The 71,163-nt window shown below is 40.1% G+C and overlaps 2 protein-coding genes and 2 pseudogenes across 2 annotated transcripts; 3 read left to right on the top strand and 1 right to left on the bottom strand.

The window, feature by feature from the left end:
- LOC109231569 lies at positions 2,872-3,233 on the top strand (annotated as a pseudogene).
- On the top strand, positions 27,342-27,941 carry LOC109231568. Its single transcript, XM_019397227.1, has one exon. It carries the CDS (start codon positions 27,342-27,344, stop codon positions 27,939-27,941), a length of 600 nt encoding a protein of 199 aa, XP_019252772.1.
- LOC109231567 lies at positions 51,053-64,246 on the top strand. The gene is made up of 3 exons (XM_019397226.1): positions 51,053-51,234; positions 61,381-61,483; positions 63,944-64,246. The coding sequence occupies exons 1-3, from the start codon at positions 51,053-51,055 to the stop codon at positions 64,244-64,246; spliced, it is 588 nt and encodes a 195-aa protein (XP_019252771.1).
- On the bottom strand, positions 64,991-66,155 carry LOC109231819 (annotated as a pseudogene).

Raw genomic sequence — 71,163 nt, 5'->3', positions numbered from 1 at the left:
GTTCCGTGCATTGGGAGAGCCTGCAATGTCGACCCCAGCACTGTCTCCGACTCTGACTGAGTCTCAGGGAAGTCTTCTACCCCTTCTGCTCTTTACTTTATTTATATGACATGGGGACATGCCATGATTTTAAGTGTGGGGTGGGAGACTTGCTCTGTTTGTATGTTGTATTATGTATAGCTGTAATGTAGTGTAGCATTAGTGTTAGGTCAAAGTCGGAACTAATTAAAAAAAAAAAACCCAAAAACAAAGTTAGAGGACTCTTCCTGATGACGGACTATGTGGACAGTACTCTTGAGGGAAGTAGTCCATGTAGAAATTTTTTTTATTTTATTTTCTTCTTTTAGGTAGTGTAGTACCTCCCCCTTGGTTTTTCTTTTGACCATGGTTCTTTTCCAAGGGTTTTCTTTAACCGGGTTAGGTAGATTTTTCTTTTTAGTTTTAGGATTAGATGGGTGAAGGTCAGAATGTAACCCCAAATGTGCACACTTGCAAAAAGAACTTGAGAGTGTGACGTCTAAGCTTGTTTGTGGACTCATAATATATGCCTTAATTTTGCACATCTTGTCTTGCTTGAACACTCGTATGATTGTGTTGATGAACTGATTCGGAATGAGTTACATGCTAGTGTGTGTGAGTTGTTACCTGCATCCTATGCTTGCATATGATACCTAGAACTTGCCCTGTGTGTGTGCAAAGCGAAATAGAAGTCGTTTGGTTTTAGAGATGATTGAGGCATTTCTTTGTGCAACCCTCTATACTTGAGAATCCACCTGTGCATATTACCATAGTTAACCCCTTTGAGCCTGAAGCCTGTTCTTTGATAACCCTATAATGATCTAAATCGCTGTGTTTGAATATGCTTAATTGTTTGAACCTTTACCTCCTAGAAGCACTTGAATCACTAAAGAATATACAAAAGTCAAAGTGTGGGGTGAGAGAGAGTTAGTAAAAAAAGGGAATCAAGAATGAAGGTTTTGATTGGTGAACTGGCAGTGTACAATAAATCTCTGGAAAAAAAAAAGAGAAGAAGCCAGTTGTACCTAAAGAAAAATGGGGGTCACAAGTGAAACAAAATGTGAAATAATGATTGGGTTGAACATAAAGGTGAAATAAAAGGAAGTGTGTATTAAAAGTGCTTAGGGAGGTTAGTCACTATATCCAAATATATCCTACCCGTCCCTTAACCTACATTACAACCTATAAAGACCTCTTGATCTTTGACTGAATGGCTCGATTAGTAGAGTATTACACTAGGGGCGAGCTTATGGTGTGTCTGTGTGGCATGTGAATGCTCTTTGCTGAGAGTGAGTGAATTCTTTCTATATATGGTTCCTTGTTGTTGAATTTTATGTGTGTGGAACTTCTCTCAGATTTTGTTTATGCAAGGGCATGTGACTCAGGAAGAAAAAGTGAGTCTTCACTTCTGTTAGAGTAATTAGAGTGAGCACAAATGTGTCTTGGCATGAGAGTCTGCATTTGAGATATGATTGTGCACTGCTTAGGTCGATCATTGATAATAGCAGGTGTGACATAAATTGGGGCAATGCATTGAACAGTTAGGCCTAGAAGTGTGGTTTAGTTTGCTCGAGGACGAGCAAAGGTTTAAGTGTGGGGTGTTGATAATAGGTGAATTTGACTATAATCACACCTTAAATAATCACCTTCTTGTGTAGTTTTAATGCTAAAAGTGATAACAAAATGCTCTTATTAGTGCTTTTCATGATTTGCAGGTGATATATGTATAAGGAAGGCTAAGGAGCAGTTTTGGAGTCAAAATTGGAGAAAAGAGGCCAAATGTGTAAATTCCCAATGAAGCTACGCCCTGCCAGCCTTAGGATTCAGAAAAATGGTTTGGCCGCGGTTCTGCCGCGGTCAGCTTCAGAACTTTAGAGATTCAGAGAGGGTGATTGGCCGCGGTTCTACCGCGACCGCGGCAGGCGCAGAAAAGTTCAAGGGTCAAAGTGTCAAATACGGGATTTTTAGACCTAAACCCTATTTAAAATATTAGACTTCGCCCAAGAGAATTATTATTGATTTTTAGGGTTTCTTAGCAAGGAAAACCATTGTGAGAGAATACTCAAAACATCTTTCTTCTTTACTTTTGATTTTTATGATGAATTCTATCTTAGTTTATTTTCCCATAGCCATGAGTAGCTAAATTCCTTGTCTAAGGTTTTGATGGAACCTATTGGGTGATGAACTTCTTGTTTATGTGAATACAAATTGCTAGTTTAATCTCTATTTGTTCAACTTCGTGTTTGTTGTAGTTAATTGACAGGATCCTCAATTAGCTATGCCTATTTAGTGTGCATAACTTGGAAAAGAGTGCATATTTAGGGTATTGTTGAACAACACCACTCCTAGATTATTAGAGGAATCTATAACTGCGGGTTTAAAGGCGGGATTAGGAATAACGAAGCCTTGGGTGTAATCTAAAGTGAATCGTGCTAAATAAAGTAAGCTAGTGTATCTCGGGAGAGTGCAATAATAAATTACTGTGATTACTCGGGAGAGATTTGCGGTAAGATTAGCGTTCATGATTGATAGAGATGTGTTGGTAAATTTGTATGAGCATAAACAGAAGGGATTCCATCAATAGGGAAAATCATTGCCTTAACTTTTTATCATAATTGTTTACAACCTTATTAGTTTAGTTTACAGCTATTTAGTTACTTGCAAGCGTAGTTGTTAAATAACATTCAACTGAGATTTGAATATTTGGGAAGCTGGTTCTGAAGAATTAGTGGGTCTGAAGATAGTGGTTGATAGGTTAACTCTCTGTGGATTCGACCCTGGGCGTAATACTCGAGTTATATTTGCAACGTCCGCAGAGTCCTTTTTATAAGGCATAGTTGGGCGTGATCAAATTACGCACGTGACGTTAAGGCCATGGCTGCAACCCCAGCCGACGTGAAAGAGTACCCCAATTCCTATGTTTTCGTTGTGGACATGCCAGGGTTGAAATCCGGAGATATTAAAGTTCAGGTGGAAGATGACAATGTGCTGCTGATCAGTGGAGAAAGGAAGAGAGAATAAGAGAAAGAAGGGGCTAAGTATATTAGAATGGAGAGAAGGATTGGGAAATTCATGAGGAAATTACTCTGCCGGAGAATGCGAATACTGATGCCATTTCTGCTGTTTGTCAAGATGGAGTTTTGACTGTGACTGTCCAGAAATTGCCTCCACCTGAGCCTAAGAAACTTAAAACTATCGAGGTTAAAATTGCATGAGATATCGGACTAGTTAATACTCTATTTTTTGGACATGGGAATTGGAAGTGCTCTGTTTTGATGCTTGACATATGACGTTGGAGTAATAAAGACGGTAGGTATCTAGGAGTGGTGATCTTTCTCTCTGTGTCATCTTTACATTTTCTATGTTTTATTAAGTACTAGTCTCTGACGTGTGTTCCATATCAATTGATACAAAATTTTTAAAACGATATAAATAATATTAAAACTTGTCTGAAAATTTGAAAGGAAAAAGCATAAGCTGAAATTGATGAATATATAGTCAACCTATTTGAATGACTCGATGTCAATATTATATTTTGTTGTTGTGGACACTAAACTATAGTGGTAGAACTTTTTCATATGCAGTCCTTCTAATATATTACATATTCAGCTTCACAATTTTCATAAATTTTGTTATTTTATCAATACATAGTTTTAATGTAATTATAAACAACGTTGCAAGTACTTCACGTTTTGAAGTTTGTGCCTTGTCTTTTAGAAGTTGTAGCCTCTTTTGACAGCCGCATACATATCAAGAAGTTATCGAATGAAAGTACTCTGTCCGTCCATTTTTTAAAAAGTTATCGCATCACGGAAAATATCAATTACAATGCTTTTAAAAGGATTTCTCACATTAATTCGGCTTGACTTCAAGTTAGCTAGTCTTTTCATCTTTACCTTATGCATCGTGTATCCAATTTTTGTGCTCAACTTTTTTTTTTTTTTTTAAAGCACGTGACATGAAGCTTCTAATTTTGCCGTTGATTCTAGACCTAATAGATATATTGAAAAATGACTTTTTTTCACTATTCCTTATTTTATTCCGAGATTTTCTTAACTATTTAATTTTTCGAAATATTAATATATGCGGTTAATTGCTAGAATTTCTTTTAAACAAAATCTTTCATCTTTTCTTTCTTTTTATCTAAAGATATTCTCCAGTTTCATCTCATTGAATTAAAATACTTATAATTTAACTCTATAAACAGAGATAAATCCTAAGCTAAACTGATTTATCAGAAGGAAATGATTATCCTAAACTGATTTATCAGAAAGAAATGATTATCCCAAGCAAGTGTTAAACAAAAATAACCCATAGTCTTTGAATGTTTATCGCGGAGAAAAGGAAAAAAATATAGCTCTAGTAATGGAACCAGTCGTTTTCATAATTAGTCCGGAAAGCAAAGCGTAAATTTATATCCAAAGGAGAAAAGAAAAAAAGAAACAAAACAAACAAAATAAAATATGATAATCAAGAATGACTGGATCATATATAAGATCGCACGCGTATAAATTATAGTCTATATATATAGAGAGAGAGTGAGTGAGTTTCCTTTAAAGACCGGCACAATGAGACTTCCTTTGATCACATATATGGTGAAGATAACAGTAATAACTGGTTAATAAGGGGAAAAAAATTAATCGGAGAGCAATAAAGCAGCCCACCATAAATTCACTGAGATTTCTTTACATGGGCGTTGTAATTGGAGTTGAGCAAAATTAAAAAATAAAATAAAATAGAAAGAGCATGTTCTTCCTGGGAAAAGGGAGTTACTAACAAAGATGAGAAAATAAAGAAAATGATGAAGTAATTTGACACTTTGGTGTCTTCTTTATAGTGTAGTAAAGTATGAGTAAAGACTATGCATAAAGGTTAGTATTATAACCGGTAAAAGCTCATAGGACAAACAGATAAAAGTTCAAATGCGAAACAATGCAATTGATTTTTTTTTCATTTATTTTAATTTAATAGAAGGCAGTTTCTTACTCATAGGAAAAATTATATCGTCACTTAGTTTTTAATGGGTATATTTGTAAATCAATTTTTAACTTCGGGTCTTCCCACTTTTAGTATAATATGATATGATATGTTATGATGAAGGAACTAAATGTGTAGGTATGCTATCTATTGTACAGTGCAAGTAAAATGCTACTAATATCCAGTTTTGTTTCATCTGCTATTAATATATTCAATATATTGTTAACCCAAATGTGCCTCCGGCCCAAGCTAATAAAGGAAAGTAGCAGGTCCATTAAGAGAGGCGGCCCAATTTACTTGTACTCTTTGTATTTTAGGATGTAGATATTTTTTCTATCTTTGAGTTCAATAAAAAAATGTATGTACAGGCCCACATGAACAATGAATAAGTTAGATTGGTCAAAATGAAAGAGACCGACTCATTACTCGTCTTCATTTCTCTCTTTCTCCTCTCTATCATCTAGGGTTCCTTTCTCCCCGAATCCTCTATAGCTCGCACAGAATTCAGATTAACATGGTATCATAGCAGGAATCTCGATTCCTATAGTTATAAGATTCACTCTGATGGTATTTTTCTTCAAAAACACTGTCAATTTTGGTACTGTTCGATACCCACGGCGGAACTGGCGACTTCGATTCTAGCCGATGAAAAATGGGGATTTCCTCATTCCTGACTTCGGACAGCTTACTCCGGCAGAAATTTTCGATTACTCAATGTTTTCGATGATTTCGTGGGTACAATGTTTTCTAGAATTTGCGTGTCTTTAAGACCTTAGTTCTTCGGGTTCTAAAAGAAGGCTGGTAACATCTTTCTGGACTATATTGTTCAAGTTTTTTTAGATTTTACCTAGCATGCACCTAGTGTTTTGTCAACATATATTTTGCTTGAAAGTTTAGAGTGTACCTATTCATTTATCTCTAGTTTTTTTTTGCTATTGTTGTACTTCATACTATGGGTAGCCTCACGGACAACGCCGAACCTTCATCTACTACCAACGGTTTTGATCCGTTTACCCTAGACCCTTCTCACCGTTTCTATATCCATCCATCTGACAAGCCTGGCAGTCAATTAGTGTATGTGCCGTTTAATGGATGTGGTTTTGCTCTTTGGCATAGTAGTATGCGCACCTCTCTCTTTGCAAAGAATAAACTTAGTATATTGGATGGGAGAGTTTCACAACCCTCCCCTGAATCACCTTATTTTCCATATTGGGAACGGTATAAACCCTTGGATCCTAGATACTGGTGCGACTAATCACATGACACCACATAAAAATCACATGACACCACATAAGCACCTTATATTCAATGTGCAACCTTTGATTAAACCTTTTCTATTAACTCTACCTAATGGATATAAAGTTAAAGTTATATCAACTGGATCATTGCATCTTAGGTATGATATAATTTTACTCAATTTCTTCTATTACCATCCTTTCACTTTAACTTGATATCTGTCCACCAACTTATATCTCAACTGGATTGTTCAACACTTTTCACCAAATTATTTTGTTCTTTACAGGGCCAGTCTCTGAAGAGGCCCGTGAAAATTGGTAAGGCTGTAGGCAGGCTCTACTACCTCTATCCAGATGCAGACCTGTTCCCTAAGTCATCCACTTCTATGTCTCACCGTTCTCCTTGTAATAGTTTACCTGTTTCTAAGTTTGATGCTAGTATTCCTACTTGTAATCAATCTTCTACACTTGTTTCATTACCAGTATCTTCTGATAAGTCCAATCAACTTAGTCATCATGTTGCAAATGTTTCAACTTGTAATCTACCGTCTTCTATCAATAAAATGGACTTATTTTGGCATTATAGATTAGGGCACATGCCTTTTAATAGAATGAGATCTGTATTATATTTGTCTGATAAAGTATCATCTAAACAGTCTTTTATCTATCCTATATGTCCAATGGCCAAACAACAGAGATTACCTTTCTCTGATTGTATTATACACTCTTCTGCCCCTTTCTAGTTAATTCACATCGATATTTGGGGTCCATACAACACTAGAACATATAATATTTTTAGATATTTCCTAACATTAGTTGATGATCATACAAGAGTCACTTGGACTCATCTTTTATCTTTTAAGAGCAATGCCTTATCTATTCTTAATGCTTTTGTCAACACGGTTAGGGTACAATTTCAATCATCTGTTCAAGCTTTTAGATCTGATAATGCTTTTGAACTTGGTAGTAGTTCTGAGGCCATTATGTTCTTCTCTAGCCAAGGAATCTTACATCAAACTACAATTTTTTGCGCTCTTCAATAGAATGGAGTTGTAGAGAGAAAACACAAGTATTTGTTGGAGGTTTCTAGGGCACTCATGTTCCAATCTAACCTTCCCCTCAAATATTGGGGGAGATTGTGTATTAGCTACAACCTACCTCATAAACAGAATGCCCTCAGCTGTACTTCAGAATGTTTCTCCCTATGAGAAACTTCATCACACTACCCCAACTTATGACTATCGGAAATCTTTTGGTTGCTTATGTTTTGCCACTTCTCCTAAGTTTGGTAGAGATAAGTTTCAATCCAGGTCTATCACTTCTATTTTTTTGGGGTACCCCTGTGGTAAAAAGGGCTACAAACTCCTCAACCTTAACAATCATGTCATATTTTTCTCAAGGAATGTAGTGTTTCATGAGCATGTCTTTCCTTATAAATCCACTTCTCCTTTTATGTTCCCCTCTCCCTTGCTTGTATTTTCCTACAGAGGTCATCTGGACCTGTTTCAATCATGGGAGGTCTGTTAGAGGCCTGTTTGCTGGACTCTCCAAAATGCTCGGGTGTATAGACCCTTCTAGTCCTAGTCATCCCTTGTGCAGCACCAGATTCCCCCATCTTGGTTTTTCCTTTTCTTCTAGCTTCGGCCATATAATCCCATGGTATAACCTCGGTGCTGAAAGGCAGTGTGGTTGATACTGTCGCTGTAAATGGTGTGGCTACTTTCACCTCAAATGGAATAGGTGCAACCGCAGGGGGTGCTACCTCAACTTCAAATGGGACTGATGTTATTACCTCGACCTCCACTGGCGGCTCCACCTGCACTATAATGGGGTTGAGGGTGACTGCGGGTTTCTTGGGGTCGTCACCCTCTTTGATAAGTCCGATTGATCCCTCCGGATCCCATTCTTCATCCATCTCTATCACATTGACACCTTCACCCTTGTGATCTGGGAGGGGGTTATTGCGGACATTAGGCGTAGCCTCCTTTGCCTGGATGATCTTGTTGTCAATCAAAGCTTGGATTTTGTCCTTCAATGTGCGGCATTCATCGATGGTGTACCCATTCATGCCCGAATGGTATGCACAAGTTTTATTTGGGTTAACCCATTGGCATGAGTTCTCCGTGGCCACAGCAGGGATGGGAGTGACGTAACCAACAACCTTCAACCTTTCATATAGCTGGTTTATAGGTTCAGCAATGGCAGTGTATTGTTTGGGTGGTCTGCGGTCAAAATTAGGTCGCGGTCTTGGGTAGTTTTGACGAGGTGGAGGTGACTGAAACTGAGATGGTTGGGAATTGTAGGTGTGATAGGCAGTGGCTAGTTGGGAATATCTGGGGATGAGGGTTGATATGTAGGTGGAGGTGACAGTTGATATGTGGGTGGAGGTGCTTGATGTGTGGGTGGAGGTGCTTGATATGCAAGTAGGGAGGTTCGGTATACGAATGGAGTTTTTGGTCCTTGGGCGACCATTACTGCTCCCACGTCCTTCTTCTTAGATATACCCCCTGACTGCCATGCTTTATTAGTGGTCTGCAATGCCTCAAAGTTCGTTACCATCCCGCTCTTGATGCCTTCTTTGATCCTTTCACCAAGTTTGATGATATCAGAGAACTTATGGTTTTCAATAACCATCAACCTTTCATAGTATTGCGGATCCTGTGCTTTGACAAAGAGCTTGTTCATCTGTTCCTCGTCCAATGCTGGCCTGACTTTGCCGCTTCTGACCTCCAACGAGTAGCATACTCGCGGAAAGTCTCGGTGGGCTTCTTCTTGAGGTTTTGAATGTAGAAGACATCTGGTGTATTCTTTGTGTTGAACCTGAATCGGTCCATGAAATCAGACGCCATACTCACCCAGTTAGACCATTTTTTAGGATCCTGGCTGATGTACCAGGACAAGGCATCTCCCGTAAGACTCCTCATAAAAACATTCATCCGGATCTTTTCATCTTTTCCGACCCCGACAAGCTTGTCACAATAGGTCCTTAGATGAACCTTGGGATCACCTGTATCGTCAAACATCTCAAACTTGGGAGGTTTGTAACCCTCTGGCAGTTCTACATCCGGCTGTATGCATAGGTCTTCATAGTTCAGACCTTCTATCCCCTTGCCTCCTTCTACGCCTTGAACTCGGGTGGTCAACTTCTTGAGCTCCTCGGCCAGGTTCTTAATGAGCATCTCCTTCTCAACAGATTCCGGTGCATAGGAGATGGGTTGAGTGGAGTGAGGTAGGGTCTCCACATATATAGGGTTGTTTTGGTGACCTGGAATCTGAGTATAGTGGTGATCATTGGTGGAATTCTGGGGTTCAGGAATGACTGGTGGAGTATTTTGTGGAGTATGGTAGGTGTTTGGCTGGTATTGTGGTGGGATAGTTTGATTTTACGGTGGAGTTGTGTAATGGTGGGTTATGGGAGGGTTTTTTGGGCGCTTGTTGGGTGTGTTTTGAGGTGGTGCGGGGTTCTGAGTGTTTGGATGACTGATGTCTGGGACGATAAGTGAGGAGGACAGGTTTGCCATATTCCGGACATGCTCAAGCTCACCCTGGAGTTCCAGTATTTTCTGTACGAGCCGTGAAACTGCTTCATTTGGGGCCTGAGTACCCCGACCATCAGAAGTTTCTGCATGTTCAACCTGTGTGTTGTTTTCCTTTCTGGCGCCGTTCAAATCTTCCATTTTTTCTTTTCCCTTGCCTTTTGGTGGACTAGGAGGAGGAGAAGGTGGAGGGCCCCTGGATCTTGTGTGATAAGCTAATGATGCTAGTGTGCACGAACCAACTTTTGGGGTATGGGAATAATCATAAGAAAGAAAGAAAAACAAAAGGTAGCCAAGTCAGTAATGATTCAGGAAAGTTTGTAGTATTTAAACACATATTGCGGGAATATAAATTCGCGTCCTAATTTAGGAGCCCCGTTGTGCCCGAGGTAGGCCTAGCGACAAATAGATTTGGAGAAACTTAGTGCCAATAATTGCCTCATTTCATTAATGTAAAAATAGACGCCCCAAAACGATACTAAATAAGATAATGTCACTAATGGCACTTGGCCTTAAAACATTTAGAAAGCAAGTAAACCTAATCTATTTGGTCCCAGAAGGACCCTCTCCAGACTGGATACTCTTGTCGATCAATTCCACCAGTTCGCGCAGGTTCAGCAGTAAGAATTCCCTTGCCAAATGCCCTCCTTCGTTTCCCTCAGCGTTCTGGCAACCGGTGACTCTCTTTCTCATTTTTCCTTCCAATTCCATCAGACTATACTCCAAATATTCTAGCCTTTAAAAAAAACTTAACAGCCATCTCTTTCCACTCATTGATCATTTCCATGTCGGCCTTATGCTGCTCCATATGCTCAGCTTCAGACTCGCGAACTCTTTTGCGCAATTTGTTGTATTTCACTTGTGCTTCGGCAACTTCGTCTATAACCCTGTTCCCCAGAACAACTCTTGGCTCGAATATTCCCCCTATGTTATCATCTAACCATGAGGGGTAGAAGTATGGATGACCAGCTTGATATCGATCTGGCTCAATAGTATCCTTTTATGTGATAATTTTCAAGCGCCACTTGTGTTGTGCTTCATTTTTGTATGGAATGGCGTCACCCTAAAAATCGGCTATGAAGTGACTCATCTTAGCGACTCGTGGTATGACTTGTCTCCTGCCTGCCTGTCTCATAACCCTGAGGGGAGCGTAAGGGTATATGCCCCTTAACCCAATCAGTACCAAATGGGGAACATCCCTGGATGTGACGATGAACTCGTCGGTAGGGAACCATTCGAACATCCATTGAACCTGGTCCTCAGTCAGATCATTGAAAAACTGCACCCATCCTATAGCGTCCTTTGGTTGAGCAAACATGTCTGGAATATATGTCATTTTCTTGGGATGGTGGAGGCTATATGATCATTCCACGGTCTTCGTGGAAACTCTTGACGGTATTGACCCCTTTGGAGATGTTCTAACAACCAAACCTACAACAGCAGATTGCAACCCTCGAAGTATTTGTACCCCTTCTGACAGTGCCCTAAGGCCCGATATATATCTGCAATGATCATAGGGGCAATGGTATACGTCTGCCCCTCGATCCCGTCCATCAAAGTTTTGGTCACCACGGCCAGTCTGGTATGGATTCTGTCCCCTTGGATCGGGAACACTAGCATACCCAAGAAACACAGAATGAACACAAAGACCCTACGATAAATCCAACCTAAGGAGGTGATGGAGAATTCATCATCGAAGATACGATAAGACCAGCTGTGACCGTATCGCTCATACAGGAAGTCGAAAGGCATGTAAGAGTTTTTCAGGCACTCCAGGTCATCATTCTTCTTTAACCCCATCATTTCAAAAATCCCCTAGTGGTGTGGTTTTCTGGTGCCAATAAATCAGGGCTATCCCAAGGTAGCCCAGCAAATCCCCCTATTTCTTCCAAAAGAGGGGTCATTTCTATGTTTTCGAAGCGGAACACAACCCTTTCTTTTTTCCAAAACATGGTGGCAGCCTCGATCAACATTTTATTTGGCTGAAGATCCAACAAAGAAGGAAAATTTCCTATGACTCATTTCACCTGATTTTGGTCACTTGAAGGAAGATCCCTCCACCAATCTAGAAAAAGTGAAGGTATGCTATCGACCATGCCGAACCAGGGGACTTCGTGCCTAATTTTCTGCAAAACAAAAGATGGTTAGGCCCTTTCCCCCTCCAGGTGCGTCTATTTATACAACAATGATTAGCATATTGGCACTTACTTCTCCAAATTAATGCACACAATCGTGGTTGCGTCCATTGGGATTATGAAAAACCCGATGGACTTTTAGGTGAGGCTTGTCTTAAAGGGTTATTATGCGGACAACATATTAACCTGGCTAGGTTTGACCATGATGCATGTACAATTTATCAGAGTAAGGTTGCTATAGAGGTCTAGACTAGGACCCTCAAGCAGACAACTTGAGGAGGAAAGGCACGGAACCGTCGAACGCACCGCTGATTGACTAGTTTTACCGCAAATACGCGTTTTCGAATTTAAAGGGGTGATATATAGGAAGAGCGCAAACACTCATCAAGCGTTGCTATAAGATTAATTACGCACGAGTGGTTGAGCATGATTTATGCAACAATAAATAGCATGTTGTCAAGTATTTGCATGTTAAAAAATAATAAATGGGGTATTTAAATAATTAAAAGACAGTGACGAAAAAGAAAACAAAGAGACAAGTCAGTTTCAGGAAATAAAAGAAATCATAAATGCTTGAAAATAAGCAATTAAATCTAAATAAGGGGGAAGGGAAAGGTTGTATCAACAAAATAAAGCATGCTTGAGACTAATTCACAAAAACAAGTTCGTTATGGTAAGAGCCTAAAATATCCCCAGTAGAGTCTCCATGTTGTCGCGACCCTTTTTTCCTCGCGGAGTCCGGGTTTTGACATTCATTGGGATCAACTCATTTCCTTTTGGGAATTGGATATTTGAATTTGATGAGTCGCCACCTAACGGATTTAAGGTGTGTTAGGGCACCCAAAGCAAGTGACTCATAAAACCGGTTTGCATTACCAGAGACTTGGGTAAGGGCTCGAAATAACCTTGAGAAAAAGGTGTTAGGAACCCCTCGTGGTCCACAATGGTGAGTCCCGGCCGAACTCAAATTATGTGAATTAGTCATTTAATAGATAGGAAGTCTAAGTACACATATGCAAATACAGGAAATTTAACAGATAGGCAGTCTAAGCACACATATGTAAATAAGGTGAGGGAAGTCCTAGGTTTGTTAGCCTATAGGATCACATCTGTACAATACCCAGTAAGCCTTCCTCAACTAGAGGGGTTACACGTGGCAATAGCGCACAGGTCATCATATCCTTTACTACCCAATTTCCCTCCCCTTGGTCATAGCCTAAAGTGTTCTAGTAACCTTAAGATGTATCCTATGCGTGCACTACCCGTCCCTTTACTTATATAGTCCCGGAGGTATTTAGGACTTCTAGTTAAGGTAGATCTAGACTCTCCTACAGTAATTAAAAGGAGAAAACTCTAGGCGACAAATAAAACACGTAGGACTGGACCAAGGATAGAACAGTTAAAAGGCTCACATTTTACCTCCACAACTAGAGCAAGCAAGTGCACGTCTCAAACAGCAGATTTTATATATTTTCAGAGAGGTCCTAGAACAGGATATCTAGGTGAGCATGACAAGCAGATAATATGCATTATTGCGTTAAAGGCCTAATTAGTTTGCCTGCTGATTTAAAAAAAACCTATTGAATCTGGGCAGTCACAAGTAAGCAAAGCATAGTTTCACAGTTTATTAGACCTTGATTGCCTATAGGCTTGCCTAGGCGTGGATCCACGGTAACATGTCATCTAGACATTAAAAAAGACCATAATTCTGAATTAGTAATTGGGAGACAATTTTTTTATTTATTGAACCTATATGTTGTCTAGGTGCTGAAGAATGATCACGGGCGTTACAGAACTGGTTTTACATTTTCATCTCTACGAGCATGATGTCTAAGTGTTGAAATTTTTTATTGGTAATTATATTATATTTTATTTCATCAAAATTTTAGTTGCAACCATCGCAAAACTGGAAAGCAGCAGTTTGGACATAAGTCCCAAACTTACTGCATATCATCTCTACACAGTCTCATCTACATAGCTTTATTGCCTATGGATAAAAGTTCAAATATTTCATATATCTATCCAATCTTCTAACTCTGCGAGATCTAACATGAATTTCTCTTATCAATTGCTTAATCACTTGATCTGTAGATCTTCTGTTATCCTTGAAAATTCTTGCATTCCTTTCCTGCCATAAGTGATATACTCCACCAGCTAGTGTCATCCTATATACCTTATGTTGGGCAGTCTTCCCAGTAGCATTCTCTATGGCCCATTGCACTTCATGCTACCAGTTCCACGCTTCTCTTCTTATACTTCGCCAAGGTAGGAGCTTTGACCACACCTGTTTAGCATATATACACTCAAATAGTAGATGATCGATATCTTCATTCTCCTATTTACATAGCACACATTCCATATCATCTAAATTAGCCCAGCATGCAATCCTCTTCTTAGTTTGTAGTCTTCTGTGAAGAGCCAAGAATAAAATGAATGTCCATTTAGGCTGCCCAGTATTGTTGCATATCAATCTTCTCCAAGGAACTTTCTGAAATTCCCACGACAGGCTCCATATATGTCCTTTATTGAGTACTTGGTCATAGCTGCTACATCTGTTTCATTGAGACCTATCTGTTCAAACATGCTTTTTTTGCTTTAATGATCTTCTGTACCACCCATGAAGCTTGAGTATTTTTAGTATCCCATACTTACCTTGTCTTGGTATAGTAAGAGTGAATCCATTTTACCCACAAATAATCTTTCTTTTTGTGTATGTTCCATAGGAGTTTGCCAATAGTAGCCCAGTTCCATACATAGATGTCTAATATATTTAGACCCCCAGCAGCTTTAGGAAGACATAGCCTATCCCATGCAATCAGTGCTTTCTTGCTAAGATCACTTCCTCCAGTCCATAGAAAGCTTCTGCAGGTAGCTTCTATCATCTGAGCAACCTTTCTTGGAAGTACAAACACCTGTGACCAATAGACTTGAATAAAGTACAACACAAATTTCACAAGCTGGATTCTTCTAGCATATGATAAGTATCTAGTGGTCCATGATTTGATTCTAGCCAGCATCTTATCTATTAGAGGTTTGCACTGAATAATAGACAACCTTTTTATACTCAAGGGAATTCCTAAGTATCTAAAAGGTAGTTCCCCCTTGCCAAATTGGATAGTCTATAGAATCAACTGTTGGATATCCTGTTGGACACCACCAAAGTACACTGAACTTTTCTCAGCATTGGCAATCAATCCAGACACCTGTGAAAATTTTTGGAAGCACTGGATCAGCATAGTGACAGACTCCAGTTCACCTTTGAAGAATAATAAAAGATCATCTGCAAATCCAAGCTGTATAATCTGCAGCTTCTTGCATCTTGGATTACATTTGAACCTTTTGTCCTCACAGACACCCTTCAAACTTCTACTAAAATATTCCATAGCAAGCATAAATAAGAAGGGGGAGAGAGGGTCTCCTTGCCTTAGACCTTTCTTAGCTAGAAATGGTGGCAGTCGCTCTCCATTGAGTAGAATTGAATAGGATACAGTTGAAATGCAGCACATAATCCATCTGATAAATTTTGTTGGGAAGTTGAGGCATTGTAGGATTTGCTTAACATATGGCCGTTCTACTGAGTCATAAGCCTTCCTCGTATCTATTTTTAGCATGCATCTAGGAGTGATACCTTTCCTTCCATACTCAAAATGATATTGCCTGTGATTAATCTACCTGGGACAAAGGCTGATTGACTTTTGTGCACAAGACTGTCCATCATCCCCTGCATCCTAGTAGTAAGGATTTTAGAAATCAGCTTATATAGCATAGTGCAACATGCTATTGGTCTGAATTTTGATATTCTTGTGGGGTTCTTAATCTTTGGGATTAATATTATTGTTGTACAGTTATAGCTTTGTATATATCTCCATTAATGAAGAACTGGAGGACAACTTCAGTAACCTTACTTCCAATCACACCCCAAGCTTTCTTGAAAAAGAGTGCATTAAATCCATCACATCCGGGAGCTTTATGATCATTAATACTCATAAGGGCTTGAAATACTTCATCTTGAGTTACCTGTGATACTAGCTGCAGTTGTTGATGTCTATTGAGCACATTTCCACGTTTCATGACCTCAGGATCTATTACTGAAAGCTGGGCAACATCACTCTCTAATAGTGTTTTGTAGAAACTAGTCACTTCTGCAGCAATGTCTTCTGGTTGTTGAATAATATCTCCTTTAGAATCAATAAGGCTTGTAATTCTGTTCTGAGCCTGTCTACTCCTCAAGCTAGCAAAGAAATAAGCATTGTTCTCATCACCTAGCTCTAACCATTTGTTCCTAGATTTATGCTTTAGAATACTTTCCTCCACTAGGCTCCATTTCTCTAGTTCAATCTTCACTTCTTTCTCTTCTTCAAATAGTAGATCTGGTTCAGTGTGATGGCCCCTTTGTGTTTGGATATCTTGCAACTTCTGTCTATAGAACTCCATCTTCTCCCCTATATTCTTGAATTCTGTTTGATTTAGTTGTTTCAACTCTTTCGTCATTGCTTTTAGCTTCCACCATATGTCTTGCATGTGTTGCTTTGCTGTAGTCTTGTACCAGGTATTAGCCACCACTTTTAGGAAGTCTGTGTGATTTGCGAGGCAATTCAGGAATCTAAAAGGATTTGGACTTCTTTGCACATCATCTTGTAACTGGACACATAATGGAGTATGGTCTGAAATCCCAGGGTTTAAAATCATTACTTCAGTAATAGTAACTGTCACCAACCATTCTGCATGCACAAGAGCTCTGTCTATCTTGCTCCAGATTTGTCCATTTGACCAAGTATATTTCCTCCCTATTGCTCGTAATTCTGTCATGCCGCTAGCTTGTATAAAGTCATTGAAATCCCTTACTTCATTCTCCTGGACTGGGTGCCAAACTGCATGTCCTCTTTATCAGCTATAGCATTAAAATCCCCAAAGACTAACCATGGACTTTGGAAATACATACTAACCCCCTTCAACTCTTCCCATAACTCCTTCCTTGCCTCAATTGTATGCAAACCACAGACTGCTGTCAAGTGTAGTTTTAGGTGTAAATGAGGAATGCTAAGGATTCCATGAATAGCCTGAGAACTCATGTTAGTAACTTCAAACTCCAGTCTGTTTGGGTCCCACATAATCCATATTCTTCCTTTTGAGCTATGTGCATAGTTTGCACACCATTTTCAGTTAATTGCAATTTTTGAATTACTCTGCTAGCATTATCTTCCTTTAGTCTATTTTCTAGTATAGCTATCAGTGCTACATCATTATTTACAATGAACTTCTTTACTTCTTTTTGCTTATAAACTTTATTTACACCCCTCACATTCCAAGTTATAAGTCTCATTTACTTGGTTGTTTAGACTTAGGATCCCCATTATCCCCCTGGTAGCTACATTGCCCTTTCTCCACAGATATATCCCCTATCTCAAAGCTAAGCGGACTAAATCCATTCAACATATTAATGCCAGTATCACCCCTTATGTTTGCCATCCCACTTTTAGCTGCAGATTTTCTTTTAGCTAGTTCCCATTCTAGTAGTTGATCAGTCTCAGTATCCCCTTTCTTGCCTGCCTGTATTACATTGTCAGTTGGAACACTTTCATCCTTTTCAGTCTTGCCTGGTTCTGTTCTTCTTCTCCACTCCATCCTTGGTTTTTGTTGTTTTTGTTTTCCTTCTATAGCTATTTGGACAGCCCTGCAACTATGTCCAACCTGAAGGTAGATGTGACAATATTCAGGAACCCAATCATAGTCAATTGAATGCTCAAAAACTTTGCCCTTAGGATCCATCACCTTTAGCACAGTAGGCATCTCCTTTGTAACATCCATTTCAACCAAAAGCCTTGCATAGGAAATTCTCTCAATTTTTGAAGTACATTCATCTGCATATAGTGGTATTCCTAAGCCACTTCCTATCCTACTAAGTGAATCCATACTCCAACAATTCAATGGCAAGTTGGGCAGTTTTCCCAAATAGGGTTAGTCTGTAAAACATCCTTGCTGAAATCAAAATTAGGAGACCAAGCTTTAACAATTATAGGCTTGTTTCTTATCATATACGGTCCTGACATCAGCACAACATCCCTATCCTCCACACTGTTAAGCTTAACAACAAAATAGCCATCATTATAGAAATATATTTTTGGTTTGCTAACGAAATTCCACTGTGCAGCAATAAATCGATCCAAAACACCAATTGAAGGAGAGTCGCCCACAACATACAGTACAATTGTATGTTGCCATTTCATAGTTTCACGCTCAACCTCATCTGTGTCTAGTTCAACTATTTGTTCACCATTTTTGATCATCGGAGCAATAAATTTGAGGTTCATACCTCTAGACGCCAAATTGTTTCCAGCAAATAGGTTCACCCACTCCTTCTTCCGTGCTTCTTCTGTTTTTTTATGAATTTGAGCTTTCTTCGCTATAGCTAGCTTCATTGCTTCCGACTGTTGTACCTCCTTCCTCTGTATCACCTTTTCAACCTCGATTTTCTCTGTAATTGGAACTTTCTCCAGTAGTTTCACAGTTTGGCTTTGTTCACCTTTATTAATTGGAGTTGATCTAGCTGAATTCACTCCATGCAAAGGCGGCCATGTCTCAGTAGAGCTCTACAACTGTTCCATTAGGCTCAACAGCTTTTGCATGTCGTCGATCTTCTTCGTTTGCTCAATTACTGATTCCTTACTCGTATTTGTGATCTGGATCACTCTCTTTGGTCTCCCCCTACCCATGCCGGCAGAGGTGAACGTTAGCTCACCGTCAATGCGCGTCCGTCGTCGTTGTTTCTAGAGAGAGAAAGTTGAAATTGTTTTTATGCTTATTCCTTATAGGCACGATGGCTAGGTGACAAAACTGATTTTTATGCGTTTAAACTATAGGTGTGGTATTTGAGCGAGTGCAGCAAAAATCCGAGAAACATGATCTCTAATGCACATAGGAAAGTTGTGAACATGATTATTAAGGAACAATTGATAAATGACCGAAGAACCAGATTTTCAATGCAAGTGTGAGAATGCAGAAATTTTCTTAGAATGGAAATTTAGAACAAATAGCATAAGGAGCCTATAAACATGTTTTCCAATGCACACAACAATCCTGCAGGCATGGCTTCTAATTCATGTAGATAATCATAAAAGTCCAATGAGCATGGTCTCTAATGCATGTAGACAATCATAACGGTCATATGAGCATGGTTTCTAATGCATATAGATAATCATAACGATCCTATGAGCATGGTTTCTACCCGATTCCCATAAAAGATATATAAAAGTCCCTCCATTTTACTAATTTCCGCAATATCTGTTTACAAGAAATTATTATTACAAACTAACACTAATAATGAATTACAGAATTGGAATTGCTACAACTATAGGGAGCCTGCATATATGCCCAAAGGATAAACCTGGCAGACCAGGCCTTCAACCAATCCAAAATGTCGTAATCTCATAGTGCATCCAATAGGATCCTTGTGTGTCAAAGTTCGCAAGGGCCTCAGGGACCCCGGGCAATACTCACACCAGAAAACTTTCAAAGTAACCCTTTGTGAGCAAGTTTGGAAAGCCAACTCCAGTGTATGAAAGTTCAGAGGAGCCTCGTGGACTCCTAAGCAATGCTTACACCAGAGGGGCAAGAACCTAGGTGTTCTAAGAGTAGGAGTTGAAAATGGTGCTTGAAAATATAAATAATTTTAAGAAAAACAGTTTAGAAGTAAAACAGTTTAGAAGTGAAACTAGAGTAGAAGTGAAACAGGAGTAAACAGAGTCATTGTAGCCCTCTATGATCAAACAATCAAACAAGGACAAAACAGGCTCACAACCATTTCAAACAAGCTTCAGATTGCCTAAATTCAACTCAATCCATTAGTTATCACTAGGTGGCGTACATAGCATGCTGGGAGTAGATAATAATAAAAAGAGACCATACAAAGAAGGTAGTAAGGGTTGGGAACATAGAAGTCATTAGTCAGGAACACATAAAAAAGGTCAGGAAGGAAAACATGCCAGTTAACACAAAGCAAGTTGACAGCCAGATTCCATAACACTCAATAGAGGATAGACATACTGATCAGAAGCCAAAAAAAGGAAGCACATAAACTTAATAACCAGATTACACAATACCGGATAGGTCATAACAACAGAAGTAATCATGTTAATTTAAAGCAATAGACATGAAAGACACAGAGCTAAATACAGAAGTAGTCATGTTGATTGGGAACAAGGAAGATGTAGGTTCAATTACACAGAAGTAGCCATACTAACTGAAGTCCATAAGTAGTCATGCTAATTGAAACATAGGAAATTCATTGATTCAACAGAAGTAAAGCAACAGACAAGAAAGCACATAGGTTTAAGCTTCATAACATAATGAATGACATTAGGAATGGAAACATACCAGTTAAAGATAGCAAAGCAGAAGGTGAAAGTGTGCAGAACTCAGTGATCTAGCCTTGGCTATCAGCCGGCTAAACAATGTAGTGAACACAAGTAGCATAAAGGTTTTAGTGAGAGCAAAGTTTGTGTGTTTGTATTTCTGAACTGTTGTTCGTGTAGAAGAATCAGAATGAGAGTGTATATATAGCACTTAGTAAAGTAGACAAATAAGGCGAGAATAATTTAAAATTCGTAAATAAGGCAAGTAAAGATAATCAATCAGTTAATTGGGGCTAAACCCAACCAATCTGCATAAACAGAATCCGGGAAGGTCACAATAGCACAAGTAAAATCAATTACCAACCCTGATTGGGACTCAAATAAGGTAAACAAATCACTTATTGACCATAAATTAACTAATTAGTCTGAATAAGGCAAGTAACACCAATTAAAGGTCACAAATATGAAAAGTAAGTAAGAATCCCAAAAATACTGATTATAACAGGAAAAGATTATTCAAATCCCTCATAGAAATCAATCAGTATATTGGGTTGCAGAAAAAAACAAATAACAGGAGAAATTTGAAGTAATCAGTGTCACAAACAGAAAACGTCTAGGGTTTAAGCATATACACGAGAATCAATCAAGCTAGTAAAGAATAGTCAGATTCAACACTTGGAAGTTTGAAAATCGTTTAAAGAGAACATAGGACGAACCCTAGTTCTTAAAAATTACTAAAATCGAATAATGATAAGAGAAATAGAAAGTTTTCATAGAAAAATACCAAATAATACTCAGAACATTCCAGATCTACAAGGATCTGAACAGACCCAAGTAGTCATAAGACTAGGGTTTTGGAAAATGACAGGGACGAAAAGAAATCAGTCTAAACCCATAGATTCGAACCAAAAATAGAGAGAAAACAGCACTCACAAACGGAAATGGCCATAGACATGCCTGTGAAAAGGTTTCGAGCAAAACCGGGTTGAATCTCTTTGAGATTCTCTCATAGATCAACGAAGTCGAACAAACAGAAGATGTAGCAGGCCGGCAAGGGCCGAAAAATACAGAGAAACCCCATAGACGAGGAGTTTTGCAGGTGACGGCGGCTAGGTTTTAGGGTTAGGTTCAGAGAGAGTTTGAGAGATGAGGGAACGAAGGGCCACAGAAATGAAAGAAAATGAGCGGTTTAGGGGGTCGTTTGGGATTAATATGGTAAGTTTAATCGTGGACCGTTGATCTAAAAAGTCAACGGTCACGATTAAACGGAGTGGCTAGGTCGGGTAGGTTTAATTGGGTTAGGGTCAGATAAAAATTGGGCCTAGGTAGATTTGGGCTAATTCTAAATGAATTGGGATTGAAATTGGGCTGTTTTAGTTAGGCTAGGTCCGAAAATAAAAAGGGTCATTTATTAAATACCTATTTAATTGATAAAAAATAATTTTAAAAATAATTAACATATTACCAAAAATGATTTTCATACCTAGAAATATTTTAAAATTAATTACCTAGTATTAAAAAATTATAAAAAGGCTATTTTCTGGTAAAGTAATGTAATAATGCATGCAAGGGCTATAATTGCAAAGCAATTGTAATTGTAACCCCAAAAGTGCAAATGTGGCTATTTGTGCAATAATTAAAACTTAGTGCAAATGTAAATGATAAAATTAAACAATAAAATATTATAAAATTATTTATGGTGAAATTAGTAACTGTTTGCATAAATAAAATACTGGAGTAATTAATTAAAACCTTTAAAAATGTAGAAATTATGGAAAAATATTAATTGATGCTAATGCATGGTTTTGGAGGTGTATATGCATTTTTCTTTAAAAAAAATATTACAGGAAAAAATTGGGTATCAACAACTACATATTTTCTTTGGGACTATGGAACGATATTCTGGGAGGTCCCCCTGCACATTTACGTTTGGGACTACGGGACGGTATCCCGGGAGACCCCCTGTTGTTATCACTGTGTTCTGAGCTGTTGTCTTTCATTGATTCTATTCCTGTTAGATTTCCGTATTTACTTTTACTGTGATATTTCATTCTGCCTCATTTCATTACATTTATACCAGTAGGGCCCTGACCTGATCTCGTCACTACTCGATCGAGGTTAGGCTTGGTACTGACTGGGTACCGTTGTGTTGTACTCATGCCCTTTCCTGCACATGTTTTTCGTGTGCTGATCCAGGTTCATCGTACCAGCCTCATCAGTAGTTGCAGTCGTTGCTGCTTATTGGAGACTTCAAGGTACATCTGCCCGCGCCCATAGATCCTCGTTGTCTCCCTCTATCCCCCTATGTTCATTTTTCCCTTTTTCTGTAGAAATGATGTATAGAACAGTTAAGACTTCTTAGTAGCTTGTGACTTGCAGTATTCCGGGTTTGGGGAATTGTTTGGTACATTTCAAAGGTGAAAATTGTATATGCCGAGTGGAAATTAGTTGCTTAGATATCTATTACTGTTAGCAGTTAATGTTCATGCTTCTATTTCGTTTCCGCAAAGTGTTAGGCTTACCTAGTCGTAGAGACTAGGTGCCGTCAGGACAAATTTACGGAGGGGGAAATTAGATCGTGACTAGTTGGTATCAGAGCCCTAGGTTCATAGGAGTCGTGAATGACAAGCCGATTTATTAGAGTCTCGCAGATCGGTACTGAGACGTCTGTACTTATCTTTGGGAGGCTATGGAACTGTTAGGAAAATTCCACTTCATTTGATTCCTTTTCGTGTGAGATTATTGACTTCGAAATTCTAAACTTTTGCCTTCTATTTTCTCACAGATAGTGAGGACATGTGCTACTGGAGATGACCAGGCATCCACGCCCCCTGCTAGAGCTGCTAGAGGCTGAGGCCGGGGTAGAGGCCGAGGACGCCCACGTGGTGCAGCCAGAGCACCCAGAGCACCCAAGCGTGCTGCTACAGTGGAGCCGCCAGCAGCTCCAGTCGGAGCACAGGCACCTGATACTGGAGATTGTGTTGTTATTTATTTTTATTTTAATTATTTATTATTAAAATTGGCTCATAAACTAGTAAAAAAATTATTTAATAGATTGACTAAAGGGTAATTCTAAGGAGGGGATCCCCGTTTTGAAAAAATTCCTAACCAACCCGGATTTATTCGTTACATACAAGAAACGTATAATCCTGATTTTCAAGATCTTCCTAAAACAATTATTAGAAATAGAAATAAAGACTTGCTGAAATATTGGATTAAAGCGGAGAGAAGAAAATGTGGCCTTCCAGAAATAATTCAAGAAAACGATGACGCCCATAGTAAAATACTATCTATCGGGGAGAGGGGACGCAGAAGAACAAGCGTTATCAATTTCAACTGAAGAACCAATAAAAGTTATTGAAAAATTTCATAAATTGCTCAAAGAAATATGCAATTTTGTTTTTATAAGCGTTGAAATAAAAGTATTGAATTTTTTCCATCTCGTAAAGTTTGCGTGTATTAAATATAGTAATTTTTAAATTTTAATTTAAAAATACCCCTAAGTTCCCTTATTTCTCCCTTAAGTACCCCTCCCCCCAGGATCGGTTGGGTACTAGTACACTATCCCTAAAGATCCCTTTACCCCGTACTTTTAAATTTTCTTAACCAAAGTCCCCTTAAGGAATCCTTCCCTCCCCTACCTGTACCTCCCTCATACCAGTCCTATAAAGTACCCAGGACTCTCCCCTTAGACAGCTCTAGTCGAGATAAAAGACTTTACCCTCAAGAAGTCAGCCACAACAGTGGAATAAGGGATCTAAGTAATAATTGGTACTTTCTCTAGTAATATACTGTCCCTACCCGCTCAAAAAATTTCCGTACAGGCGACTCACAGCCACAGTACCCACGCAGTGGCGATATGGCCACTACTCCTCCGTCCACCGGTGGAAAACCACCGGACCAACGCCAAACGAAGCGTCTCCCAAAGGCGAACACATCCCAACAAGTTTCATTCAAAAACTCCAACCCAGCTGCTACGAATCTCAAAAATGGGGACGCGATCACTGTAGCAAATAATCGCCTGGGTGCTCCTGTTAATTCCCAGCTCAGTTCTGGGCCAAAACTTGTAATTCCAAACCATGGAGACTGTTCTCCATCACCAGACGTGCATCCTCACCAAAAACTAGCTGATTCCACCGTAGGAATCATCACCAACGACCAACTGAGAAATGCTGTTAATAAAGAACTCGCCGGAAATGGAGTTCCAGCCGGTCAATTCGAAAGAGCTGAGTACCAAAATGCTCGTAATAGAGAGGACAAGAGCTTAGAACTATAAATTTTATATGGGTACCAACCAACTGCTTTAATTTTGAAATCATTGATCTCAGGCAACCTTAATTCCTCAGACGATCAAAAAAATGAAATTCTTCATTCTGAGCCAATTCGACCCCAACCATTGATTGGAAACCTCCTACCATCACTCAAGGAACAAGTAAGTAAAGTTTCAACTCAATTTAACAACACAATTGATCGTCTCGATCAATTGACAGGTCCAGCTATGCACCAGTTGGCCGGACATGGGGTTCCGGTGAACCAACTGCCTCAACACCAATGCCAATCTACTTCCAATGCCCAGGAGATTGATTCCCAACCATCAAATCCAATTTCTCAAGAGCCAAATTCCTCGAATATCCAAAAAAGGGACTCTGTAGTCACTGAATTGCCAGGTGCTCGACCAAATGCCAATGCCACCTGTGGTACTCAAACAGGAGCTCAAAATAGGGTACAAGTCTCACAAGATCCTCAGGAAAATAATCGCCAAAAGAATTCCAGTCCTTTAGTTCAAGAAAACAATGGTCAACCAATCCCTGCTTTGCCAAAAACACAGAAGTCTGCTAATGGTGAATTATCAGTTCAAGGGGATCAAGTGTCCTTGCTAAACACCTCTCAGATTCATGAAACTAATAATGGAAGGATTGTAAATGAAAATGCCTCAGCCACAAATCCAAATGTCAATGGACCTGGCATCATTCCAAAAAACAAGGGGAAGTGTTGCTAAGGTAAAGATCCAAATTGACCTCACCAAGGAGAGACCTCATCATGTCTGGCTTGGATATGATGAGGATCAAGATGAAAATGGAGATGGAGAATGGTTGGAAGTCCAGTATGATAGTTTTCCAACTTATTGCAACCATTGCAGACACTTAGGTCACTCTGAATACACTTGTGTAAATCAGACTAAAAGAAGAAGATAAGAAGAAGAGAAAAGAGGAAGAATAAAAAACCGAAGACAACCACCACAAAGCAACTACAAGTACAACCAAGGTAGTGCAACAAATTGTTCAAGGGGGAAGACCAAAAAACAAGGAACATAATCAAAACCAAAACCAATTGCCAGTAGAACACCAAAAAGCAGCAGAACACCAAAGTTTAGTGCATAAAGCACCAGAGGAAGACTGGCAAACTCAGAAAAGGAAGAATTTTAAAGCTACCACCCAGAACAAGAAGCAACAACAGGTCTACATTCCAAAGCAACCAAATGCACAAAAACAAAAGGTTGCTTCAAAGGAAATTCAGCAGCAGATCACACAGTCATCAGATCCATCAGGTATACCTTCTATCAATCCTCCAGCTCCACTGGAGAGGAGTGCAGATCCTGGTGCCCAGGATCAACCCATTCCCCCTTTCCCCCCTACAGCTCTAAAGTTGGTGATGTTAATGGAGGGAAGGAGAACTGTCAGGAGATATAGTCAGGCAGGAAGGGGTTCCAAAAGGGGAGGGGATTCCTCATGTTATGCATGAGTGTGCTAAGGCACAATTGAATGAACCTAGGATTGACCAACTAACTCCTGCTACCACAATTCCCAAATTAGACACACAGCAAGTGGACCAATATGATAGTGTGACTGTGGAAGAAGATTCTGAGCCCTTAAGCTCTGAAGAGAACCCATCTGCACAAACGAAAGCTCTCCTTAAAGGAAAAGCCAAAGTTGCTGCTGATTTTCAAGTTCAGACTTAGAAATCAAAAAATAAACCTAGCCTGAAAAAGAGAAAGGATAGAAACAGAAATGCAGGAACCAGTATAAATGAACCCCCTGATGATTCCCAATTTTTGAGCCCTCTAATTCAGAAAAAATGAAGCCTTGATACAGCTGCTAAATCCCCTGGTTATAGGAACTCAGTCATAGCCAATCCCTCACTTTCCCAACCTCTTCTAACCAATAAAGAACCAAGATCTGATGGCAATGAATCAGACCTGCCCACCAATGATGAAACCCCTAAATCCAAAACTCACAAATTCACCTTTGTCTCCCCAAGTACTCCTAAAAAACACCACCTCTTGAACCCCTTAGACATGGTCATGGAGGAATGCCCTCTTAACAGATACACTCCACGGCAGGATGAGTATAGACCAATTGAGTCTGAGGATGAAATTCCTGGAAATCATGATGATGATAGTGACTCTGGTGATGAAGCTCAGGAAAAAGAAGAACACTATGACCTGCTAATTGCTGCAGTTAATGGTGAACCGAATCAGGAAAATGCTGCTGCTGATTCTTTATCTACCAGGAAAAGTCCCTCCCAAAGACTTACCAAAAGCAGGGCTGCTAGAATCAGAAGCAGCAGCGTCCCACCAAAGCACAACTCCAAACCTCCATTCCAATGATTAGTACAATCATATGGAATGTAAGAGGCATCAGGACCTCTGGAGCCATTGAAAGGCTCAAACTCCTGAAACAAATTCATAACCTCTCCTTCATAGCTGTCTTTGAACCTTTTCTAGACAACTCTCACCTTAACTCCTTCAAAATCCAACTTTCAATGAATCAAGCTGCAGCTAATGTTAATGACAAGATCTGGGTATTCTGGGATAAGGATTTCAATGCCAAGGTTTTAGATCACGATGAACAATAATTGTCATTAGAAATGAAACATGTTGAAAATGGCAATATGTTCCACATAACTGTCATTTATGCAAAATGCAAGCCAGTTCTTAGAAGACCATTGTGGGAAGTCCTTAGACATAAATCAACTACGTGCAATGTACCATGATGTGTCATAGGAGATTTCAATGTCATTGCTTCTGTAGAAGAAAAGATTGGTGGCCTTCCATACCAAATGTCCAAAAGCCTTGACTTTCTGAGCATGATGGAGGATTGTGGATTGATGGATCTGGGATTCTATGGATCTAGAGTCACATGGTCTAATGGTAGGGGGCAATGTGCTATTGTATGGAAAAGACTGGACGGGGGAAAAGCCAATGATCTATGGCTCTTTCCTGCTGCCACAATTACTCATTTAGCTTCAGCAGGATCTGATCACAACCCCCTCCTATTGGAACTTCATACAAGACAAGACAGTGGCAAAAAGTACTTCAAATTCCTCAACTGTTGGGTGGATAATCAAAGTTTTCTACCACTAGTTTCAGAAATTTGGAACAAAGAAGTCAAAGGTAGTGTTATGTGGGTGTTTCACCAGAAGTTGAAAGCTCTGAGCCATGCTCTAAGTCTTTGGTCCAGACAACAATATGGTGATATCTTCCAAAAAGCCAAAGAATATGAACAAAGGGTGAAGGATGCAGAGATGATTTGGGCTCAGACAAATAATGATGCTGATAGAGTAACTCTCAATGAACTCAAAGCTCAGTATGTTAGACATCTGAAGGTGGAGCAAGATGTTCTGAAACAGAAAACACAACTGCAATGGTTCAAAGAAGGGATGCCAATTCTAGATACTTCCACAGCCTGATCAGAGGAAGAAGAAGGAAATTATACATCCACAAAATAAAAAATGAAGAAGGTGAGTGGTTTCAGGGTGATGAAAACATTGGGAAAGCTGCTTGTGACTACTTTCAAAACCTTTTCACAGATCCTGGTTCAATTATTAGAGAAGACTTGCTGTCCATTATTCCAACTATGATAACCAGTGATGACAATGCCATACTCACCAGAGATCCATCTATGTCAGAGCTCAAGGACATTTTCTTCTCCATGAATCCTACTAGTGCAGCAGGACCTGATGGTATGAATGGGAAGTTTTACCAAGCTTATTGGGAAGTGATCAAGGAAGACTTACTCATGGTGGTGCTAGCATTCTTTAGAGGCAGTTCATTGCCCAGATATATGACCAATGCATGCCTTGTCCTCCTGCCCAAAGTTGAATTCCCTAATAGTCTCACAAAATTCAGGCCAATAAGTCTTAGCAATTTCATTAACAAGATCATTTCCAAAGTTATCTGCTCAAGACTTGTCCCTATCCTTCCAAAGATAATTTCTACAAATCAATCAGGCTTTGTTAAGGGCAGAAATATCTCTGAAAACATTATATTTGCACAAGAAATAGTGCATGGTATCAAGAAGCCAACTGTGGACTCAAATGTGGTCATCAAGCTTGACATGGCCAAGGCTTATGACAGAGTCTCTTGGAGTTTCACCTGCATTATGCTCAGAAGAATGGGCTTCAGTGAAATGATCATTGACATGATCTGGAGAACAATGTCCAACAACTGGTACTCAGTAATAGTTAATGGCACCAGATGTGGTTTCTTCCGGTCTACAAGAGGCCTCAAACAGGGTGATCCACTTGCTCCCTCCCTATTCATCATAGGAGCTGAACTCCTAGCTAGAATGCTCAACATGCTGAATCATGATCAGTTATTTCATGGATTTTATATGGAGAAAAGGGGACCTCAAATCAACCACTTGAGTTTTGCTGATGATATCATCATCTTTACTTCTGGCAGAAAAACATCTCTGAGGAAAATCATGTGGATTCTTAGCAATTATGAGAGCACATCTGGCCAACTCATTAATAGACACAAGAGCCATTTCATGACTGCTCTATGTGCCCTACCAAGTGCTATAAGAAGAATTCAAAGGGAAACAGGCTTCTCTAGGAAAGACTCACCTCTCACATACCTAGGATGCCCTCTGTACACAGGCAGAATCAGAATAATGCATTTCAATGGCCTTATCTCTAAGGTGCTAGGAAGAATCCAAGGCTGGCATGGCAAGATGCTATCCTATGGAGGCAGCGCAACCTTGATCAAATATGTCCTCCAATCCCTACCAATTCATCTCCTCTCAGTTGTGTCCCCTCCTAAGACTGTCATGAAACAAATTGAAAGGTTGACAGCAAACTTCTTCTGGGGAATGGATAAGGACAAACTCAAGTATCATTGGGCATCATGGTCCAAACTATCATTCCCTCCAAATGAAGGTGGTGTGGGTTTCAGAACTATTCAGGATTCATGTAAATCCATGGAGCTCAAGCAATGGTGGCATTTCAGAACAGAAAATTCTCTTTGGAGTTCATTCCTAAAGGCAAAGTACTGTCAAAGATCAAATCCAATATCCAAGAAATGGCACTCAGGCCAGTCACAAGCATGGAAGAGATTGATGGTCAATAAGAAAGAAGCAGAAAAAGTAATCCAATGGAGACTTCACAATGGGAAATGCAATTTTTGGTGGGACAATTGGCTTGGTTCAGGGCCATTGGCATACAGCAGAACAGAAGGGGGCAGACCTGGCAACATACAAGTGTCCTATTTCTGGAATGAAGGTCATTGGGATCTCCAAAAGCTCAATGGAATTGCACCAGTTCACAAAATCTCAGAGATCATGCAGACAGCTATCTTTCACAACCCTGACCTCCCTGACAAACCTATCTGGACTCTTACTGTCAGGGGTAAGTTTACATGTGCCTCTGCATGGAACCTCATCAGAAAGAAAAAATCACCTAACTTCACAAATAGGAAGATCTGGCATAAGAAGATTCCCTTTAAGTGGTCCTTTTGTTTGTGGAGAGCTCTTAGAAACAAACTCCCAACTGATGACAGAGTGCAAACCTTCAATGGTCCAACTGTCACCAGGTGTGTATGCTGCTCTATGCATGCTCTGGAAACAGTGGAACATCTCTTCATTTTTGGGAACTTTGCAAGAATCATGTGGAAAAAATATGGGGGTCATGTGGGCATTCAAACTGAGAACTTGCCTTTGCGAATTCTCCTGATGAAATGGTGGATGTTGAAGACTTGTAATTCAGTGCAAAAGCTCATATTAGATACCCTCCCCATCATCATCTGTTGGAACTTGTGAAAAACAGATGTAGTGCCAAGTATGGAGCCAAAAACTCCTCCCTAACTAGGGTCCTCTACTCCATCAATTCAGACATCAACCTACTCCTAAGATCCAACTTCCCTGACATCCAATGGCCTTTCAATTGGGGGGAACTCTATTCTTTCATTGAAAACATTCAGCATCATACCACCATAACCCAAGTCACATGGAATAAACCCGACAATGGCTATGTCAAGATTAATTCAGATGGAAGTGCTATGACAAATCCTGGAAAGATTAGAGGGGGTGTCATTATTAGAGATCAACATGGCCATTTCATTCATGCAATGGCTTTCCCCTTGGGAGAAGGTACCAATAACTATGCTGAAACTGAAGCAGCCAGAATAGGAGCTCAATGGTGTTTGGACAATGGTATCCCCAGAGTTCACTTGAAGGCAGAATCTGCACTCCTAGTTAAATGGCTGACAGAGGAAAATGACTCTCCTTGGGCTTTGCAAGAGAAGATTTCCCAGCTAAGGCTTCTGTGCTCTCAGTTTGAAGGATTCAAACCTTCATATGTTTATAGAGAAGGAAACTTTCCTGCTGATTCCCTCTCAAAATTGAGCCATGACCTCCATACCATAACGAACTTCACCATTGCCTCTTCACTCCCATCCCTCATCAGAGGCCAAGTTGTCCATGACCAATGGGGCACCCCAGCTTTCAGGCACAAGAAAACCAATAGCCTGTTGGTCTCATCTCAAAATGCAAGCTCCTCCTCAACATCAAATGGTTATGGATGAAACAACTTCAAGGAAGGGGTTCCAGTTACCAATCCAAATGAAGCACTCCATGCACCAGTTGTGGGCAATTAATGCCCTTTCTAACATTTGTTCCTTTTTTGCAGGTACCATCAAAAGGGGACTGTACAGTCCATTGGCCGCCTTCAGAGTATGGTATCAACAGCAATGCTGTTCAATCTACTGAAGGGAAATCAATGGATAGTAACAGCCCCAAACTCATATACACAATGCAATCTTGAACACAAAAAGCCCTGCAAACCCCATATTTGCAGGAAAAAAGATCAAGGAATCCAAAACAAAATGCACTCCATATTCCAAAAGTGTACATCAAGTCAAACCTTACTTCCCCATCCCACCATTGTTCTTAGAACCCACAAGAACCTAAGAGCAAACCTTTTCCCAGGGAAGCACAAAAAATTGTCTACAGAAAATAGACAGGGAATACTGGGCAGAAATGCTCTTTTCTTCTCTAACTCAGTTTTCTTTTTTGCAGGTCTCCTCAATACTTTGGTGCTCACTCAGCTGATATGCTCACAGGGTGTGGTATTAGCATCCATGATGCTCAATCCCCTGGAAGCCTATCAATTGAGTATAGCAACAGTCCCAGTTCATGCTGCAGCACTCTGCAACTTAACCTTCATCAACAACTGTTTCTGGAATTCCCAAAAACAAAAACACCTTGCAATCATAACAACAAGGCAGGACTTTGACTGTTGCTATCTTATTCATGTCTCCAATCATCCAGTTTTGGGACATCTAATTCATGTCTGGAATGTAGGGGTCCAAAAATGCCTTCTCCTACTCTTGCAACACTATTTCTTCAGCACCTGCAGGTTTCCATATACCTGCAGCAATGCCTTCCTCCTCTCTTCACAAATCAACAACAAATCAACTGATTGCAGTCACCACAAGAACCTGCAATCAGTTCTTCCTTACAAAACAGGGGTCATAACTTCCCCCCTCTCCACAGACTCATATCCAGAATCCACAAGAACCTGGATTATGAGCTCCCTTTTTCTAACAAGTTTGCTATTAATTGCAGGTATAGGAAGCAGACTTGACCAACTGATGCATTTTCAATCAATGGTATTAGCATCCCAGATGCTCAATCTGTTGGAAATGTATCACTTGAATCAAGTCTCTCCACCTATTCTCATAGATGACTCTTGGTCCCCTCCTCCATGGATACAACTCGCAGTACACACAATACTCAACAAACCTCCAGTTTTCAGTAGAATGCAATCTCAGCAAGGACAAACATCACATGCTTCTACCTCACTGAAACTTAAGGATACACAACAGGCTACAATCATTAAGCAGGCAAGCACTCAGGCTTCAGCTCAACAACAAAACAACACCCCTGCCAAGATACAATACAACATCCAGGAATCAAATGAAGAGCACAGCTTAGCTTTGGGAAGCAAATCATGCTCACTCCCTTTTGTCAGCTTCAAGAAACTGCAACACCATAGTCAGAATGACCAGACTATTTTGTTTGCTATCTTCAACATAGCTTTCTTTGTATCCAATGTCAAAGCTAGGATGAAGATAGCTCTTACTTTCACTAAAAGGTTTTTGTCATACTCTCATAGGAAACTCTACAATTTCATTAGTTGTAGAAGTGTCTGTATATGGAAGATGTGCTTCCAACTCATCCTTTGCATAGATTTAGGTTTGCTTTTGCTATTATGTATAGTTGACCTACGTTATCTTCAACTTGTTTTTGTATATCTAATTATCTACCACTTAGAGGTAGATAATTGGAACATCATGATAGGTCTAACTTCTCACAGCATACATGTGTCATTTGATTGTCAATGTTGGACAAACAAATGCCCTTTTATCTTATTTCTGGAGGTCAGGTTTATGTCCCCCTCCATTGTTGTACTTTGTGTTATATATATGAAAATTAACCCTAGGTACAATGCCTAGTGGATTCTGCAAAAAAATAAATAAATAAATAAAATTAGGCTGATTTCCAAGCTACCCAGCGACTCGACGGGCCCGGGATGGTGTGGCAGTCCAGTTCCTGAGAACAGCTCCCTTCTCCACAGTCTGAATAGTGAGGCCTTCTTCCTCCTCCTCCTCAACTATTGCACTGCATTGTATAATTTATTCTGATTTTTCCTTTGCTTTTAGGATCACTTGGAAGAGGAGTATGTAGAGGACCTTTAGGTATGCTGATGATGCCAAATATGTACGAACCAACCTTTGGGGAATGGGAATAATCAAAAGAAAGAAAGAAAAACAAAAGGTAGCCAAGTCAGTAATAATTCTGAAAAGAGTACTTGCAATATTTAAACGTATTGCGGAAAGATGAAATTCGTATCCTAATTTGGGAGTCTCGTTGTGCCCGAGGTAGGACTAGCGACAAGTTGATCTGGAGAACATAGATGCCAATAAATGCCTCATTTCATTAATATAAAAATAAACGAACCCCAAAATGACACTAAGATAATAAAGGTAAGTCACTATTGGCACCTGGTCTTATTACATTTAGGAAAGCAAATAAATCTAGCCTACTTGGTCCCAGAAGGACCTTCCCCAGACTCGATCCTTCTAACTCCATCAACCAAGTTCTCCCCGAAAACGCCCTTCCTTTTTTGAGCCCATTTTTAAGGAACTCGAAAAAAAAATGGAAAATTCAAAAAGAAATATTTTATAACTCTAAAAGTTTTAAAAGGAAAAATAAAATTATTTCGAAGAGTTTCAAAAGAAACAAAAAAATGGTATAGGCTCTAGCCAGATGTCCTCCCTCGCTTCCTTCAGCATCTCATTTTCTGCAAAACAAAAAGGTTAGGCCCTTTTCCCCCACCTGATTCGACTATTTATACATTCATGATTAGCATATGGGCATTTAGTTCTCCAAATTAATGCACAAAACGTGGTCGCATCTGTTGGGATTATGGAAACCCCGGTGAACTTTGGATAAGGCTTGCCTTAAAGGGTTATTATGTGGACAACATATTAACCCGGCTATGTTTGACCATGATGCATGTGCAATTAATCAGATTAAGGTTTCTATAGAGGTCTAGACTGGGACACTCAAGCGGACAACTTGAGGGGGAAAGGCATGGAACTGTTGAATGCACCGCTGATCGACTAGTTTTACCGCAAATACGCCTTTCCGAATTTAAAAGGATGATATATAGGAAGAGCGCAAACACTCATCAAGCATTGCTATAGGATTAATTACGCACGAGTGGAATATGATGTTGAGCATGATTTATGCAACAATAAATAGCATGTTGTCAAGTATTTGCACGTTTAAAAATGATAAATGCAGTATTTAAATAATTGAAAGACAGTTAAAAAAAAGAAAACAAGGAGATAGGTCAGTTTCAAGAAATAAAGAAAATCATAAATGCTTGAGAAATAAGCAATTAAATCCAAATAAAAGGGAAAGGGAAAGGGTGCACATGTATTAATAGAATAAAGCATGCTTAAAACTAATTCACAAAAACAAGTTCGTTATGGTAAGAGCCTAAAATATCCCCAGCAGACTCGCCATGCTGTCGTGCCCCCTTTTTCCTTCGCGGAGTCCGGGTTTCGACATTCATGGAGGAAAAACTCGTTCCTTTTGGGAATTGGGTATTTGAAGAGTCGCCACCTAACGGATTAAGGTGCGTTAGGGCACTTAGAGCGATTAACTCATATAACTAGTTTGCATTACCAGAGATTAGGGTAAGGGCTCGAAATAACCTTGAGGGGAAGGTGTTAGGCACCCCTCGCGGTCCACAACGGTGGGTCCCGGCCGAACTCAAACTATGTGAATTAGTCAATTAACAAGTAAGCACGTATTTGCAAATAAAGTAGTTTTCCCCCCATCTAAATGCATATATGATTAAGGAAGTTCAGATAATGAAAATAAAAGAGGTTTGGACACTTTAAACACACATATATGTAAAGAAAAGGAAGTTTAGATAATTTAAACACATATAGGAATTGGGAAAGGGAAGTCCTAAGTTGATTAGCCTACAGGATCAATCTGTGCAATGCCCGGTAATCCTCCTCAACTAGAGGGGCTACACGTGACATTAGCGCAGGTCATCATATCCCTTTACTACCCATTACCCCCCCTTAATGGTTATATAAGCGAGTTTGATTAACGACCTCTAGGCGTGCTGCTACCCGTCCCTTCCTTATGGTCCTGGAGGAGCTTAGGACCTCTAAATCTGGGCAGTTCTAGACAAACCTAAGGTATTTAAAAGGCAAAAATCTAGGCGACAAACAAATAACATGTAGGACAAGCAAATAGGGAAAAAGCAGAGGGATCATGTTTACCTCCGCATATATATAAGCAAATAAATAGCACGTCTAAAACACAGATTCAGGTAATTTCTAGAAAGAATCCTAGGACAGGATATCTAGGTGAACATTAAAACACAGATCTTGCAACGATATTTCAGAACTCAATGGCAGGGTCCAAGTCAGTTTGCTTACTGGTTTTAAACCTGTGAGACTTAAGCAGTTTATACACAATTGAAATGCAGTTTCTAGTTTTATATAAGGACATTGACCACCTAAGGCTTGCTTAGACGTGAGGACTATACGTAATCACAATTACAGGAACTGTTTGAATAGTTTGAGATTGTTCAACCTATGAGCATGTTGATCTAGGTGATACAGGTTATAACAGGCGATTTGTCAATGATACCTATACATGAGCTTGTTTTAAACCTTTTCATGGAAGCTATTGATTCAATCGAAATAGACGTGGTCCAAACAGATGCAAACAGAATTCCTAAGAACATGGTATCTAATGCATATAAGAATGACAATTTTATTAAGATTATTCGATTGCCGGATGTTTATGTGACAATACTTGCGAAGAACTAAGAATTGAGCATGCAACATGCTGAAGCAGTAAATGTGAAGGTCCTTAAAACAGGTTATCTAATGCACAAATTCATCATGGTTTAAAATGCAAATAAACACAGTAATCCTAGAACATGGCTTCTAATGCAGAATATAAAGCCTATAGCATGTTTTCTACCCAGTTTTACCCACAGTATCATACAATTACCCTCTCGCTCTCTAGTTACCCCAATATATGTTTACAAATAATTATTATAGACCAGAATTGAATAAATTACATAAATGAAATATAAATCAAACTATAGGGAGCCTAATGCAGGCCCAAAGCAAACTTGGGGTACCAGGCCTTCAGTAGTCTCAAATGCCAAAGATTCATTGCCACATTTGTGTCCAGGTGTGTCAGAGTTCTCTAAGGACCTCAAGGATACCGGGCAGTGCTCACACCCAGACTTTTCTCAAATAAAGACTGATTATGTGCAGTGTGGAATAGCCAGCCCTGATAGGCCGGAGTTCAGAGAAATCTCAAGGATCTCTAAGCAGTACATATACCAGAGGGGCAGAACTTAATAACCTAAGAGTAAGTGAGAGTGCTTGATATAGTTTGAAAGACTTAGTGAAAACAACTTAGGAGTGAAAAAGGTTTTCTAGAATAGACTAGTTTTGAGAAAATACTAGTAATGAAAGCCAATTTTTAAAAGAATACCGACATCATTTGAAAACAGTTCAAAAGAGAGCAAATTAAGTAGACAGCCAGTCAGTCATAGAAGGTTCAAATTCACAAGTACTATAGCAGGCATGCTTGCACACAGGGGTGAAAGGGGATTGGGAACATATAGGAATCTCATTGAGGGTACATGAATAGGGCAGGGAGGCATGTGGACAACATAGAACACTTAGGATCTTCATAGTTTTACTAAATTAGCCAGGATAGCAGGCAACTAAAACATGGAGCAAAGATGTGGAGGACAGAATCAGACACATAAGTAGGGTTATAGCATGATCACATAGTTAAGAGACTAAACATGAATTGCAAACATGTAAGCATCAGATAAAAGGTGAAGTGTAGACATGATAATTATACATTTGAATAGGAAAGAATTGAGGCATGCTAGATAAAGCACTAGATAGGCTAATATAGTTAGACATGCTAATCATATATTGAACATGGACAGTGCTAAGCAAGACAGTGAACAGAAACAAGAATGGAACTTATAATTGATGAACTTAAGGCAGTAATGAAACATATAGGGTTTAGATTTAAAAAATAATCAGGGACATACCAGTTAAGAAGAGAAAACACAGAATGCCAAGCAAATGTTGAACAATATCTAGCTTTGGCTTACAGCCAACTAGACTAATGAATACCACAAGTAGTAGAGAAGAACATATAGCTTTTAGAGTGTAAGAGAGTTTTTTGAATTAGTGTTCGTGTGTTAGAAGTGAGAATAGAGGAGAGTATATAGAGTGGTTAGGGGCAAAACAGAATAAGGTAAAGGAGATCAATCATTCAGCAATTAAGGAAGCCACAGAATCAATTACACACAAATTAGTGTAGTTTTCCCTTAATTAAGGGTAATTACCCAACGGTAAAGGGCAGGATACATTTAAGGAAAGAAATCAAGTGAGCAATTAGGGGTAAATAGACGGGAGTTCAATTAAGGAAGCAATCTTGAAGAATCAGTAAGTATCGCAGCTACTCAAATAAGGTAAGAAAACTAATTAAGGTCGTAAATAAGGGGAATAATCAAGAGTCGGCACATAAGTTTGACAGAGCAAATCAGTAAATCAGAAATTCGATAGTACTGATTTGGGGGGGGGGGGAGAATATCAGTTTCCACAAATAGACAAATAGGTTAAATAAATTTCATAAACACAGAAATTAGCCGAGAAATCGACTTAGAAACCCTAATAGAGATGAACTAGGGTAAAAGTAAAAAACAATGAATCTGACTAAGGGAAGCATGTGAATCAAACACAGAACGAAACATTGCACAAGTAACACGAAGAACTTAGAATCGAATCACAATATAAGAAAATTAGGGCTTTAGCATAAATCGACTAGGTTAAGGCAAACTCAACATAAATCGGTCAAAAGCACGTAAGAACAGAAGATTAAACATTCAAAATCAGAAAGCTTTTAAAGAAGATGATTTTCAGTAAACCCTAGTTTTTAGGAAAAATGGAGAATCAATTGAAAAACCATAAAACTTTCGCAAAAACATGTGAGATAGGTTCTATTCGTCTCAGATCTGAAAAGATTGGGGACCCAAAATTAGGGCTTTCGAAAGTAAAACAGAGACGGGACCATAGGCTTAGGAATCCATGTATTTTAAGACGAAAATAAGAAGGATCTTACTAAAAGTCGAACCAAATGGCCTGACACAGGCGAGAAAAACCCAAAGGTGTACACAGACCTGCCTAGGTCCCTTGAANCACCATAGGAAGCCAGTAGGTGAGTGACGGGGAAGGGGGGATTAGGATTAGAGTTAGAGAGCGTTTGAGAGACGGAGAGAAGGGTGATGGCGGGGGAAAGGGTGAAAATGATTAGGGTTAGAGGGGGGTATATGGGTTTAATTAAGGTAGGGGGATCCTGGACCGTTGATTAAGAATGATCAACGGCCAAGATTGGCCAAAGGGTTTTGGGTCGGGCAGATAGGGTATTGGGCCTAAGGGTTTGGGCTTAATTTTATAAGGGGGTATTGGGCTGGTTAGTTTTAGGCTAGAATTGAAATAAAAGAGGCTGTTTATTAAATACCCAAAGTAATTGAATAAAATTAATTTGTAAAATAATTAACTAATTACCAAAAATGATTTTTATGCATGGAAATATTTTATTAATAATTATTTAGTATTTTAAAATACAATGGACTAATTTCTGGTAAAAAATGATGCAAAAATGTATGCATGGGCTATAATTGCAAAGTTATTGCAATTATAGCCAAAAAATGCCAATTTGACTATTTATGAAATAATTGGAACTTAATAAGACCATAAATGGTAATATTGAATCGAGAAATGCTTTAAAATCATCTGTAATGCAATTTTGTAATTTTATACGAAAAAAATATTGAGATAAATTAATTCAAAAATGTAAAAATTATGGAAAAATACCCATTGATGCTAATGCATAGTTTTAAAGGTATATATGCACTTCAAAAATATTATAGGAAAAAATTGGGTATCAACAACGGACCTACTCCAATTTCCAGAATTCCATTCCGACCCCGATATCAAGATTTCCACTGCCGATCGGGAATCGCCAAATTTCCAATTTCGCCAATTCAAGCCTAAATCTACCACGGACCTCCAAATTACATTCCGAACATGCTCCTAAGTCCAGAATCACCTAACGAAGCTATCCGAACCATCAGAATTCACAATCGAGATCTTCTACATATAAGTCAACATTCGGTTGACTTTTCCAACTTAAGCTGCCAAAAAAAAGAGACTAAGTGTCTCATTCCACTCCAAGATCACTCCGAACACAAAACAATCAACATGATACAATGAAATACAGCTGAACAACACATAAGGAAGCAGAAATAGGGAAAACGGGGCTGTAACTCATGAAACGACTGGCCGGGTCGTTACATCCTCCCCCTCTTAAACAAACATTCGTCCTCGAACGGGTCAAGAAACATACCTGAAACCTCAAACAAGTGAGGATATCTGCTCTGCATCTTCCGCTCGGTCTCCCAAGTAGCCTCCTCCACGGGCCGACCTCTCCACTGAACTTTTACTGAAGTTATATCCTTAGATCTCAACTTTCGGACCTGTCGCTCCAAAATAGCCACTGGCTCCACATCATAAGTCAAATAACCGCCTAACTGAACTGTGCTGAAATCCAAAACATGAGACGGATCGCCAATATACTTCCGGAGCATAGAAACATGAAATACCGGATGCACACTCGACAAGCTAGGTGGCAAGGCAAGGTCATAAGTCGCCTCCCCAATCCTCTGAAGCACCTCAAAAGGCCCAATGAACCGAGGGCTCAATTTGCCCTTCTTCCCAAATCTCATAACACCCTTCATGGGTGAAACCTTCAGTAGAACCTTCTCCCCGACCATGTAAGACACATCACAAACCTTTCTGTCAGCATAACTTTTTTGTCTCGACTGCGCTGTACGAAGCCGCTCCTGGATCACTTTCACCTTGTCCAAAGCCTCCTGCACCAAGTCTGTACCCAAAAGCCTGGCCTCGCCCGGCTCAAACCAACCTACTGGAGATCTGAAACGTCTCCCATATAGAGCCTCAATTGGAGCCATCTGAATACTCGACTGATAGCTGTTGTTATATGCAAACTCCATGAGCGGTAGAAACTGATCCCATGAACCCCCAAAATCAATGACACAAGCGCGCAACATGTCCTCCAATATCTGATAGTGCGCTCGGACTGGCCGTCTGTCTGAGGGTGAAAAGCTTTGCTCAACTCAACCTGAGTACCCAACTCTCGTTGCACGACCCTCCAAAACTGCGATGTAAACTGAGTACCTCTATATGAAATGATGGAAACTGGACACCATGTAGGAGAACAATCTCTCAGATATATATCTCAGCTAACCGCTCTGAAGAATAGGTAGTACACACAGGAATGAAGTGCGTGGACTTAGTCAGCCGATCCACAATCACCCAAATAGCATCGAACTTCCTCAAAGTCTGTGGGCGTCCAACTACGAAATCCATGGTGATCCGCCTTCTTACTCAAGGCATCGGCCACTACATTGGCCTTCCCCAGATGGTACAAGATAGTAATATCATAGTCCTTTAGTAGCTCCAACCATCTCCACTGCCTCAAATTGAGATCCTTCTATTTGAACAAGTGCTGGAGGCTACGATGATCAGTAAACACCTCACAAGACACACCAATAGGATAATGCCTCCAAATCTTCAACGCGTGAACAATGGCAGCCAACTCTAAATCGTGAACAGGGTAGTTCTTCTCATGGGGCTTCAACTGATGAGAAGCATAAGCAATCACTCTACCCTCCTGCATCAACAGACACCTAATGCTAACTCGAGAAGCATCACAATATACCGTATATGAGCCTGAAGCTGATGGCAAAACTAACACTGGAGTTGTGGTCAAGGCAGTCTTGAGCTTATGAAAGCTCGACTCACACTCATCCGACCACCTGAAAGAAGCACCCTTTTGATTCAATTTGGTCAAGGGTGATGCTATAGATGAAAATCCCTGAATGAACCGACGGTAATAACCCGCCAAACCAAGAAAGTTGCGAATCTATGTGGCTGAGGACGGTCTGGCCAACTTTAAACCATCTCTATCTTCTTCGGATCAACCTGAATACCCTCACTGGACACCACGTGCCCTAAGAAAGCCACTGAACTGAGCCAAAACTCACACTTGGAGAACTTTGCATAAAGTTTCTCCTCCCTCAAGTGCTGCAATACAACTCTCAAATGCTCAGCGTGCTCCTCCTGACTACGCGAGTACACCAGAATATCATCAATGAATACAATAACGAACGAGTCGAGATAAGGCCGAAACAAGATGTTCATCAAATGCATGAACGCGGCTGGGGCATTGGTCAGCCCAAAAGACATCACAAGGAACTCATAATGACCATATTGGGTCCTGAAAGCTGTCTTAAGAATATCCGAGTCCCTGATCGATCTTAAGAATATGAGGCAAAGGATACTTGTTCTTGATTATGACTTTGTTCAACTGCTTGTAATCTATGCACATCCTCATCGTGCCATCCTTCTTTTTCACAAATAGAACAGGCGCACCCTAAGGCGACACACTAGGGCGAATAAACCCCTTATCAAGGAATTCCGGAAGTTGCTCCTTCAACTCCGCCGGTGCCATACGATACGGTGGAATAGAAATGGGCTGAATGCCTGGCACCAAATCAATAACAAAGTTAATATCCATGTCCGGTGGCATGCCCGGCAGGTTTGCAGGAAACACATATGGAAAATCCCTCACTACTAGGACTGAATCAATGGTAGGAGTCTCTGCACTAACATCCCTCATGAAGGCCAAGTAAGAAAGACAACCCTTCCCAACCATCCGTTGGGCTTTCAAAAACGAAATCACCCTACTGGGAACATAATCCGTCGAACCTCGCCACTCAATCCGTGGCACACCCGGCATAGCCAACGTCACTGTCTTAGCATGACAGTCCAAAATAGTACGACACGGAGATAACCAATCCATGCCCAATATCACATCAAAATCAACCATACAATGCAATAGAAGGTCCACTCGGGTCTCCAAACCCCCAATAGTCACCACACACGATCGATATACGCGGTCCACAATAATAGTATCGCCCATCGGAGTAGATACACGAATAGATGAAATAAGAGACTCACGGAGCATATTCAAATAACGAGCAAAGTATGATGACACATATGAAAAAGTGGAACCAGGATCAAATAATACAGAGGCATCTCTGTGGCAACCTAAGACAATACTTGTGATCACGGCATCTGAAGCAATAGCATCAGGTCTGGCTGGGAGTGCATAGAAATGGGCCTGACCACCACCTGATCGACCTGCTCTAGGGCGACCCCTAGCTGACCGTCCTTCACCCCTAGCTGACTGGGTGGAGGGTGAAGTAACTGGTGTTGAAGTCGATGGCTGACTCCTCTGTTGAGGCGGACCCCCGTGACGATAAGGACACTGCCTCCACATATGCCCCAACTCTCCACACTCATAACAACCCCTCGGTGCTGGAGACAGGGACTGAAGGGAACCCCTAGCACCGGGATGACTAGCAGAAGAACCTAGCATGGAAGAGCCCTGAACTAATAGAGCACGGGATGAACTCTGGGCTGGAAGGGCACTAAGTGATGAATGGCCCTGATGAGAACTATGAGAACCATAGCCCGATGATACCCCACGATGAACTGGGCGAGCTAACTAAGCATGCCTGAATGTACGGCCTTTGATGTGCTGAAACTGACCCCCATGAGGAGCACCACTGAATCCACCCTGACTACGAGGCCTCTTGGCCTCCCTCTCAACCCTCTCCTAACCACGAACCATTTCAATCTGTCGAGCAATGTCAACAACCTCATCAAAAGTGGCACCAGACACTCTCTCTGGTCATAAGCAACCGAAGCTGAAAACTGAGGCCATCTATAAACCTCCTGATTCTCTCTCAGTCTGTGGGAACCAACCAGACCGCATGACAAGCCAACTCGTAGAACTGCATCTCATACTGTGTAACAGACCTATCACCCTGACGAAGCTGCTCGAACTGCCTGCGCAGCTCCTCTCGGGCGAGACTCAGGTACAAACTTCTCCAGAAAGAGAACGTAGAATTGCTGCCAAGAAAGGGGCACTGCGCCAACTGGCCTACACCTCTCGTAAGCCTCCCACCAACTAAGTGCAGCCCCGGAGTACTAAAAAGTAGTGAATGAGACCCCACTGGTCTCCAGAATACCTGCGGTCCGAAGCATCCTCTAACACTTATCCAAGAAACCCTGTCCATCCTCACCCTTAGAACCACTAAATGACAGAGGCTGGAGTCTCCCAAACCTCTCCAATCTGCGATGCTCGTCCTCTGGCATAACAGGAGCTACATAGTCTTGAGCAGCTACAACCGATTGAGCTGGAGGTGCCCCCGGTGTCTGAAGTCCTTGTACAACTTGCTCAGGTGTGCGAGCGGTGGGAGTCTGAGTGCCTCCCTCGGCCTGAGAAGTAGTTGCGGCCGTAGTAACTGAGACCGCCTGAGCCGAGCCAGTGCACACTGATAGAATCTGGGCTAGGGCCTCCTAAAGGTCTGGGATAACAATAGGCACAGCCGGTGCCTGAGCTGGTCCTGCTGGAGCGTCCACAACTGGGACTTGATCATGAACTGGGGCGGCTGGTGGATCTGCAGGTGGTGCCCTAACTGTTGTGCGGGCTACACCCCTGCCCCTACCACGGCCTCGACCGCGACCTCGGCCTCTAGTGGCCCCAACTGGTGGTACTGGTGGTCGTGCGTCCTGACCGGTAGCACGTGTCCTCACCATCTATGAGAGAATAGAATAACAGAAGTTTAGTTACTAGAATCAACAGATTCGCACGACAAGAATTCAAGAAGGTGAAGTTTTTTTCCTAAAGGTTCTGCAGCCTCTCGAAGATAAGTACAGACGTCTTCTACCGATCCGCAAGACTCTATTAAACCCGCTCATGACCCGTGAGACCTATGTAACCTAGACTCTGATACCAACTTGTCACAACCTCAAAACCAACCCGGTGGTGATGGGCCTATCATGAAACTAGGCCAACCGACACAATCCCAAAACAAATCGACATTTCATATTATAAAGATGTTTTATGCTATTAATTAATAAAACTTCGCAGCATAAGTCTAAATAACAAGTGCGGAAAGGACAAAGGCCGGACATCGGGGTGTCACAAGTCACGAGTATCTACTAAGGACTATCCGATAACAACTAAGACTATTACAGTCTGGAAAGCACTAATATAGTCTAAGGAAGATAAGAGGGAGAAAAGCAAGGTTGCGATCGCCATGCAGCTACCTTGCCGACTCCGAATATCCGCGACTAATGAAAGATCAACACTCACTATCACGTCCAGCAACCCCTAGATCTGCACATAAGATCCAAGGAGTAATGTGAGTACGCCAACTCAGTAAGTAATAAAGGTAAATAATGACTGAGCATTAAGAAACACATAAATCCACGTCATAACATCACAGTAAGTACAATATACTTTCAAAACAGTATATAAATCAAATCATCTCGTTAAAATCCAATTTCAGTAAAAATCCTTTGAAGATATTTTTCCAACAGTTTCAACAGAGGTTCAATAAAGATTAGAGTAAAAATGATAAAAATCATAAATAGCCCCTCGGGCAAAAAATGTATCATAAACCGCCCCTCGGGCATAACATCTCTCAGAATCAGCCCCTCGGGCAACCTCACAATCGCTCGTAATCAGCCCCTCGGGCACAACATGAATCAAGAACAGCCCCTCGGGCAACATCATATCACTCACTCAGGTTACCCGCGCTCACTGGGGGTGTACAGACTCCGGAAGGGCTCCTACAGCCCAAGCGCTATAACAAGCCATCTCGTCGCATAATAAATCAGGCCCTCGGCCTCTCAAGATCACAAATCAATAACAATATGCTGCGGCGCAGCCCGGTCCCATAATATCCTCACAACACAGGCCCTCGGCCTTACTCATTCAGAAACCTCTCAAGCCACTCGGGCTAGCAGTAAAACTGGGTGCTCAGCCCAAAATATCATTGTATGCATCAAAATGGAGTAAATGAGACCGAGTTAAGAAATCAGTAAAACATAGCATGACTGAGTACATATATTAACTCAAAACAGTGAGGAATAGTAGTAAAAAGCCCCTAAGGGTCCAAAAAACTTGGCACGAGGCCCAAATATGGAATTCAGCCCAAAACATAGTAATACTTTTCGAAACACATAAGTATCAAATAGTTTTCAGTCAAATATGCAACTTAATATTTGCTACGGGACAGATCAAGTCACAATCCCCAACGGTGCACGCCCTCACGCTCATCATCTAGCATGCGCGTCACCTCAAAATAGTGACACGATGTAAAATCCGGGGTTTCATACCCTCAGGACAAGATTTACAATCATTACACAAAACTCTAAACCCGCGATGCCCTTGCCTCTCGACTCGGCCTCCAAATGTTCTGAATCTAACCAAAATCAGTATATTATCATCAATATACGCTAAAGGAATGAATTCCACACGAAAATTATCAAATTAGACCAAAAATCCCGAATTAGACTCAAACCCGGCCCGGGCCCACGTCTCGGAATCCGATAAAAATTACAAAACTAGAAATTCCTTGCACTCACGAGTCTATACATACCAAAACCATCAAAATTTGACCCCAAATGATCCCTCAAATCCTCAAACTTCAAGCCCTAATTCCCCCAATTTCATCCCTAAGTGCTACAAATTTCATGATTAATCAACAGGAAATCATCACATATACAAGTACTAGGGCTCAAGCCACTCACCTTGCTGATAGACCCCTGAATTCCTCCTCAAAATTGCCCTCACAAGCTCCAATGCCGTCCAAAAATGGTGGAAAATGAACTGAAATTCGCGAAGGAGACCTTATATACTTTCTGCCCAGAACTTCTGCATCTGCGGTCCATAAGTCGCTTCTACGATGCCGCACCTGCGGAAAATCCATCGCAGGTGCGGTTTTCACTTAAAACTTGAAACCCGCTTCTGTGATCAACATCCCGCATCTGCGATAATGCAGGTGCGGTCCCATGTGCGCACCTGCGACTCCTGCCCTTCTCCTCTATCGCCGCATCTGCAGCTGCTTATGGCTTCTGCGGGCCTCGCACCTGCGGTCCTCACTTCGCAGCTGTGGTTATGACAGCTGAAGGAAATTCTTCAGCACTTCCTCAAATCTCATCCTTGATCCGATAACCTCCCGAAATCAACCCGAGGCCCTCGGGACCTCAACCAAACATGCCAACAAGTCGCATATCACCATTCAAACTTATTCAAACCTTCAGAACGCTCAACACTACATCAAAACACCAAATCACCCTCGAATTCAAACCTAAGGATTTCCAAACTTCCGAGTTCCACAAATGATGCCGAGACCTATCAAACCTCACCCGAATGACCTGAAATTTTGCACACACGTCACTAATGAGATAACGGACCTACTCCAATTTCCAGAATTCCATTCCGACCCCGATATCAAGATTTCCACTGCCGACCGGGAAATGCCAAATTTCCAATTTTGCCAATTCAAGCCTAAATCTACCACATACCTCCAAATTACATTCCGAACACGCTCCTAAGTCCAGAAACACCTAATGAAGCTATCCGAACCATCAGAATTCACATCCCAGATCTTCTACACATAAGTCAACATCCGGTTGACTTTTCCAACTTAAGCTTCTAAATAAGAGACTAAGTGTCTCATTCCACTCCAAGACCACTCCGAACACAAAACAACCAACACGATACGATGAAATGCAGCTGAACAACACATAAGGAAGCAGAAATAGGGAAAATAGGGTTGTAACTCATGAAACAACTGGCCGGGTCGTTACACCAGCAGTCATCCACCCAGACAACATTCCAAACGCAGAAAAATCGTTAATAGTCCACATTAAATTAGCACGCAATTTGAAATTCTGCTTGGTGATATGTCATATGTTTCAACACCATCATACCACAATTGTTTTAGCTCATCAATCAAAGGTTGCAAATATACACCAATCAAACATTTCAGATTTCGTGGACCGGGGATAATACAATTTAAAAATATATATGGACTAGTCATACACAACTCAGGTGGTAGATTATAAGGTGTAAGAAAGACAGACCAGCATGAATACGGTGTCGCAGATATAGAAAAAGGCGTGAAGCCATCTGCACACAAACCTAACCGAATGTTCCTTGGTTCACTAGCATAATCTGGATATGTCCTATCAAAGTGCTTCCAAGCTTCTCCATCTGAAGGATGACACATAACACTAGGTGATCTTCTATTTTCAAAGTGCTATCTCATATGAGGAGCAGAACTCATCGACGCATATAACCTCAATTCAATTCACATCCTAAGAGTTTAAACATAAAATAAAAGTTCAATTTATACCAAAAAGTTTAATTCATATCCTAAAAGTTAAACTCATACCCTAAAAGTTCAATTCACAAGAAAAAAAATCCTAAAAACACAATTCAATTCATATCCTAAGAGTTTAAACATAAACTAAAGTTCAATTTATATCCTAAAAGTTCAATTCATATCCTAAAAGTTCAACACATACCCTAAAAGTTCAATTCACAAGAACAAATCCTAAAAACTAAATTCAATTCATATCCTAAGAGTTTAAACATAAAATAAAAGTTCAATTTATATCCAAAAAGTTCAACTCATATCCTAAAAGTTCAACCCATACCCTAAAAGTTCAATTCACAAGAACAAATCCTAAAAACACAATTCAATTCAAAGTTAATAATTCAATTCTAACTAAACTATTTAAGACAATACAAATTTAAACATTCAATTTACACCATATGTAATCAATTCAATAAAAACAAGACCTAAACCCTAGATTTCAATAAAATGCAAAGTTAATCATACCCTATTTACACATTAATTAACTAATTCATAACTAGTTAACAAAGTATTAAATTTATACAAAAAAAGGAGTAAGTTATAATTCAAACCTGGAATTTTTATGAGGTGGAGAAGGAGGGGCAGTAGTGGTGGCATCACTAGTAGCGGCAGCGGCGACGGCGGGGGAGTGGCGACGGCAGAGGAATGGCTACTTGGGGTGGGAATGGGATTTGTGTAAGGGAAATAGAGAAGGAGAGGGGAATGGTGTTGTGTGTGTGAGGGAGAAGAGAGGGACGATGTCACGACCCTATTTCCCCTCCGTTGGGTATCGTGATGGCACCTAGTCTTAGGGACTAGGTAAGCCTAACATTTACTGAATAACACAATAATAAATAGAATCTAACAGTCTCGAACTAGAAATCTCTACAAAATTTATAATTTTCCAAAACCGGTAGTATAAGTCATAAGCTCTACAGAGTTTACTACAACTTCTAAATACAACTGTTTAGAAATAAGTAAAAACAGTGTGAATACAAAATAGGAAGGTGACTCCAAAGCCTGCAAACACCGCAACAGGTTTACCTTGAGTCTCCTTGGCAAGAATCCGCACAACTACTAACGATCAAAAACCTGGATCTGCACAAAAATGTGTAGAAGCGTAGTATAAGCACACCACAACGGTGCCCAGTAAGTATCAAGACTAACCTCAGTGGAGTATTGACGAGGACCAGTCAAGACACCTACTGGTCTAATAACCTGATCAAGTATAATTATAGGAACAACATAGTATAACATCTACATAAAGACTACCCGATATGGCTAACAATACAGTAATTTCAATAAGAAAGGAAGCAACAAGTATCAACGGAACACTATAATAATGATACAGAAGAGTGAACGAAAACACAACCTAAATTAGAAATCGCAGATACAGCAAGGACAAGTAATAACTCAGAAACTACGATCGCTTTCACATTAGGTTTTTAGTCAACAAACTCCACGAGGTACCGAACCTCGGACAAATCGCAACTCACAGGTCTCAATACCTGAAATCCTAACACTTGGCATCCTGTGCCCTCATCACACCTCATAACCGCACTGACGACTCACGTGCCAAATAGAGTTATTCTCACATAGAAGGTAAGTAAACAAGGGTGTGCATCTATACTCAAAAATATCAAGAAGACCTCTTATCCGATAAGATTGTTTAACTACGTGTATGCTTGTGCAAGTGTCCATTTCATACCAGCTAGTATGCATAAGGAAAAGAACGGACAACACGTAGAATGTTTTCTCACAACTTTCACAAGACAAAGCTCACACAGGTAAGTGTACCACTACACAAATATCAACAACAAGAATGCCCCCAGGCCATCATAAATCATCACAAATCAGTCCTTGACATAGCCCGCCTTCTCTCGCCACGTGTGCAATAATAATATAGTAAGTGCTCGCCTCGTCTCACCACACGTGTAGTATAATGTTCCCACCTTGTCTCGCCACATGCGCAATCTCCCCCCCCCCATATATATATATATATATATATATTTCCTTTTCATGCCACAAGTGCATATATCAATAGGAACAATAGCATGGAAGAAACCTCGTGCAACCGCATAACAACAGCCGCACGGTAGAAACCTCGTGCATCACAATATCAACAACCGCACAGCAAAAACCTCGTGCACCACCACACCAAGTACAACAGCAACAATGACAATAAATACAAGAACACGACAACTACATCAACTCAAGAACTTTCGATCACAAAGAGACGGTAAAACCAGCTCACAAGGAACAACCACAATAGAGAATACTAGGTGTAATAAGAACAACTCAACAAGGGAGAAAATAATATGTAACAACGATTCCACAATATGTAGTTGAACAACAAGGAAGCTAACACGAGTTAAATAATTCCAAATAAGGACATGTCGACTAAGTATAGGATATCTAAACTTCTTTTAAGGTTGGGCAATTACGAAGAATATACAACAAATTCAATTAAGGATGAGCAACGGAAAGATAATCATAACCTCAATAAAGACTAAGCAATTACAGGAGAGATAACAATGATTTCCAATAAAGACAAGCAGTTATGAAAAGATAGCATGACAATAGGAGAGGTAAAAATCTTCAGTTAAGTCAAGTAAGAGTCAAATAGGCAATAATAGTGAATCATAAAGTAATTTATTCCAATTAAAGCATGTCGAGGTGAAACTAGTAAATAGGAAACTCAATCATATCAAGAACAACTTCATACTCAGTGAATATAAGGACTTACGAACCCTAAAAGGCCGATTTTCCATAAATAAGTCCGAGCACGCACTCGTCACCTCGCGTACACGGACTACAATCAACATAGAAGACTCAAATCATAAAGGGAAATCCCCCACACAAGATTAGGCAAGATACTTACCTCAAAAAAGACAAACTGATACTCTAAAATGCACTTCTCGGGTGAAATGACCTACGACTCAAATCTAACCAAAATAACTTCAAAGAACAAATAAAACTCATAAGAAACCATTCCGGATCATAAAGACTCAATTTTTATCAAAATCTAAAAATCGGTCCAAAAGTCAATCCTTGGGCTCGCACCTCAGAACCCGACAAATTTTACAAAACCCGAATACCCATTCCGATACGAGTTCAACAATACAAAAATTATCAATTTTCGATACCAATTCGTCCTTCAAATCATGATTTTTCATTTTGAAAATTTTCTTCAAAAACCTCCATTTTCTTCAACTCAAAAAACAAACTAAATCATGGAAAATAATAAATTCTAGATGAAGAACACTTACCCAATTGATTTGCTTGAAAACCCCACAAGGAATCGCTCAAAATCGAGCTCTACAAGTCAAGATATGATAAAAATGGCCTAACACTCGATTGGAAGATCTTATATTCTGCCCGGGTGTTTGTGCATCGCGAACGCGGAAGAACAATCGCGTTCGCGAAGAAGGAAAATGAAAGCTGCCCAGTTGTGCTTCGCAAACACGACAACACGTTCACGAACGCGGAGAAGAAAAGTCTGATGGCCCAATGACTGTCCTTCGCGAACGCGTGAAGTAGTACGCAAATGCAAAGAGTTGAATGGGCAATACTACGCGAACATGTGGGCAGAACGCCAGCACGATGAAGGAAAAGGTTGGCTTCCGCGATCGCGGAATGAGGAATGCGAACGCGAAGAACAAATATTCCCTCCTCCAAAATTACTCATCGCGAACACGGAGGAGCAGACGCGAACGCGAAGGAGAAAACCAAATGACATATATCAACAGTCCAAAAATAGAAGGTAATGGCCCGTAGCCCATCCGAAACACACCCGAGGCCCCCGGGACCTCGTCTAAACACACCAACAAGTTACATAAGCTAACAAGGCCTAGCTCGAGGTCTCAAATCACATCAAACAACGCCGAAAATGCAACTCGCGCCATGAATCGAACTTATGAAGTTTCAAGTCTTTCAACTTCTAAAACTCGCGTCGAAACCTGTCAAATCAACCCGGAATGACGCCAAATTTTGCAGACAAGTCCCAAATGACATGACGGAGCTGTTCCAATTCTCGGAATCTCATTCTGACCCGGATATCACAAAAGTCAATTGTTGGTCAAACTTCTCCATCTTCCAAACTTCAACTTTTCCAATTTTCGCCGAAATGCTCCAATTTATTCAACGGACCTCCAAATCCAAATCCGGACGCACGCCTAAGTCCAAAATCACCATACGAAGCTACTGACATCATCCAAAACTCATTTCGGAGCCGTTTACACAAAAGTCAAATTCCGATCAAATTCTCACCGCTTAAGCTTCCAAAACTAGAATCCTTTTACCAATTCGACTCTGAATCATCCGCTAACTGAACTCGACCACGCACGCAAGTCGATACATATAATATGAAGCTTCTCATGACCTTATGCTGCTGAACGGAACTTAAATTCTCTAAACGACCGGCCGGGTCGTTACAGAGGAGTATGAAAATTTTGAGAAGAGAGTAAGAGAAATGAGAGAAAAATCCTGTTTCAGATCTAAAATTAGAATTACCGACCAAAGTTGGTCGGTTATATAAAAAAAATATTTTTTTTTGTTTTGTGTTTTTATTTCTTAAAATATTATAAACTATAAAAAAAATATTATAAACTATAAGCATTTATTTTATTCACATAAATATTTATTATAAATAATCATAAACTATAAGCATAATCTTTATAAATAATTATATTAACTAATTACTTTTGACAAATTATAATAGTATCTATCTAAGTTAATTTTCTACGTTATAATTAAGTATATGAGTAACTTCACACACACAAACACACATACACTATATTGTAATTGATGATCAATCATATTCATTACTACGTACGAAAAATTTATCAATTGATAAACCAATATTATTCTATTTTCAATATGTTTAGTTGTTTGACCTATTAACTTGTTTACTTAATGCTATTAACTTCTTTCGTTTCTTTAATTTGTGATATACACATACATATCAAAGATGTTTAGTATTAGTTCTTCTATATTTCATTCATTCATCACTAATAATGCATGACATAGATAAATCGATATAGGTCGAGGTATTTTGTTTTTAATATTAAATGATATAGGTCGAAACATTTTGTTTTTAATATTCCTCGATTATGCATCTAGGTAAGTTATAAGTCGATGAATTAATTTACAAATAGATATATTTGATGATGATCAATTATATATACTAATTAGATTATTTCTTCTTCACAAGTCTATCCCCAAAAGAACTCGACCCTGCATGTGGTCCTAGCACTTCGCGTTCTTATATATATGCGGCTATACCTATATATATATAGAGCTTGTTATAGTATATGTTAGTGTATTCATTATTTGTATTACAAATAAAGTGTTAACGAATTACATTTATATTATTTAGATAGTAAATATTAAAGTGATTCAAAAGTTTGACCATGTTTGACCTATTAACCGACCAACTTTGGTCGGTTATTTTCCAGGAAATAAAATATAGCGATCAAAGTTGGTCGGTAAATGCTTCTCCTACAATAACCGACCAACTTTGGTCGGTAATCTTAAATATAAATTCTTTAAATTTTATAAAACATTTTAAGCAATAATATAATTATTAAAATTTAAAAAATTGGGTCTGCATTACCGACCAAAGTTGGTCGGTAATCAAAAAGTTGCTTTGACTAAGCAAGTCTGACCAGTTCGGTCAACTTTTTGACCAATATACCGACCAACTTTTGTCGGCATGTAATTTAAAAAAAAAATGTAAAATATTTTTTTTGTAGTTTCCGTCCATGTTGGATGGTTTTTTGGTCGCTTTTGTTGACCGGCCAACGTTGGTCGGTATGTCTTGGTCAGTTTTTACCTAATTTCTAGTAGTGCGATACGAGCTCATTTTGGTTATAAGTGGGCGTTTGGGCATAAGAATTGTAAAATTCCAAAAAAAAAGTGAAAATAGTATTTTGAAAATTAGATTTGTATTTGGACATGAATATAATTTTGGATTGTTTTTGAAGCTTTTTGAGTGATCTGCGTGAAAATTTTGAAAAATAGATTTTTGGAGTTTTTCAAAATTTCGAAAAATTCCAAAATGCATCTTCAAGTGAAAATTGAAAATTATGAACAAACGCTGATTTCGAAAAAAAAAAGTTTCGAAAAAAAGGGAAAAATTTCTTATGTAACGACTCGAGCGGTCGTTTTGAGCTCTAGCGCGTCGTTCAGCAGTTTGAGGCCATGAGCAGCTTTATTTCAGGTATTATGACTTGTACGCATGGTCGGAACTGAATTCCGGGAAGTTCGGAGTTGATTTGGAAAGAGAATTCTCATTTCGGAAGCTTTAAGTTGAAAGAATCGACTAAGATTGGATTTTTGAGTAAACGACCTCGGAATCGGGATTCGAAGGTCTCAGCAGGTTCGTACGATGATTTCGGACTTGGGCGTATGTCCGGATCGGGTTTTGGAAGACCCGGGAACGTTTCGGCACCTGTTATGGAAGTTAGCATTTTGGAGGAATTTCATAAGTTTGGGTTGAAGTGCATTTCAGTGTTATCAATGTCCGTTCGGGATTCTGAGCCTGTGGCTCCGTATGGTGATTCTGGTATTGGGAGCGCGATCGGAAGTAAATTCGGAGCTCTGTAGGTCGTTTTGGAGTCATTTGGCTAAAGATAGAAATTTGAAGGTTTTTGATAAGTTTGACCGGAAGTGGAATTTTCGATATCGGGGCCGGATTCCGATTCCGGAAGTTGTGGTAGGTCCGTAATGTTGAATGTGACTTGTGTCCAAAATATGAGGTCAATCAGACGTGATTTGATAGGTTCCGACATCGAATGTAGAAGTTTGGAATTTCTAAGTTCATTAAGCTTGAATCGAGTTGCGATTCGTGATTTCGATGTTATTTGATGTGATTTCAAGGCTCGACTAAGTTTGAATGAGGTATTAGGACTGGTTGGAAGGTTTGGTTAAGGTCCCGGGGGCCTCGGGTGTGTTTCGGATGCTCAATAGGCATTTTAGCCTTGTGGGTGATTGCTGGTTTTCTCATGTTAGTGCAGCAGATTTTTACTCTATGCAATCGCATGGAGAGGAGTGCGATCATATAGTGCAAAATTTGGAGGCTGCTGTTTTGGCTTAGGCGAATGCATGGAGAGAAGTGCGATCGCATAGCGCATTTTAGGGGCTGCTGGATTTTTGGCTAATGCGATCGCGGGGAGGAGTGTGCGATCGCATAGTGCGTTTTGGAGGCCGCTGGGATTTGGCTTATGCGATCGCGGTCGGAGGAATGCGATCGCATAGAAGGGTGGCCTGGGCAGTGAAGTATTTTAAAACGGGTTTTGGCTCATTTTTATCTCAAATCTTTCATGGGGTTCGATTATTGGAGAGCTTCAAGTGGGGATTTTCGTCATCCATGTCAAGGTAAGTTGTTCCTACTCATTACAAGCTAAATACAAGGTTTGTATGTGGATTTGGTCAAGGAAATTAGTAGAAATTTGGGATTTTTTTGAAGAAAGACCTAGAATGTGTAATTTGGATTTTAACCACGAATTTGGGCATGAAATTGAAAGAGATCATATATTTGAATTCGTAAAGTTATGAGTAACCTTTATCTTCGAAAAATTTCGGAATCCGGGCACGTCGGCCCGAGGGCGTTTTTGCAACTTTTTGGTCGGGGTTAGGAATTGTTATAAATTGGATTATTATGAGTAAATGAACCTATATTAATGGATTTGCATAATTATTGGCTAGTTTGGAGCGTTGTGCATCAATTTAAGTCTTCGGAAGGATGTGGAATGCCGGTTATGGAACTTCGGAGCAAGGTGAGTCTCCTTTCTAACCTTGTAAGAGGGAATTGTCCCCATAGGTGAATTAATTGAACATATGTGTTACTATTTGTGGGGGCTACGTACGCACGAGGTCACGAAAGTCCGTGCGTAGCTACTATTATGCCTATGTCCGCGTAGTCTAGGACCCAAAAGCATGCTTGCTTGTAATAATTGTAACTTTATTGATGGATTAATTTGCTCAAATCATATCGAAGTGGCAAATGATTTTCTAAAAGAGTTAAACTTCATTTTCATGACTTGTAAAAGAGAAATGGACACCTCCTTGAACAATTGTTCCTAGATGAAGTCTCGATTGACTGTTTGAATGTGTGTTTCTATGTGTACCTGCGTCGCATGTGTGATTCGCGAGCAGGTGATTGTTTATTTGTATTTGACCGTGTCGCACGTACGATTCGCGAGCGGGGTAATAGATGCATCTATGGTTCGCGCCATTCGACCCTCTGGCAGTGCACAGTTTAAGTATTGTTGAATCGGGCCGTACGTCCTCGGCATGATTTACGCATGCTTGTATTGCTTGCCTTGAAATCTATTGAAGTGATATTGTTCCTTCCCGGTTTGAGAATAAATGTATAAATGATGAAAAGGGATTTGAGATTTTCCCTATAAAAGAAAGAATTGCTTACTTGCTTCACTTTACTGAATTACAATCGTACTTGTATAAATCCTCAATTTGTTACATTATCGATTTATCATTATTGGACCACTAGTAAGTGTCGAAGTCGACCTCTCGTCTCTACTTCTTCGAGATTAGGCGGGACACTTACTGAGTACACGTTGTTTTCGTACTCATGCTATGCTTGCTGTGCATTTTATTGCACAAGTACAAGTATTTCTAGCGGCCTACTGGGCATAGCAGCATGGATGATACAGAGACTAGGTGAGCTGCATTTGTCGAGGAGACCCGCAGCCAGTATAGTCTCTTTCAGCGTATTGTATTTACTTCTGTCCAATTTGTATTCCGGACGGTGATTGTACTTTATTCGATTCTCTTAGTAATTGCTCATGCACTTGTGACATCGGGTTCTGGGATGTCTATGGGATTATCCAGTATTTGAAATTGTTAAAGATATTATTATTTATTCAGTGGAACTTATTCTTTATTGTTTAAATATATAAAAGATGTAAATTCAGAGATATCTAAAACAAGAAGTTATTAACTAATTAGTGTTGGCTTGCCTAACAATGGTGTCCGGCACCATCACGACCCTTAGTGGATTTTTGGGTCGTGACAACATGGTATCAGAGTACTAGGTTCTCTTAGGTCTCACGAGTCATGAGCTAGTCTAGTAGAGTCTCGTCGATCGGTACAGAGACATCTGTACTTATCTTCGGGAGGCTACAGGGCTGTTAGGAGTACTTCCCTTCTTGATTCCTTATCGTGCGGTTTGATTCCTTTGAGGTTTATGCCTTTATTTCCTTCCTACTCAATCTTATGCGACGTGGAGCGCTTATTATAAATAAAGAATTGAGAAATTTTACAGGTACTACAGAGGTGGTACGAGATGCTTCTCCCGACGGGGTTGATTTGACTATTGTCGTCGCTTTGTGGAAGGATATTCTGCCGTTTTAGCTCAGTAGTCGTACTTCTGAGAGCTCTGAGGCTAGGCACAAGTTGCCATGATGCTTATGAACGATTGTCGCGTAGTATTGATGTGACGGTAGGATGCTTGCCTACGTGTTGGGGTAGTGAATGACTTGAAGGGAGGTTTAATCAGTGCATGATTTAGATATTCGGTATTTTATTCCCGGCGGGGGAAAGGCAATCGGGCTAAGAATGTTCAGATTTGGGTTGAGGGAGTAACATGGCTTGGTATTTATGAGCGTGGTGGAATTTTCATCTGTGATGAGGTACCGTTGTCTTTGTTGAATGTACTAAGTTCGCTTGTGTTAAGACCTTCTACAATTCACCCTTGGGGAAGGATATTACAAAATAGTATTGGAGAAGCGGCTGTCAGAGATCGCGGGGTGCGGTGGTTCAGAATTGAAGGCGTATTTCTAATGCTGACGGCTCGAGAAAGATGACCTTCGGAAAGGTTTAAAAATTAGTAGCGGCATGTTGGTTCGAGTGCCACTAAGTTAGATTTTGATCTAAGGCATCAGCTGAGCAGCAAAGGTGATGAAGGACATGTGGAAGGTGTCATGCGGTGGTTAAATTTCTAGAAGGCCAAAGTGGGAGAGTGGCAGAGTAGCACGTGGGTTCAGTGGCGGAATAATTACACCCTTGAGAAAAGCTTGGAGTGGTTTGAAGAATTTTAGTGGACGGTGATTGGGTCTATGAACTTAATTTGAGATATTGGCTAGCATAACAGCGGGAGATTTGATATGATGGAAAGGAGCTGCTTAATATGAAGAAAGAATCTTGTTGGATTCCAGAGTTGTGTAATGGTGGCTTCAAGCTATGTGGGAGAGTCCCACCGTCTACGATTGGGTTGTATGATTATCTTCTTGTGAAGTTCGGGTTATCGGCGTATTGGTAAGTTGTTTCAATTAAGGGAAGAGAACATCAGTAGTAATTTGAGCAAAGGGATTGAAGAATGTGTTGTATAATGGGCATCATCGATTCATGTTCGAACTTTGGGAAGACTCAGGAATTATGCTTCGCGTAGAAGTGAGTTGTAAGGAAAGTGCTTCGGCCGGGTGCTTCTTTGAGAGGGTGGTCATGGGCTAGCGGAGCCTTGCAGTTGATTATTTTCGGGACCACGTCAGAGTGGGTGACTCTCAATAACGGTCCTAGTGAATTCAAAGGTTAAAAATGCAGTGCCTAAGGATTCAAGCACGCAATGTGTTTAGGAATTGGGCTTGTGAAGCAGCTTATGATAAGAGGCTCAAGATGTTCTATGATGTTTTGACTTGCAGTGTAGCATTGGGAGGAAAAAAGGAGAAAAAGACTTCGGATTCGTAGAGGAATTATCAGAATAGATGTACCAGTCGAGATGCGAACATGCGCACAAGGAAGGTATGAGATGGTTCGTGGGATTTGAGACAGCATGGTCTCGTGTTACAAGGCCACTCGAGTTGAGTGCATTATGTGTTGAATGAAGTATTATTATTCTAAGACAATTAAGGATAAATTGGAAGAGGTTGGATTGGTTAGCCATGGTTGAATTGGCATACTGGTGGTAGTGATCAATTCCTTCAGCGTGATCAAGTTATGTAGGTGATTTGTGGCGATACGTGTGAGGCTTGTCGGCCACCGTAATTGATTTTATTCGGAAGTATTCTAGTATTATGGCCTGCTATGTGTAGGCGGATCCCGAAAAGAGCTATGGTGGCTTAGGCCACCACTTGAAGAATTGCACCTTCTACGGTTGTAAGAATTCACTCGTGTGTTGCTATGGTTCTCTTGGATTGAGTTAAGTAAAAAGTTTCCATGTGAGGAAGTGTTTGCCATTTTAGTGGTTCAGGAGTTGTGATGAAATTCTTGTACTATCGCATGCTGGCTTGTTAGGTGCAATGAGCGGTATGAAATTTGAAAGTGGGGATCAAGGTTGCGACTTGGTGTTGACAGGGATGTCACGAGCTCGGACGAGCATGAAAGGGTTTTTTGAATGATTAGAGTAAGCTGTCATTGTCTTTAGCGTCACCCGGGATCGGTGTTTTGTGAGAGAGGCTTTGCATCCTGGTTATGGATTTTGATCGCTTTTCAGCATTAGTGCGGCCGGTAGCATGGATGTGCAGGCTTGTTATCTGTTACGGAAGATCGTGGGAGCGTGTCCCACGGGAAGATTGTATAAGTGTGGCATGTAGTCACTTGATTGATTGGGGGATGAAACCAAGTATGAAGATTGTGGTGATATAGTTAATTTGAGAATTTATGTCTGGAGGGCACTCGGTTTATTGGGTGGTGGACCGTGGAGGATTACTTCGGTTATGATGGTTATTCTTGTGTGTTATGGGAAAAATGGGTTATTATGAACCCAGAAAAGATTATTGGCCTAGTTCGGTACGATCAGAATCGGCTTGAGGTCTGTGGATGGATTTAAATATGAATATGGGCTCTATATCTGGCCGAATGTGTTCATTTCAGCATAGCTCTCCTTATGGAGGAGTATTCCGGCGTTGGATGTTATTTCATCGTCGGCTATTTCATGTAATGCTATATTGTGCCGTGTGAGTTGCGAAACGGCTTGATAAATTTCTTATGTGTTGAGGTTCCGCGTGGCGATAGTGTTATGTGAACAGGATGGCTCTTTAGTTTCAAAACATTTATCGCACCTCAGTTGTGCTTGAGTTTGTTAGCTTATGGCGCTATATGTCCCCTCAGGGATGGTAATATGCACTTAGCATGCTTGTGGCCGATATTTGGTATTGTGTTGTAATGAGCAATTTAGCTCAATGTGTATCTCCTTATGTGAATTTCATGTGTGGATCGGGTGGCACGCCACCATAGGTATGTTGTTTGGATCGGGTTGCACGCCGCAACAGTGTGATGATGATTACAGTCCCTTATATTCTATTCTATGTGTTTTGTTTCCATTTTCTGAGGAAAGTTCATATTAGCTGCGTGAGTGGAGTAGTCCCTTCCAGAGTTCGTCTTTCTTATGTATCACGTTCGAGTTGGTAGCCTATTGGCACATTGTGGCATCATATGAGACTTTTAGTCATGTCTGGGTGGCTTGTTGCCTGAGCAGTTTGTACTGGGTGAGACAAGGTTATTGGATCTAGGATCAGTGCAATCGGATTGTATGAAGTATATTAAAGAGCAAAGATCATTATTTGGTTCCAAATGGGGTAATGTTCTTGTCAGGAGTGTAGCCTCAATGATTTTTTTGACTTGGCAGTTGGTTATGGATTTCTACACATCTCTTCTGTCGTGGCGGTGTTGCGAGAATTGGAACAAGACTTATATATATCATGAGGTGTGTTGTGAGCATTAGATTCAGGGAATGCTGGTTATTATGATCAGAGAATGTTATTATGGTCGTGTGAATGATGTGGTGCATGGTGAGAATTCAGCAAAGGTATGCAGTCATGTTCTGGTACCTCGTGTAGTGATTGCTACGCTATTCATATGTTGGAAGAAGGCCTGGCGGAGAATTCCAGATGTTGGGATTGTGTTCTAAGCTTATTTGTTTGAATAAAAGAGAATATCTTTAGATTTGATCGAGTTAATGTGCTCAACTGAGCTGTGGTAGCACGGGTAGGTGCTCAAGGTGTTAAACAGTGATTTCGGACAACTCCGGTGCAGTTCTCAGCACGTTCGAGGACGAACGTATGTTTAAGTGGGAGAGAATGTAACGACCCGACCGGTCGTTTTGAGCTCTAGCGCATCGTTCAGCAGTTTGAGGCCATGAGCAGCTTCATTTCAGGTATTATGACTTGTACGCATGTTCGGAACTGAATTCCGGGAAGTTCGGAGTTGATTTGGAAAGAGAATTCTCATTTCGGAAGCTTTAAGTTGAAAGAATCGACTAAGATTGGATTTTTGAGTAAACGACCTCGGAATCGGGATTCAAAGGTTCCAGCAGGTTCGTACAATGATTTCGGACTTGGGTGTATGTCCGGATCGGGTTTTGGAAGACCCGGGAACGTTTTGACACCTATTATGGAAGTTAGCATTTTGGAGGAATTTCATAAGTTTGGGTTGAAGTGCATTTCAGTGTTATCAATGTCCGTTTGGGATTCCGAGCCTGGGAATGGCTCCGTATGGTGATTCTGGTATTGGGAGCGCGATCGGAAGTGAATTCGGAGGTCTGTAGGTCGTTTTGGAGTCATTTGGCTAAAGATAGAAATTTAAAGGTTTTTGAGAAGTTTGACCGGAAGTGGACTTTTTGATATCGGGGTCGGATTCCGATTCCGGAAGTTGTGCTAGGTCCGTAATGTTGAATGTGACTTGTGTGCAAAATTTGAGGTCAATCGGACGTGATTTGATAGGTTTCGGCATCGAATGCAGAAGTTTGGAATTTCTAAGTTCATTAAGCTTGAATCGAGTTGCGATTCGTGATTTCGATGTTATTTGATGTGATTTCAAGGCTCGACTAAGTTTGAATGAGGTATTAGGACTGGTTGGTAGGTTTGGTTGAGGTCAGGAGGCCTCGGGTGTGTTTCGGATGCTCAACGGGTATTTTTAGCCTTGTGGGTGATTGCTGGTTTTCTGGTGTTAGTGCAACAGATTTTTACTCTATGCAGTCGCATGGAGAGGAGTGCGATCGCATAGTGCAAAATTTGGAGGCTGCTGTTTTGGCTTATGCGAATGCATGGAGAGAAGTGCAATCGCATAGCGCATTTTAGGGGCTGCTGGATTTTTGGCTTATACGATCGCGGGGAGGAGTGTGCGATCGCATAGTGTGTTTTGGAGGCCGCTGGGATTTGGCTTATGCGATCGCGGTCGGAGGAATGCGATCGCATAGAAGGATCGCCTGGGCAGTGAAGTGTTTTAAAACGGGTTTTGGCTCATTTTTATCTCAAATCTTTCATGGGGTTCGATTATTGGAGAGCTTCAAGTGGGGATTTTCATCATCCATGTCAAGGTAAGTTGTTCCTACTCATTACAAGCTAAATACAAGGTTTGTATGTGGATTTGGTCAAGGAAATTAGTAGAAATTTGGGATTTTTTTTGAAGAAAGACCTAGAATGTGTAATTTGGATTTTAACCACGAATTTGGGCATGAAATTGAAAGAGATCATATATTTGAATTCGTAAAGTTATGGGTAACCTTTATCTTCGAAAAATTTCGGAATTCGGGCACGTGGGCCCAGGGGCATTTTTGCAACTTTTCGGTCGGGGTTAGGAGTTGTTATAAATAGGATTATTATGAGTAAATGAACCTATATTAATGGATTTGCATAATTATTGGCTAATTTTGGAGCGTTGTACATCAATTTAAGTCTTCGGAAGGGCGTGGAATATCGGTTATGGAACTTCGGAGCTAGGTGAGTCTCCTTTCTAACCTTGTAAGAGGGAATTGTCCCCATAGGTGAATTAATTGAACATATGTGTTACTATTTGTGGGGGCTACGTACGCACGAGGTGACGAGAGTCCGTGCGTAGCTACTATTATGCCTATGTCCGGGTAGTCTAGGACCCAAAAGCATGCTTGCTTGTAATAATTGTAACTTTATTGATGGATTAATTTGCTCAAATCATATCGAAGTGGCATATGATTTTCTAAAAGAGTTAAACTTCATTTTCATGACTTGTAAAAGAGAAATGGACACCTCCTTGAACAATTGTTCCCAGATGAAGTCTCGATTGACTGTTTGAATATGTGTTTCTATGTGTACCTGCGTCGCATGTGTGATTCGCGAGCAGGGTGATTGTTTATTTGTATTTGACCGCGTCGCACGTACGATTCGCGAGCGGGGTAATAGATGCATCTATGGTTCACGCCATTCGACCCTCTGGCAGTGCATAGTTTAAATATTGTTGAATCGGACCGTATGTCCTCGGCATGATTTGTGCATGCTTGTATTGCTCGCCTTGAAATCTATCGAAGTGATATTGTTCCATCCCGATTTGAGAATAAATGTATAAATGATGAAAAGGGATTTGAGATTTTTCTTATAAAAGAAAGAATTGCTTACTTGCTTCACTTTATTGAATTACAATCGTACTTGTATAAATCCTCAATTTGTTACATTATCGATTTATCATTATTGTACCACTAGTAAGTATCGAAGTCGACCTCTCGTCTCTACTTCTTCGAGATTAGGCGGGATACTTACTGAGTACATGTTGTGTTCGTACTCATGCTACGCTTGCTGTGCATTTTGTTGCACAGGTACAGGTATTTCTAGCGGCCTACTGGGTATAGCAGCATGGATGATACGGAGACTAGGTGAGCTGCATTTCTCGAGGGGACCCACAGCCAGTATAGTCTCTTTCAGCGTATTGTATTTACTTCTGTCCAATTTGTATTCCGGATAGTGATTGTACTTTATTCGATTCTCTTAGTAATTGCTCATGCACTTGTGACACCGGGTTCTGGGATGTCTATGGGATTATTCAGTATTTGAAATAGTTAAAGGTATTATTATTTATTCAGTGAAACTTATTGTTTAAATATATAAAAGAAGTAAATTCAGAGATATCTAAAACAAGAAGTTATTAACTAATTAGTGTTGGCTTGCCTAACAATGGTGTCCCAGTGATTTTTCTTTTCGGTTACCCCCCATTTTTTTATTTGTCATTTTATTATTTTTATATTTTTCGTTTTTCTATTCCGCTATTTTTATATGTGGTCTCCCGAAAGAATACTAGAAAAAGAGGCTCTAAATTTTAAAATTATATAAAATAAATACTTAATCTTAAATTTATGAGTTTTCTTCTTTCAAATCCGAAAAATTTGGGTCTTTAATGAGAATTTTGGATTGAGATCAAAAAAAATTCTCTTAATATCATAAAAATTTGTGTTATTCTATGATTATTAAATATAATTTGAATCTCTTTACTATTAAATTATGATGAAAATTTCTTATGCATTTCATAAAAAATATGAGATTTATGAGATTGATTTTTGGGAACTTGTAGTTAATTTAATTTTACACGTATGAGGTATAATTTATCTGTTGAAGATATTTTTTTAAAATTTTCTTATCCTGATTGATGTAATTCTCATATTGAAGGTGTTATCTTACTTGTGTAAATTTATTTTTAATATACAGAAAAAGATATAATTTCCTAGTAAAAATGTTACTTTTACTTGCGTTGTTACAATCTATCAACAGCTTCTCCCTACAATGTTGCCAGTGCCTTGGAAGTGTCTTATGTTTAAGAATGATGCCAGACCTAAAGCAGGTTTTACAATGTGGCTACAACTACATAGGAGACTAGCTACAACAGATCGACTAGTGAACTGGGGATTAGCAGTGGACACTACATGCACACTATGCCAGAAACAACCGGAAACAAGAGAAAATCTTTTTGCTGAATATGAATTTACTAAAGCTATATGGAGAAAAATGCAGCAATGGCTACAACGGCTACCAACAAAAGGAATACAAGTGCAGACATGGAACCAGCACTCATAATGGGCTATTCAAAAAGCCAAAGGGAAATCAACAGCAAGCCCAAATTTTCAGAATGGTATATGCTGAGTGTATATATGCTATATGGATGGAAAGGAACTATAGAATTTTTGAAAAGAAGTATCGGAGCTGGGAAATGATTGCGCGTGAAGTCGCTTACATCTGTCATGTAAGAGCAGCCCCAAGAGTCATGATTTTGCTACAAAGTTTTATGTTTTAGTTTCCAGTTCTAATTTTCAGTTGCGAAATGACTTGTATAGAGTAGAGAGTTACTGATTTGCTAGATTTTAGATAGCTAATTGTGTTTGGTTAGCTATGGTTTTGTACAGTTTTCAAACGTAATTAATTCAAAAAGTTTAGTTCCGAAAAAAAGGTGTGATTCCTTATTTAAAATGCTAATTACTTTTATTTTTTATATCTAAAATATATTTTTTATTACAAATAAAAAATGCCTATTAGGTTGACCCGAATAAACTCAAAAAATTCGAATAAAGGTCCCTAACAAATTTTTTATTAGTCTTTATAATGTATATAATAAAGAAAATTATGGCATCCACCACCTTCAAATCCTAAATCCACCTCCGGAGAGAGCGTAGGTGTTTTTTCACAGTTGATGATCATCTTTAGTACCTAGTGTAGATTCCGCAACTAGCGAAAAAATCAATAGTCAATACAAGAAGTAAAGCTTTGAAAAAGAATTCCTCTCACTTAATACAAAAAAAGGCACTATCAGCATTTAGCAGTAAATTCCAAGCGCCGTACACTTGGAAAACAAACTTATTCACACTTCCAAACTACCAGAATTCCATAATTCTACCGCGTCATCCATTAGTCATCAATGCCTCCTTCGACCGTCGGAATACTGAGAAAGTGGGACCACCTCCGACAACGGTGTAGATAACGGCGTGGGTAATGGAGAGTTCCGCAAACTGGGCACGACGCGTTCAACTTCAGCCACGCGTGTACACATATAACATGAAAATAATGCTTACAGTCTGGTAACATCCTTAAGATCTCCGAATCATTGTACTCGCTCAAACAAATTGCGCATACGACATCATTTCCACTTCCATTTCGTTTGGAGTAAACTAATTTAGGGTACGAGTTAATTACGGCTTGATCAAGGCCTAAAACAGTATTTTGGGATAAAACGTCGTCGTTTTCTTCTTCATCAGCAACAAAAATTACGCGGGGGAGATATATTCCGTTATTTTCGGTATTCCCATTTCGGGCATGGGCTTGGGCTTGACGGCGGCGATCGGCGGCGGTAGAGCGACAGCAGAGGTAAGAGGAAAGGAGGAAAGTGGAGAGGAGGAAGCCTAGGGCAATTGCAATTGCGTAGCCCAAGCCGATTTTGTTGAGGTCTTGGATAAGGGTATTGGTGGTGGTTTGAGGAAGAGGAGGTGGTGGTGGGCCGCCGTAGATGGAGGAGGAAACGGTGGACATTGGGAGAAGAGGAAGGGTAGAGTTAAAAAGTTCATTTTAGATTAAGAGAAGGAAGAAAAGTCGGTGGGTGACTTAGATGCTGCATTAAATAGCGTGGTTTGAAAATGGAGAAAAAGTCATTTAATGGCCAACTTGGAAGTATAGAGATGATAGTGATGACTTTGCTGCATATTTGGTGTGTAGTCTAAAATGGTCAACCCAACGCCAAGAATGTTGGTTCCTCTGTTCATATTTTGAGAAAATCGAAAAAATAAAAAGAATTAAAACTTTTATGTATGTTCTTTTGCTGGATTGTCTGTTTATTAAAATATTTAGGGTAGAGAACTAGAGATGAAGGACAATATAGGAAATACAGGAACTTTTGAGGTACTAGAATGATAATCATGGATTCATGTTATAGAAATTTGTATTCGGTCAATCCTTTGTAACAATAACAGTATATGGGAATTGCCGTACTATTTTCCAACTCCAATGAACTGAGAAGGCCTTATACTGAAAATTACATTGTTGTCAACGAGAAATATTATACTCCCTTCCTAGTTTGACTCGGCAGGGAATTTAAAGAAAAAAAAAGACTTTTGATACTTGTGATCTTAAAAGCTTGAGGGGTAAAAGTTTTGTTGGGCCATGACATTTGTATGGTTATAAACGCTTCTCATTAAGGTTAAAATGGGTAAAATGAAGAGTTTAAAGTTGAATTATTTCCAAATTTACAAATGTGTCATTTATTTTGAAACAGACTAAAAAAAAAAGTACCTCATCTAATTTGAGACGGAAGGAGTATTAAGAATTTCAGGGTAATAATTGTAAACAAAATATTATACCATTTTAAACCAAGCACTTAAGTTATACATCATATATTCAATTTTTAATACTAAGCATAGGATAAAAAGTAGTTTATGTATTACAATCCCGATATTATTAATTTCTGCATTATTATTATTATTATTTTTTGTAATTAAACGACTTCATTAATCACCAACGAGTCTTTACAAAACCACAGTTGACAACTCACTCCACTGTCTCATTTGGATGTATCTACCGATCTCTGTATAAATAACAAATAATCCACAAATTCCTATGTTTTAGCCTAATCGCTTAACTCCTCAAAATTTGTAGTGTTGCAGAAGTTTTCGTGATTCAGCAGATGCTCTCACGTTACAGATGCATACCTAGCTATATTTAGGGGTGACCCTGGGGGATGGATCTACGTGTTCACCATCAAAAGAGAAACATGAGAAGGTTACCCTAGGGGGATGGATTTATATCCACATGCAAGTACGTCCAATTCAACGTGCTACCAGCCCGCGTGGTCACAGGCTCAAGATCATAAATCCGCCTGACATGATCACATGCATAATAGTACAATCCACCCGGCGTGGACACATGCACAACAATACAATCCGCCCGGCGTGGTCATGGGCACTACAACACAATTCCCCCGGCATGGTCACAGGCATAGTAACACAATCTGCCCGGTGTGGTCACATGCATCCATTCCAATCATATCACAGAGGAGCAAATATACACGGATACATGTATGTGATGAATGAAATGAATAATAGATCGCATGCTCCTTGACTGGTATAAATGACATGCTAAAGTGTAGGCATGGGCAAATTGTGCTATCACAGCTCAAATCAGCAATTTCATCTCAGAAATAACAATTATCAAGTTCACTCAGGAAATTAATGTAACCTCAAGCATGGCTCAACTAGTTCACAACAAGGTTACAAATATGAGAAACATTATAGCTTAAAGCTTAACAATCAATTCTAGGCACATCATAGTTTAAGTACTACTCCGAATATGGATAAATACCCCGGTGCTTGCTTATGGGCTCAAACCCCACACATATGCACGTCTATAGCACGTAACTATCATAAATAATTTAGGCAACTAGTGCCTTAACCAATTTTAGGAAAGATATTTACCTCAGGCAAGCCAAATCACTCCTCTAACAAGCCCTTGTGCGTATCGAGCTCCGGATGGCTCAAAGCTAACAAAAATAACTTAATACCATCAATAATAGCTATAGGAAACAATTCCAAATGATAAAGCTAAAGTCTTGAATCAAATACGCAAAGTCAACCCAAAAAGTCAACTCCGGACCCGCAGCCCGGAACCCGACAAAATTTATAAATTCGAACACCTATTCAATTATGAGTTCAACCATACTAATTTCATCCTATTCTATCCACAAATCGACCCTAAAATCTCCAAATCTCACTCACCAATACCATGGTCTAACATCTCCAAATTTTACTTCAAATTTACATAATCTAGGTGTAATAATCAATGGGTAATCAATAGGAGTATTTATCAACAAAAGTGAATTTTAGCAAAAACCCTCTCAAAAATCGCCCTTAGTCGAGCTTCAAAACTCTCCAAATGCGAAAAACCTCAAATCCTTGGATTTTAATAACCTGCCCATTTATCCCGCTTTTGCGCTCCATAAGTCCGCTTCTGCGGTAAAAATTGTGCATCCGCATAATTCACTTAAATCCCGACCTACCACTTCTACGGTCAGGCTCCCGCATTTACGCATCTGCTTCTGCAGAGAATCTTCTGCACCTGCGGTCCCTCCGCTTTTGCACTTCCCTCATCGTAGAAGCGACTTTGCTTATGCGGAAACATTCACGAATCTGTGATGTCCATGCTTCAAGATTTCCTTGGCATCTGCGTTCAACCTACCGCTTCTGCGGCCTCGCACTTGCGGCAAAACCATCATAGGTGCATCAGGTACAAGAAATTTCAGCCATATCCCTAAGTGCAAACATGTTCCGTCATTCATCCGAATCATACCCGAGTCCCCAGAACCCCATCCAACAAACCAACAAGTCCCTAAACACAATACAAACTCGCTCGAAGTCTCAAATCACATCAAACAACACCAAAATGTGAATCACTCATCGATTCGAGACTAATGAACAAATGAACTTCCAACTTCTAAAACTATTGCCGAATCATATCAAACCAATTCTGAATGAGCTCAAATTTTGCACCCAAGTCAAAAATGGCATAACGAATCTATCCCAACTCCAGGGAACCGAAATCCACACTCGATATCGACAAAGTCAACTCTCGGTCAAACTTCCCAACCTTCCAAACCTCCAACTTTCCGACTTTTGCCATAAAGCCTCAAACCAACCTATGGACCTCCAAATCAATATCAGGACATACGCCTAAGTCTGAAATTACCATACAACGCTATCGAAGCCATCAAAACTCCATTCCGGAGTCGTCTACACAAAAGTCAAACTCCAATCAACTCTTCCACTTAAGCTTCCAACCTTGGGACTAAGTGTTTCAATTTACTCCAGAACATCCCCGAACCCAAACCAACCACCCCGGCAAGTCACAAAACCAAAAACAAACATAGAAGAGGCAATAATTAGGGGGAAAACGCTACAATACACAAAACAACCTGCCGGTTGGTTATATTCTCCCCCTCTTAAGCAGACTTTCATCCTCTAACGGGTCTAGACTCATACCTGGAGTCTTAAATAGGTGTGGATAGCTACTCCGCATCTCTTGCTCGGTCTCCCATGTAGCCTCCTCTATCGATTGACCTCTCCGTTGTCCTTTACTGACGCTATGTTCTTTGACCTCAACTTCCAAATCTGTCGGTCCAAAATGGCCACCGACTCCATATCATAAGTCAAGTCCCCATCTAACTGAACCGTGCTGAAATTCAAAACATGTGAGTGATTACCATAATACTTACGAAGCATAGAAACATGAAAAACTTGGTGAACACGCGCTAGACTAGGTGGCAAGGCAAGTATGTAGGCAACCTCTTCAATCCTCTCAAGCACCTTCAAAGGCCCAATATACTAAGGGCTCAACTTGCTCTTCTTCCCGAACCTCATCAAATATTTCATGGGCGAATCTCTAAGCAAAAACATCTCAACTACCATATATGCAACATCATGAACCTTCCTATCAGCACAACTCTTCTATCCGGATTGTGTCGTTCGAAGCCGCTCCTGGATCAACTTTACGTTCTCTAAGGCATCACGGATTAAATCAGTGGCCAATAACTTAGCCTCCCCAGTCTCAAACCAACCAACCGGAGATCTCCTCCCATATAAGGCCTCATAAGGAGCCATCTGGATACTCAACTAGAAGCTATTGTTATAGGCGAACTCTGCTAAGGGAAGAAAATGATCCCATGAACCTTCGAAATCCATAATACTGTCACGTAGCATATCCTCCAGGACTTGAATGGTACGCTCGGACTGTCCGTTTGTCTGAGGATGGAATGTTGTACTCAACTCAACCCGTGTGCCCAAGTCTTGCTGCACTACTCTCCAAAACTGTGATGTGAATTATGTGCCTCAGTCAGAAATAATGGAAATAGGTATGCCGTGCAAGCAGATAATCTCCCGGATATAGATCTAAGCCAACCGCTCTACTGAATAGGAAGTCACCACCGGAATGAAGTGTGCAGACTTAGTCAACCGGTCTACAATAACCCAAACTGCATGATATTTCTTCAAGGTCCGTGGTAAGCCAACCAAAAAATCCTTAGTGATGCGCTCCCACTTCCACTCCGGTATCTCCAATCTATAAATCAACCCTCCCGGTTTCTGATGCTCATACTTCACCTATTGACAATTCAAACACCGAGAGACATAAGAAATGATATCTTTCTTCATTCTCGCCACCAGTAATGCTGTTTCAAGTTACGATACATCTTCATGACACATGGGTGAATGGAATAGCACGAGTTATGATCCTCATCAAGGATTAAATCTCTCAACCAATCCACATTTGGAACACAAATCCGGCCTTGAAGCCGTATAACACCATCATCATCAATCACAACCTCCTTGGCACCACCCGCTGCATAATATCCTTCAACACTAACAAGTGAGGATAATCAAACTGGTGAGCCTTGATACGCTCCATCAACGATGATTGTGACACAATACAAGCAAGAACCCGGCTAGGCTCCGAAATATCCAGTCTCACAAACTGATTGACCAAGGCCTAAACATCCATGGCTAGTGGCCTCTCTGCTATTGATAAATATGCCAAGTTGCCCATACTCTCTGCCTTTCAACTCAATGCATCGGCCACCACATTGGCCTTCCCCAAATGTTATAATACGGTGATATCATAGTCTTTCAACAACTCTAACCATCTCCGCTACCGCAAATTAAGATCCTTCTGCGTGAACAGGTGCTGGAGACTCTAATGGCCGGTATAGACCTCACAATGAACACCGTACAGGTAGTGCCTCCAAATATTCAATGTGTGCACAATAGCTACCAACTCTAAGTCACTCACTAGGTAATTCATCTCATGAACCTTCAACTGTCGAGACGCGTAAGCAATTACTCTACGTACTACATTAACACCGCGCCAAGCCTAATACGCGACGCATCATAATACATGGTGTAAGATCCTAAACTTATAGGTAACACCAATACTGGGATTATAGTCAATGCAGTCTTGAGCTTCTGAAG

Source organism: Nicotiana attenuata, chromosome 8 (genome assembly GCF_001879085.1).
Source record: "Nicotiana attenuata strain UT chromosome 8, NIATTr2, whole genome shotgun sequence".
Taxonomy (NCBI): Eukaryota; Viridiplantae; Streptophyta; class Magnoliopsida; order Solanales; family Solanaceae; genus Nicotiana; species Nicotiana attenuata.
This window is presented reverse-complemented; position numbering and strand designations above follow the sequence as displayed.

Excerpts from the sequence above, each read along its gene's own strand:
- LOC109231568 (XM_019397227.1), top strand. The coding sequence starts at position 27,342 with ATGGAGGATTGTGGATTGATGGATCTGGGATTCTATGGATCTAGAGTC.
- LOC109231567 (XM_019397226.1), top strand. The coding sequence starts at position 51,053 with ATGTGGGCAGAACGCCAGCACGATGAAGGAAAAGGTTGGCTTCCGCGA. Across the intron at positions 51,235-61,380 it reads CAACAGTCCAAAAATAGAAG|TGCAACAGATTTTTACTCTA; the intron begins GTAATGGCCCGT and ends TTCTGGTGTTAG. Across the intron at positions 61,484-63,943 it reads ATGCGAATGCATGGAGAGAA|CTTCTCCCTACAATGTTGCC; the intron begins GTGCAATCGCAT and ends ATCTATCAACAG.